We start from the raw sequence: 69,850 nt of genomic DNA on the forward strand, positions 1-69,850 counted from the left end.
AAGCTCTGCCTGACAGAGCTGGGGGCCCCCGGGACCTGGGCTGGGGAGCCAGCACTTACCCCACACAACCTCCATCATCTGTAAACAAAAGATCCAGTTTCAAGAAGCTTTTACCAACACCTCCAAGGCGAAGCTTTTCTGAGCTTTGCTCTCCAGGGGTCTAGAGAGTTTCCAGGGATCACAGCCCCGAACTTCTCCATTTTTCACGTCCTGGGGGATGGTCGTTGGGGGATTCACTCAGGCTCTGAGCTCTGCTGAATCTAACGGAGGCTGTGCTGTTGTGGCATCACCCCAGACCCTCTCCTGATGCCCCACATCCAGCCACTGCACGTCCTGTCCATGTCACCCTCTGCCCCTGGGTACTGCCACTTCCCCCATCTCTGTGCCCCACCCTAGGCCCTAGCCCTCTTATCTCTGGCCTTCAGGTCTTCTGCTTCCACCCCCGCCCTCTTGAAACCCATTCTCCTCATAGCAGCCACAACGATCTCTCAAAAAAGCACAGCTGATTGTGTCCACCCACCCTCGTGCCCCTTCCAAGGCTCCCTATTGCCCTCAAGACAAACCCCGACCTGAGGCCTCAAGGCCTGCATGACCTGGTCCTGACCCCCTCTCCAGGCTGACGTGAACCACTCTCCCCTTCTTGACTTGCACCAGCCTGACGGGCCTCTCCCAGTTCCTAGAATTCACCAGCTCCTCTCCCCGGATCATCACCTATGCCATTCCCTCTGTCTCTAGTGCTTTGTCCCTTGGTCTTCGCTTGTGCCTACTCATTCATTCAGTTCAGTTTTCTGGAGCACCTACGACGTGCCAGGCACTCTGTCACGTACTTGGTGTGCTGTGGTGACCTGGTCCCCACCCTCTAGGAGCTTCCCCAAGGCAGACACACATTAATGGTGATGAACTGTGATAAATACTAGGATAGGAAATCACAAGGTGCTAAGAAAGAGACTAACAGGCTGGGCACAGGGAAAAGAAGGACAAGTGAACCCTCCTCCAACTCAGCCTTCAGACCTCAGTCAAAATTCACCTCCTCTGAGAAGACTTCCCTCTCCCCCTGAACAAGGCCGGGGCCCTGGGTTACTGCTCCCACAGCACCCTGTTCTCTTCCTTCCCAGCACTTGCAGAGTTTGCAGTTAGACATCGATTTCTGTGACTAAAGCAGTAGTAAGGAATGGTGCTGTGGAGCATCCACTCTGCATCCAGTGGGGGCTTGAGGAAGTAACCCCAGAGCTGGCTTCACCCACACCATTACCCAGAGATGTGAGTATCATTAACGCCACTTCCTAGAGGAGCAGACTGAGGCTGAGAGCAAGAGAGGCTGTATTAGTCATCTAATGCTGCATAACAAATCACCCCAAAACTTAGCTTAAAACAATGAACATTAACTACCTCATTATTCTTATGGGTCAGGAATATGAGCATGGCTTAGCTGGGTCCTCTGGCTCAGCATCTCTCCACAAGGCTTCAATCAAGCTGTCAGCCAGGGCTGTGGTTTCATCTGAAGGCTCAACCGGAGGAGAATCGGTTTCCAAGCTCACTCATGTGGCTGTTGGCAGATGAAGTTCCCATGGCCTGTTGGACTAAGGCCCTCAATTTCTCATTGGCTGTTGGCTGAAGGCCTCCCTCAGCTCCTTGTCCCATGGACCTCCCCATAGGGCAGTTTACAGCATGGCAAGTAAGAGAGAAGAGAGAGTGAACCAGACAGAAGCCACTGTCTCAGAAATGACACTCCATCACTCTTGTACTCTGTTTGTCACAAGCAAGTCATTAGGTCCAGCCCATGCTCCAGGGGAGGGAATTACACAAGGGCATGAACACAGGAGGCGGGGTTGTTGGGGACCATTAGAGGCTGCCCATCACAGAGGTCATGTACCTGCCCCAGATCTTGTAGCTAGGACATGTTCCAGCCTCCTTCAGGGGCCAGGCTCTCTGTCCCGCCTCAAGGAGGTGAGGAGGGGGCAGGGATAGGAGGCTTCTGCCAAGCCCAGGACCCCCCAGTGGCCTTGGCTTTCTGTCAACCATACCCAGCGCTTTCTCCTCCCATGGAAGCTGGGAGTATTCCCTGGCCAGCCCAGGAGGCTGTGTGGGCTATGAGCATTTGCTACCCAGACTGGAGAAATGTTAGCTTTCAAAACCCAGGCCTGGGAGGAACCCACAAATGGGCAGTTGGCTGGAAAACTGGCCTATCTATTAGCCTCCTAGGGCTGTGGGTTATGTTTAGACTGAAAAGTGAGCTGTGATGTGGTATAACTGAGCCTTGTAAGGTTGTTTCTCTTCCAGATTTTCTTGCCTCGTTTGAAAAGCCAGAGCAGCCTGGTAGGTACATTCCTTTTGTTTCCTCCCCCCACCCCCCAAATTAACTCTCACTGTGTCTCCTAGGCTGGTGAAAAGTTATATCTCAGTCATCCAAGGGGCTCCCTCCTGTCCTGCCCGCACCCTATAGGGGTTGTGTGGTCTGGACAACAGATTCAGTGCAGAGAGCCGGAGGTCACCACCCCACCAGAGCGCGAGCTGAGCGAGGCCAGCGACTTCTGTCAGTTTTGTGCACAGATGTGCATAGTCGGTGCCCAGCACACAGTAGATGTGCAATAAGTCTTTGTTGAATGTTGAGTGAGGGGTCTTTTGTTCTGTGGCCACAGTCTTTGCCCAAACATACATGCGCCTTGGATGGAGGGACAAAAGGGGTCTTGGCCAGCCAGGCCAGCGTCCAGCGTTCCCCCGGGGAACACAGGCCTTTCCTCTTGTTCTGGGACACCGGCTTCCACCCCTTCCCCAATTCCAGAAAGTTCTCCCTATTCAGTCAGCCCCAACTCCCCATTCCCTAATCCCCCCAGTTCCATTGTTCTTTCCAGAAAGAACTTTTCTTAAAAATAAAAGCCTCTTTCTCAACATTGCCCCTAGGAGTGGGAGCCAGGGTAGACCACTGACTCCAGGGCTGGCCCACAGCTCTGCGACCGGGAGTGAGGGAGGGGGAGGGGGATCTGATTCTATCTCATCCTTCCCAGCAGTGAAACAGCACACACGTTGTATCTCAACAAAGTTTTCAGCTCAAAGTTGCAGGCTCTGATGCGAGGGGCAGGGCAGGGGCCAGCCAGGAGGACGGCACTGACATCCTGTGAGGAGGTGAACCACCTGACAACCCGGGGGTCCTGCAGAACACCCCGCCCTGCAGCTCGCAGAGCAGAGAAGGTCAAGTGCGTGAAACAGCACAACGTCAAGAACGCCAGAAGGTGGGTCTGCGCTAAAAGAGCTCCTGCCAACAGGGGTACAGCTGCCCGAGATCACCCCATCATAGTCTCTGGACATTGATTTGGGAGAGGGCAGATGACCCTCCTTTCTGGCAAAGACACAAACCTCCTTGGGGCTCCTTCCTGCCACATGCAAATCCCTGCCTGTCCTCTTTAGGCTTCGCCACACAAGATGAACAAGACTCAGGCCCCAGTAAGTACCAGGCAAAGCCCACATATATTGGGCACTTACTGGATACCAAGTACAGTGTCAAGTGCTTTTTATGATCATCTCACTGAGTCCTCCCGAATGCCCTTTGAGATGGGTATGAATACCTTCACTTTACAGATGAGGAAACAGAGGTATGCCTTTCTCAAGGAGCGATGCCATGGCAATCACGACACAAATATATACCTCATGCTATGGCTCATACTTGTAATTACCAGGTCCTACTGCCCCCTCCAAATCACAGCTGCAAAGGATCAGCACCACAGAAGGACAGAGATGATGTAGTGGAAATTCACAGGAATTCACGACCAGCCTGGCAATCCGGGATGGCTTCCTGGAGGAGGAGCCAGAATTTGAAGGATGGGGGACTTTGACAAGTGAAGCCTGTGCGAAGGACATTCCAGGAGGAGGAGAGGCTTAGAGGTGGGAAAAATGGGGAAGGTTCTGGGCCCTTGGAGCCAGCCTCTTATGCTCGTGTGCTGGGGAAGTGGGGAAGTGAGGGAGAGAGGGGATGAGAAAGGTGGGCACATTGTAGAGAGTAAAATGGGGTCAACCTGCGAAAGCTCTCTGGGTCTGACCAGCCTGAGAAAGGCCAGGCCATGAGTCACAGGGGCCACAGAGCCCAGCCCCAAAGTCTGGGGGTGTCCAGCACCCAGGTGCCCAGGTCCTTTCCTGGAGGACAAGACACCCCTCTCCAAACCTGTGAAGTCATAACAGCCATCCCCCGACACCCCACCACCACCACCACCAACCCAGACACCTGGACGCCAGGCAGAAGAGGGGCAGGTAGAGGAGACCAGATCCATTCCAGAAAGAACACGGTTACACCCAGCCAGGGGGCGGCCCCTACAAAGACTGTTCACATTTGCAGCTCCATCTCAGCTTGAAAACTGGCTGAACTCTTTGGAAGCTTTCTTTCTCTTCTAACCAGACTTTAGGGAGCTCAGGAAGACGTCTGATTAGTTACAGACCAAAGAGATTACACTTGAGCCCCAGTTGAGGAAAGTTTCCATATACTGAGATTCTGGGTAAGATTGTGTTTTTGTTTAAAAGCTTCAATAGTAAAAATATATTTTTAAATCTTCTTTTAATGGCCTCCATTGTCCAATCTCTTCATTGAGTGAGGAATCAGTGGCCTGGAGAGGGCCTGGATGTCACCTGAGGCCACACAGCAGTGAGTGGCAGAGTCTAGAGCCAGCCTGGGGCTCAGGGTTGCCTGTGAACTCCAGCTCAGTGCTCCTTCCACATGCCAGTGCTGGCTTGGGTTGGAGCTGCTGTGGCCTGGGGAGAGGAGGAGATGGGCCAAAGGCCCAGGGCTTAGTTTGGCCCAGCCTGAGGGCTCCTAGAAGCCCTCCTTCTGGAAGCCCCAGATGCTTCAGATGTGGGCTTGACCAGGGTTAAGCCTGAGACCAGGCCCCAGGCAATGCCCTCACAGGCCCTTCCCGGCTCTCCTCAGCAAAGACACCTCGCCCACACCTGCAGGGGCCACACCTGGCTCAGTCATTCCTCCAGCGAGTGAAGCCTATTTAACACAGTCTGGACCAAGCACTGGATGAGGAGTCAGAAGTCTGGGATCCACCCCAGCTGAGCCTCTTCCTAGCTGAGCAGCACTGCGCTGTGCCTGTCACCTCTCTGGCTTCCTTGGCTGTAAAAAAACAGAGCAGAGACTCTCCAAGTGCAAAAAGAAGCACCAGGAGTACACAGCCCCTGCAAACACGGGCATTGTTCCTCAGCAGAGCAAATTCAAACCCAGCTCTGGAGTCAGGCCGCCTGGGATTGAATCCCACTGTGTGCTGGGTCAATGTGGGCAAGTAGCTTAATTTCCCTGTGTCCCAGTTTCCTTGCCTGTAAAACAAGGATAATAGGACCTACTGCCATAAACTAGTTGTGAGAAAATTAAGATAATATCGTTTGAGAGTTTGGGATGATGCTGGATACACAGTAAGTACTCAGTAAAAATTAGCTTTTATTATTATGGCTCTTTGAGCCTTGATTGACCCCAAACTCCCCAACTAGTAAATGATATTCACTTGGAAGATACAGATGTTTGTCTACTCAAGAGCCTAGCCTGGTGCCTGGGGCAGGGGAGTGAGAGTGTGGTGTGGAATTACTTAATACATGCTCCAGGAAGTATTAATACTTATAAAAGGGGTGCATACAATTCACTGGAGCTCCCTTTCCCCACACAGAGCACCGTCTTCCAGCGGTCAAGGGCTGGTGAATGAATCTCTGAATGATACATATTCCTCTGTTTGATGCTCGGCAATAATGAGCTTGTATGCAGGGTGAGTCACCAAGCGTGGTTCACGGTCTGTGCCTCGTATATAGCCGTACAATTCCACAGGCACAGAATCAAAGATCCTGGAAATTCATTCATTCGACAAACATTAATTGGGTGCGTGGCAACCTACTGATTCAGGAGTTGGAAGGGTGTAAAATATTATTTTGAAGCTACACACGCAGGCAGGTAACTTAATGTTATTGGACACGTGTTCCCTAAGCACCTGTCCTCTGGTCTTGAGCAAACTATACTTATATATGACCTGGTTTATGAATTAATGAGGGCCAGCTAATCTTTCAGAATTCACTTTGCAGTTTTGGTCAAAAGCCCTTCAGACTTTACAACCTGTCTTCCTGGGTTGGGCTAACTCCTTTGCCAGTTAAAAGGTTTCTGTGTCTTTAAAAAGAGGCGGTACCCTGTCAAGTGTGCCCCAAAGGATAGGCTGGAGGCGCGTGAAGTCCCACCCACTTTTTGTGACGTCCTGTGGCCCGGCTTCTGATTGCCCGCCTCAGACGTCAATCGAGGGGCGTGTGTCTTGCTGGGACACAGTGGTGGTCTAACCTCTGGTTTGCGGAGCGGTCGGGTGTATTCTCCTCTCGCCCCCACGCCTTCGAGGTCCCCGCCGCCCGACCCAACGGCGGAGCCAGCCAGCGGTTCCCGGGGCGCCCTCCCGCACCGATCCCACCTCTCTGGGGCGGGACCTGGCCCGACGGCTCCGGTCACTATGGTCAGTGGTCGTAGAGGGGAAGCGGGGAAGGAGGAGTGGGAAGGGGGGCGCGGTAGGCGGGGTCGCCGCCTGGGCACATGTGCGCTCGCGGGACTGGGGGTCGGGCGCGAGGCTCGGCCGCCACCGTCAGACCTGCAGCGTTCGGACACCCCGGAAATACTGGGGGCTCAGTCCTTCCTTGGAAGGCCCCCGTGAACGGCCAGCGACGGAGACCCAGCCCAGCTCCCAGATCCCCCGCCCCGGCGCGTTCGTCCCGGCTGTCCCCGAGTGCCGCTCGACGGTGGGCACCCGGAGGCTCCAGGGCTAAGGGTCGCTTCCTTTTTGTTAAGTAGACCTCCAGTCGGCAGCTCACGGCCCCACCCATCCGAGGGCTCAGCCATGAGAGATCTCCCACTCCCAAGCCCCAAGAGTGGACCTGGGGAGTGCAAGGGTGGCCGGACATCCTCTCCGTCCTACACGTCAACAGAAGGTCTTTGGAGTTAGGACCCACGTGGAGAGGCTGTCTCAAGTTGTGAGACACGTGAATTAGGGGTCCCGGCAAAGCAAAGACTAAAGGAACCCCTGGTTCAGAAAGCAGAAAGGGCCCCAGAGACCCTCTGAGCCAGGCCAACCAGGTCTTGGTCAGCTGGGGCCACTGAGGCCCAGACAGGGAGGGGACCGGGACTGATCGTGGTGGACTTGGACCTGAACCCAAGCCTCTGGACTCCCAGTCCAGTGCTCTTTGTATTACTACATCAGTCCATCTTGGGGGCACGGGGAGGTGGGGGACAGGCACTCTGCAGAGGACTGGGTGTGATGAGTGCCTAAAACTCTTCAACTCTGAGCCCCCCTTCTCCAGGGAGCTTGTAGAGTATAAGGACTGGTGGCCTGGCTTGTGGTCACACAGCCCTGAGTTCAAATCTCACCTCCATCCCTTGGAAGGCCAAGAGGCTTTGGTTGGTCACTTCCCATCCCCGGCACTGTTTTTCACATCTGTATACTGGGCTGCTGTGAGGACCACGTGAGGTGATGCGAGTGGATCACTTGGCTCAGATCATGGGCACGGCTTTCCCTGTGAAAACAGGGTCCTGGAAATGCACGTGCACGGGTGCCTGGTTTTTCTTGCTCGGCCTCCTCCCTCCCATGTCTGGGCAGAGAAATGGGTCACCCCTGCAGGCTGCCGCTGGCTTGGGGCACAGGTCAGAAACTGGTCACGGTCTGACACGTTCGGACTGTGGTGTGGGCAGCCAGGTCATCTGTGCTGGCCTGTCCTAGACAAACCAGCCTGCTGCTGGGTGTGGCTGAGGGCTTCTGGGGCATCTGGAAGCACCAGCTTCCTGCTTCTACCCAGTACCTAAGGGTTTACCTGGCTCTGCTGCTCCTGGAAGGGGACCCAGGTGTTTCTGCATCGCCTGCCAGGGAGTGGCCAGAGCTGGGGTAATAATGGGTTTAGCCACCCTGGAGCCGAGGCTGGCAGGGCTTCCAGCCCCCACTGGGTAGCTGAGAGCATGGCAGGGGTGGTGAGGGCTGGGACCTGAACTTCTGGCCTTCGTGCTGCACAGTGAGGCCTCTGACTCCATCCTCACGTCTGCCCTGGACTCACAAGACCGGAAGTTAGAGGGCAGATGGAGTCAGAGCACCAGCCCTCAGCCTGTGAGGGGTGGCGTGGCTGCCTTGGAGAGGGATGAAGTTGTTAACTCACCAAATAGGACGTCTGCCGGGGAATCCTGGGAGGGTGGGGGCGGCAGAGGCGGTGCAGGGTGTGTTCTCTTCTGTTCACCCAGCACTTATTGAGCACCTACTGTTTGCCAGGTACCGTGCTGGGCCCTTTGGTGGTCTTCTGAGTCTGTGTGGTGTGGATGGCGGTGAGTGTGTGTGTGGTGGGCAGAGGAGAATGTCTTTGGAAAATATGGTGTTTTCTTTCTGTATTCATTTCAAAGTCACTGGGCTAAGCTTGAGGAAGGGTCCCAGGTAGAAGACACAGAACCCCTTGGGAACGCAGGGGCCAGGGTGAGGACAAAGCCTGGGGCTGCCACTGGCAGAGGTTGTAGGTAGTGAGGGGTCTCATGCTCACTCAAAGGGCATTTAACATTCAGTGAAGAATGAGGGTCGGATGTGAATAGCAGAACCACAGGGCCCTTCTGTGCTTTGTTCTTTGGTTTGTCAAACAAGCCCCAGTAGGTACCCTAGTCCAGCCCCATGCTGGGCAATGATGAGAAAGACAAGGGGCTTGCCCATTCTTAGGAGCTCACCGCCTGTTGGACAAGGCAGAGCTGGGCACAAGCAATTCTTGAGCTACCGGTCATGACCTAAGAGGCCTGACCATGGGCTTGGGGAGCACAGCAGGGAGCCATGCACTCTGAGGGAGTGGGGAGTGTTGAGGAAGTCTTCACAAAGGAGTCTTTTGAATGGGGTATTGAAGGATGTATAGGAGTTTTCAGGAAGGATTTGGGGAAGAGTGTATTCCGGTCAGGGTGGGACAGTGTGCTTACAGGCCTGGCAACATGGTTAAGAGTGGGATATGCTGGGAAAGGTGAGCGGTCTGTATGGATGCAGGGAGCTTGGGGGAGGGAGGAGAGATGAGTTTAGAAAAGCAGGTGGGGTCAGAATGTGCCATGAAGGGCTTCACATGCTGCACTGTGGGGTTTGGATTTTATCCTGCAGGTGTGGCTGGGGAGGGGGGAGGACCATAACATATTTCTGACAAATAAGAGATGGTTGATTTGGATGCCGTCTGGCAATGGAGTGGACAGAGGGTTGGAAGTGGCCGGGCTGGAGTCGGAGACCAGCGCATACATCTGTTCACTCGTCTGCTCGTTATGCATCTTGGGGGCATTATTGTGTGGCAGGCACTGGGGAATCTGGTCATGACAGGCAGGCAAAGCCCCTGCCCTCATGGAGTTGACATTCTCGTGGAGGGTGACCGACAGCATGCAAGTAAACAAGTGAACCTACATGTCAGAGAGCTCTAAAGACATAAAACAAGTCAAGGCAGTAGGGATGGGGAAGGGGCAACCTTCACATGGTTGTCAGGGAAGGAGGTTGCGTCATCTGAGTCATGTAAAGAGACAGAGAGTCATTCCATGCAGAGGAACAGCATGTGCAAAGGCCCTGAGGTAGGAATGGGTGTGTCTTGGGGGAACACAAGGAGGGTCACTGTGACTGGAGCTCACGAGAGTGAGGGGAGCAAGGCCGGATGGCGTAGGACCTGGGTGGTTGTCATCCGAAGGTCGAGTCTTCTCCCATGTGAAGGAAGCCACTGGAGGGAACTGGGAAAGGGCATGTCCTCATCTGCTTCACATGGTAGGAGCCTGTGCTGGCTGCTGGGGAGGATGGTGGGGATGGGAGTGGGAGCCAGGAGGTCAGTTGGGCAGACGCGTGGTGCAGCCTCCCTGGGGGCAGATGGTGGCGGCTCTGGCCGGACACAGGAGCCGAGCTGACGGAGGAAGGGAGGAGTAGGAGGGGCCTCCCCGGTCTTTGGCCTGAGCTCCGTCTGGATGGAGGGGCTTTTGAGGATCTGGTGACACCTGGAGGGGATGCAGGCGTGGAGAGAGAAAGCAGTTAGGGGCACAGTAATTCTGCGATCTTGGTCAGACATCCCGGTGGCTGGTGGTGTTTGAGGCCGGAGCTCTAGGGAGAAGTCAGGGCTGGAGATCTGAGGGTCCGTTAGGAGGATGCTATGAGTCCAGGATCAAATGAGAGAGGGCCAGCCTCTGAATTCGGGGTCTCTGCAAGGCCAGCCAATAAGTGTGACCCAAGGCAGGTAGGGGTCCAGAGGCAGGGTCTTCTCTATTTCCTGAACTGAACTGCAGAGATGGGGGAATGTGGGTGGTAGGCTGAGTAATAGCACCCCGTAGACACCCACATCCTAATCCCCAGAACCTGTGACTAGGGTACCTCATGTGGCAACAGGGGCTTTGCAGTTGTGATGAATTAAGGGTCCTGAAATGGGCAGAGTACCCTGGGGTACCCAGGTGGGCCCAATGATGTAATCACAAGGGTCCTTATAAGGAAGAGGCAGGAGGCTGGGAGTGAGGAGGCGTGACAGCGGGAGGGAGGGATCATGAAGAAATGCAGGCAGCTTCTAGAAACCGAAAAAGGTAAGGGAGTGGCTTCTCCCCGTGAGCCTCCAGAAATGTAAGATCATAAACCTTGTTTTAAATCACTGAGTTTGTACTAGTTGCTGTTTGTACAGCAGCAATAGGAATCCAATTCAGGACACTAGGTCTCCCCTGAATCTTGGGCCTCCAAATGTTTTTGATCACTCATCAATAAAAATGTTTGATTATCCCGTATGTGGGTATATTATACATCATACCCTGAAGTATACATTTAAAAAGCCATTTCCTTCTGGCCCCTGCAAACAGCCCCCTGTGGAGACCCCAGCCCCAAGCAGGCAAGGCCAGGTTTGGAGCCACGGGGAGCCTCTAGAAGTGACAGGGACCTTCTGAGGGGAGGTGGTTGGCTGAGTTCTGGACCCTGGCCCTCTGGTGGTGAGCTTGCAGGCTCTGGCCTCTGCCATGGAGGAGTTGGTAGCTTGAGGTCAGGCCACGCAGCGCATTGTGGCTTCTCGGGGCTGGGCCTGGTCCGGGAGGCTGACTCATGGCCCGGGGGCAGCACACCAGCAGAGCAGCCTCAGAGGGAGGTCTGGCAGGCTAATGGCTGGCCTTGACCGCCGGGGCCCAGGGTGGGCGCAGGAGAGGCCCATCAGCACCTCAGAGCCTTGGCTGGGGGTGCACACAGAGGCACCGAAGGGTACGTTATGGGGGGTTTGTAGGCAGAGGCATGAGCCCAAGGCCGGGCTGCTAAGGAGCCATCAGGAAGTGATGATAGGGCACACGAGGGCCAGGTGCGTTCTCTTTGTGGAGAGTTGGGGCGGAAAGGCACCCAGGTCTGTTGAGTACCTTTGATGTGCTGGGTGACCAGCGTTGACGTTTCTCCCTGGATTGCCTCACTGTGTGACCTTGGACAAAGAGCTTGACCTTTCTGGGCTTCAGTTTCCATTTGTAAAACGGAGCTACTGCGAGGCCTAAGTGAGATTATCCCCAGCGCCTGGCATACGGTGACCTCCCAGCAAAGGTAACTTAAGTCATTCAACAGGTGGTTACTTAGGGCCTTCCGGGGGCCAGCTGCTGTTGCAGGCACTTGGAGTACTGTGATAAAAGTGACAAAGGACCCTGTCCTTGTGGAGCTTCATCCTCCTATTGTTTCACCTCTCAGGAAAGCACAGAGAAGCTGGATTAAAACTCTGAAGTGAACTGTATCTGTTCCAAGAGGGGCCCACAGAGAACTCACAGGAGGGGCAGGGGTTTGTTTTGGGTCACAGGTCATGTCACGGATCAGACCTTTACGGCCTGCAGGACTAAGCTGCCAGGGCCCAGTCCTTTCAGCGTGGCCCTCCCCACCCTGCAGCTCCCTGCCACCCCACCGTCTGCTGGGGGTCCCTGGAGATGCGCGCACAGTGCTGGGCACGTGGGGTTCCCGTGGGCAGGGGGCGCAGCAGCTTGTAGGATGGAAGCTCCTGCATCGCCCTGGCAATGGGACCTCACTCTGGCTCTGCTTGGTCACTTCCTTACCGGAAGCTTTCAGTGCTTCAGATGCCACACCAGTGGGGCAGGATCCATGGATCGGTGTATATGGGTCTCAGGGGGGTATATGGATGAGAGATGGGGATCGAGTGCAGGGCCAGCAGCACTGTTGTAGGTGGTTACGTGCTGGCTCTGCGGTCTCCGAGGCTGTAGGAGGAAAGGGGACCCCCACGAGGACTCAGATCTGGTCTGAACACCAAGCCCCCGCCGTTCCAGTGCCTCAAGCTAGTTCCCAGGGTTACTGGGAAGGAGCCAGTGATGGGAGAAACATCCTTCTCTCACTTTGAAATATCTCCCTCGACTCAATAGCTCAAAGCCGTTTCCAAGCAGAGGTGCTGTCTGCCGGACTTAGTTAATTAGCATCTATTTGCAAACCAGCAGTTTAAGGCTAAAATCCTTTAGGATTAGGTAACCTGATTAGGTCTGACAGGACGTTGTCAGGCGAGGCCTGTCCTTTTCCCATAACATCCTGGAAATTTGGGGCCATGATTTAAAAAACAAACCACCAATTAGAGTCAGCCAAGGTCAAACCCAGAGTATTGTACCTGATTTATGGGCCAGTATACCGAGGCTGTTCTTCCAGGGGTGTGACCAGGGCCCTGCCGATGGGGAGGGGGGCGGGGCCACCCGGGCTGACTTGGGTCACTCTGGGCCGCCAGGCAGGCACTTAAAGGCGCCAAAGCAGAAACCCACTCCCCCCACCCCTCCCAGTGGCACCAGTAAACACACCTGGGACCACGAGGGGGCGCTGGAGCTAACTCACAGCTCCATCACAGGGCAGGGCAACCAACCTGGGAGCCATTTGTCAGGAGGGGTGGATCTTAAATAGTATTGAGTGAAGGAAAAAGAAGCCACGCTATCTATAGAATAATTTGTATGCATATTTAAAACACGTGCATACATAAACCAACTCTGTATTTTAAAAAAGACATACAATCCACTTACAGGAGGTCCCTAGGACAGGCACATTCATGGAGACAGAAAGCAGAGTGGTGGTTGCCAGGGGCCGGGCCGTGTGGAGATGAGGGGTACGGAATGGGGAGTTAGGGTTTCATGGGTAGAGTTTCAGCTGGGGGTGATGAAAAAGTTCTGGAAAGGACGGTAGTGGTTGCACAACGATGTGAATGTACTTAACGCCACGGAACTGCACGCTTAAAGATGGTTATGATGGGGCTTCCCTGGTGGCGCAGTGGTTGAGAGTCCGCCTGCCGATGCAGGGGACATGGGTTCGTGCCCCGGTCCGGGAAGATCCCGCGTGCCGCGGAGCGGCTGGGCCCGTGAGCCATGGCCGCTGAGCCTGCATGTCCGGAGCCTGTGCTCCGCAACGGGAGAGGCCACAACAGTGAGAGCCCCGCGTACCACAAAAAAAAAAAAAAAAAAAAAAAAGATGGTTATGATGGTATATTTTGTGTTATGTATGTTTTAGCACAATTTTAAAAAGGCAGATCCGTATTGAAAGACGTACCGTAGGGAATACCTATAGAGGGTGGGGGGATGGCAGGATGGGAACAGCGGTCAGGGGTGAAGGGGAAAAGGTGACAGAATGGCTTGCGGAGGCCGGTGCTCACAGCGGGTCCCTTGAACGCTGAGTGTGATGAGCTTGGCTCTCAGCGACCCAGAGTCCCCCGCCCCCTGCCCCCAAACTGCTGTTTAATATTTTTCTTTTAAGTTGACTTTTAAATAGCCTAAGTAGATTTGTCTCGAATGCCCAGTCGATATGACTATGGCAAGTGGAAAAGCTAGGGAGGCTTCCCTGAGTGAGGCCCGTTTCCCCCTCCTGACCCGCCTTTAACATTCTCATTTTGACTGGTGACGGCGGGCTTTCTAACATCTTAAATACTTACCTCTACATATGTAAGATTCATTCCTTATACTCCTTTCCACTCTCCCGGCGATACCTTCTCAGAAACTGCCCATCAGATAGAACTGATTGTATGCATCCTCCCACAGCACGAGCAGCATTCAATACCGCTGCGCTGCTTTTTAATCATCCATTGTTTAAAAAGACCCAAGCTGTCATTTTACGTCGGCTGTGGGTGAAAACAAGACTTTTTGTTGGTGAGGCAGGTAAATAATGGGACTCTGGAATGAAAGGAGACGGCGGGTGGGTGAGTGCGAGAGATGGGCATTGTCGAGTGGGGACACGTGCTGTTTCTGAATAGTACCTGTTTGTCATCCTGCCTTCCCCTCGGGTCAGCAGAGGTGGATTTTTAAATTCTGAAACTCATGGAATCCCATGGATATTTGCTTTATGAGCACACCGTATGAGTGCAAAATTAACTGTACCCCAGCCATTGGTATTTATGATGCCAATAATGTAAGTCTTCCATGATTTAGAATAGGTCAAAACATGTTCACTTTTTATAACTATGCCAATGAAGTTAATAAGTTAATAAGTTTTGGATTTCCCTGGCGGTTCAGTGGTTAAGACTCTGCTTTCTACTGCAGGGGGCACAGGTTCGATCCCTGGTCGGGGAAGATCCTGCATGCTGCGAGGCATGGCCAAAAAATTAAAAAAAAAAAAAAAAAAAGTTAACAAGTTTTGTTGTAAGTTAAAAAAATTGCAAATGAAAATGCAACATTTTACGCTCCAAGTCAGAGGCCTTCTCACCCTTCAAAAGAGGCTAGCAAAGTGGAAAGGAGTTAAAGGTACACTGGAAGCCTGCTTTCTCCTTGGTGCAATTAGAAGGTTTGAAGAAAGTTGAAAAGAGATTAATTTTTGCTCGCAATGTCGCCAATGTCTTCTAACCCCCATGTCCAGACATCACCCATAAATGATCTCTCACTCCACCTGGGATGAGCAGCCCTCAGACTGGGGGACCCTGCGGTAGGCACTGAGGTCCGGGGCTGAGCACTCTGCCTGTAATGGGTGGAGGGGGAGCTGCAGGGGCCCAGCCTGAAGGTGAGAAGGCCCCAGACTGCCCTGCACACAGTGTTCCCTTGAGGCCTAGCAGCCTTGGTCCCTCTAGAGCTCCTGGACTCTGAGCTCTGTCTGCTTAGCAGTTTGGCTTGGTAGAGTATCCATGGGCTTCAGAGTCAGGCAGATCTGCAGCAAACCTCTTCCTGGCACAAGGGACCCAACCTTGTCAGTAGAGTGGATTTAGTAATTGTCAGTCGGGATTAAATGAAATAACGGGAATATGCAAGCCTCGGTCCCAGAGCTTGGCCACACAGCTGGTGTACAGTAATGGCATCCGTTATTATTCCATACATCTTGGGCTTAGGGTAGCAGCAGATCATCAAACCATCCTCCATGCGTTGGCTTTCAACCTCATGGTCACAGGATGGCTACTGGAATGCAGACGTTGCATCTGTATTAAGTCAGGAAGAAGGAGGAGGAGGCAGACATGCTGTCTCTGTTCTTTACATCCAAAACCAAAAGCCTTCCCCAAAGCCCCCAGCAGAGTTTTTGTGAGTCCAGTTGGCCAGCCCCGGTCACTTGGCTGCCTACAGCTGCAAGGGAGGCTAGGAAAATCAGTGAGGAGGAGGTTAGGGTTGTCGTGACTTAGCCCAGGCATTTTCCATCACACTGCCCAGAGTAAAACAGGAATCCTGTCGGTAGGGAAGAAATGGGTAATGGCTGATGGGAAAGCAGCCCATAGCATCTGCCCCAGGATGGTTATTTGATTCCTCCTGATGGCTCTCCCCTGCTCTGCCAGCCTGCCACTGTGGTGTCAGAGCAGAAGTGAGGAAGGAGCCTGAGACTGGCTTAATTTTGCAACAAAGGTTGGGTACAGAATAGAAGCTTCCAGAAACAAAACCTAGAATCCCTTCGCCCACCCACAAGCATTTGCACGCTCTCTTCCCTCTTTTAGAAATACTTCTCCTCCTGTTTTTAGGGACAACATTCATCTTCTCACTGTTTGGCTTTCGTCTGGGAAGATGCCCGGGCGCCCCACATCTCGGGAGGGCATGTTTGGGGCCACCAGAAAGGGAGAAAAAGGAACAAAGCATGAGTTCAAGGGAGGACCCAAGCCTGATTCAGATGGGGTGGGGCAACCAGGGAGGCTTCACCGGGGAGATGGCTTTTATTCATTCATTTAACAAACATCTCATCCCCTGCTCTGCTTCGGGCCCTGTGAGGGGCCCTGGGGCATCAAGTGAATGGAAGGTCTCGGATGGTTCGACAGCTGCCCGCTGGCAAGGGAGGCCCGTGTGACTTTGGAGACTTTGAGGGCTGGGAGCTTCCAGGTCCCCCAGAAATGCCGCTTCCCCGTCACGGAGCCTGGATGCCGAGTACAGGAATCAGAGACCAAGAAGCTCATTGTCAGACAGAAGTTTAGAGTCTGTCCAGGGTGGAGACCAGGTAAGCCTAGAAGTCCCTGACGCCTCATTGTACGATTCTGTGGGCCAGCTCTCTGCTTCCGGTGGTGAGCTCTGGAGAATCTCCTCATCAAAATCCAACACATTTCTCCAGATGGGAAGGGGTTTGTAACACCGAAGCCTCCTTTTCAAGCACTATGGTATTGGGTTGAGGCCACTGTCTAGTCAGTGAGGAGGCTGAGAGGCCGCCCGGTGACAGCTGTCAAAAGTGATGGCCAGGGACCTTTCCTCTAGCGGGTTCCCGGCCGTTGGTTTGCTAAGTGCAGCTGGGCCCGGCAGGTGCTGAAGGGTTGGGATCGTGGACCCCTGCCAGGTCTCAGCAGCGCGGAGGTGCAGGCTGTCGCCGAGGGCCGCCCTCCGGCCCTGGGGGGCAGCGCCCGGGCTGTCCGTTCGGTACCTGTGCGAAGTGGTGGGGGGGATGGCGAGGGGGAGGTGGGGGAAGACGAGGCAGACCTGCTGGACACTTCGGACCCCCCGGGGAGAGGCGAGAGCACGGCTAGTTTGGAGGATCTGGAGGACGAGGGGACCCACTCTGGGGGAGAGGGTGGCAGCGGTGGAGCCCAGAGACGGGGCAGCGGCGGGGGCAGCGTGAGCAAGACCTGCCCCTACGAGGGCCGCAGCCAGACCCCGAGCCAGATACCGAGCCAGGTGGCCAAGCAGCACAAGCCGTGGATGTGCAAGAAGCACCGCAACAAGATGTACAAGGATAAGTACAAGAAGAAGAAAAGCGACCAGGCCCTGAACTGCGGTGGGACCGCCCGGCCTGGCAGCGCAGGAACCATCAAACTTGAGGAAAGTGCAGATAATATACTCTCCACTGTTAGACAGAGAACAGGATCTTTTGGGGATCGACCTGCAAGACCTACTCTTTTAGAACAAGTGTTAAATCAGAAAAGACGGTCATTACTAAGAAGTCCAGAAGTGGTGCAGTTTTCACAGAAACGGCAACAACTACTAAATCAGCAGGTTTGGGAGCAAAGACAACAGCAGTTTCCAGGAACATCAGTGTGAGGGAATTTATCAAGAAGCCCTGCACGTTTTTTATCTTATTGTAGTGGATGGACACATTTTTTTTTTTACATCTTTATTGGAGTATAATTGCTTTACAATGGTGTGTTAGTTTCTGCTTTATAGCAAAGTGAATCAGTTATACATATACATATGTTCCCATATCTCTTCCCTCTTGCGTCTCCCTCCCTCCCACCCTCCCTATCCCACCCCTCTAGCTGGTTACAAAGCACCGAGCTGATCTCCCTGTGCTATGCGGCTGCTTCCCACTAGCTATCTGTTTTACATTTGGTAGTGTATATATGGGATGGACATATTTTTATGCTAAAGATAAATGGGGTAAGATTTGCCAGTAGAAGGTAAACAGTCATTTTCCTGTGCACATGTGTGTATTTGGGGACAAATACGTATTGCACACTGTGCATCTGTGACCCTGTTTCTGTTTTGCTATATTTGTTCATTTGTTTTTTTAGATTCCACATATAAGTGATATCATGTAATATTTGTCTTTCTCTGTTTTCACTTCACGTAGTATGATAATCTCTAGGTCCATCCATGTTGCTGCAAACGGCAGTATTTCATTCTTTTTCTATAGCTGAATAATTTTCCACTGCATATATATACCACATCTTCTTTTGCATATATATACCACATCTTCCTTATCCATTCATCTGTTGATGGGCACTTGGGTTGCTTCCATATCTTGGCTATTGTAAATAATGCTGCAGTGAACATAGGGGTGCATATATCTTTTCTAATGAGTGCTTTTGTTTTCTTTGGATAAATACCCAGAAGTGGAATTGCTGGGTCATATGGTAGTTCTATTTTTTATTTTTCTGAGGAATCTCCATACTGTTTTCCATAATGGCTACACCAATTTACATTCCCACCAATGGTGCACAAGTGTTCACTTTCCCTCACCAATACTTGTTATTTGTTGTCTTTTTGATAATAGCCATTCTGACAGATGTGAGGTGATACCTCACTGTGGTTTTGATTAGCATTTCCCTGATGATTAGTGACGCTGAAAATCTTTTCATGGGTCTGTTGGTCATCTGTATGTCTTCTTTGGAAAAATGTCTATTCAGATCCTCTGCCCGTTTTTTAATTGGGTTGTTTGTGTTTTTGATGTTGAATTGTATATCTTCTTTATATATTTTGGATATTAACCCCTTATTCAGATATATTATTTGCAAATATCTTCTCCCATTCAGTAGATGGCCTTTTCCTTTTGTTGAAAGTTTCCTTTGCTGTGCAAAAGCTTTTTAGTTTGATGTAGTCTCGTTTGTTTGTTTCTGCTTTTGTTTTCCTTGCCTGAGGAGACACATCCAACAAAATGTTACTAAGACCAATGTCAAACAGCCTACTGCCTATGTTTTCTTCTAGAGAAGTTTAATGGTTTCAGGCCTTACATTTAAATCTTTAAACCATTTTGAATTTATTTTTGTGCACTGAGGTATTATGTTCTATAAAACGAATCAGTTTGGAAGTTACAAGTTGATACCCCTACATGGTGGGCCTAACTCTGGCTCCCTGCCTGCCGGGGACCATGGCGTCTGGGATACTAGTCACACACCCGCAGGTGCTTCTGTCAGGGGGAGGTAACATCCACTGTGTCCCTGCAGCCAGCAGTTCAGAGGCTTTCTGTTGGTGAAAGCCCAACAGCTGCTTTTGAAATTGTCACAGCTTCACTCCTTTTTCTGTCTTTCAGAGTGAAGCATCTTTCAACCTAATATCAGAAAAATGTGACATTCTATCAATTCTTCGGGATCATCCTGAAAACAGGATTTACCAGAGGAAAATCCAGGTAAGGCAGAGGGTCAGAAGAAGGGGAGCCTAGATGAAGTGGGCTGGAGTCGGGAGCAGAGAAAGAGGTGCCACTTTGAAGGTAAAAAAGGCTTCGCATTTGGACCAGGTTCCTGGGCAAATGAAAGGGCTCCCAGAATATTGTGATGTTGGGCATTTGCCTTCAAGAGAAATCCTTTCGCTGCAAAGAAAAAAAAAAAATAGCACTTCCGTTTTTAAAAAGCTAGGCACTCTCCTAAGTGTTTCCTTTCTCCCTGAGACCTCAGTACAACATTGCAAGGTCAGAACTTCTATTACCCACGTTTTACAGCTGAGGGAAACGAGGCACAGAAATTAAATGGCAAGTGCACGGCCCTACTGCTAGTGCATTTAGACCAGGCAGCCTGACCTCATAAAAGTCGTCTTTGTAACCGCCCTGCAAGGGCATCTCTCAGGAGGGAAAGCCCACTCCAGCCGGGCTATGCAAAAGGCGGGGTAGGGTTGCTGGAAGGATGCAGGGAGAGTCACAGAACAAGAAGGAGCCTGGGCGCTCCCCTGGTGCCCCCTCTCCACCTCTCGGCTTCCCGCCGGGGCAGGAGCACAGGCTGGGCAGCACACTGACTCTCGTGTCCCCTGGACCCCCCTCGGGAGCCGAGATGGAGTTTTCAAGGAGCTCATCCTTCCCTATGGGCTGCCTCTGGTGGGCCCTGTCAGCTCCACTCTGGTGGGACCCCTTGAAAACCAGCTCTGCTGTCAGAACCCTGAGGGTAGGCAGGCCCAGGAGGCAGCCATGGGGACTCCGGGCCGTTTCAGAGGGAAGCTGACAGCCGGAGCAGAGCTGGAGGGGGCGGCATGGGGAGGCCACACCTCCCACGAAACCCTTTGAAGCACTGGCCAGACTGCTTGGTGAAGGCTGGGGAGGCCCTTCCTACCGACTCTGCAGCCTCCTGGCCCACCTCACAGGCACGCCCACCCTCACTGCCCCACCGTGCACGCCACTGCTCCTCCTCTCAGCGCCATTCCTCCAGGAAGTCTTCCTGGACTGCTGAAGTCTGATGTAGATGCCGCTGCTCCGTGGCACCCCGGTGCTTCCCCTGCCCTCCTGTCACGATCATCTGACTGTCCATCTCACCCCAGACTGTAGGCTCCCGAGGGCAGGGCCGTGGGACCCCCCCACCCCCATACCGTTCGTGCTCAGTGTCTGACACAGGACACACTCCGAGTAGTTTTATTTTTGTGGGATGAGAGTTGGGACACTGTGGAGGGCAGCCAGTCTTAGAGGAGGGAGCAGGTGTTACGTGGGGGAGGCAGGGGCCCCGGCCCTGACGGGACACGACGGGGGTGCTGTTGGTGCAGACACCCACATTTCCTCCGTCCCCCGCAGGAACTCGGCAAAAGGTTCACTGCGATCCGCAAGACCAAGGGGGACGGGAACTGCTTCTACCGGGCCTTGGGCTACTCCTACCTGGAATCTCTGCTGGGGAAGAGCAGGGAGATACTCAAGTGAGTGGGGCACAGGGGATGCTGGGTGGGCCGCCAAGGGGCCGGCTGGGGAAGGACAGTGACCTCGCGGGCACTCTCAGCCCTCTGGTCTCAGTGCGCTTAGGCAAGTCGCGTTGGGTGCGTTCTCGAAGCCTCACTGCAAGGAGAACACAAAGAAGCGTTGCCCCGTTGTTCTGGGTGATCTCAGCTGACCTTGGGTTTCAGTGCGTGAGTGACCCAGGGGTCCACCTGGTCAGCCTGGATCTAGAGTTGATGCTGTCCAAGGTCTCTCTGTCCCGCAGCTGCTGCCCGTAGCGATCCTCCCTTAGACCCTCGGGTTTTGGCCTAGCTCGAGGCTTCTCATACTTCGTCATTTGTGCAAACCCCCTGGGATCTTCTTCAGCTGCAGATTTCAGTTCAGTAGGTCTAGGGCGGGGGATTCCGCATTTCTCACAAGCTCCCCGGAGAAGCCGCCCCTGCCGCTGGGCCTCGGACCACGCTGGGGAGCAAGGAGCTGAGAGCCGCTTCTTAAGCTTGGAGGTCTCGCAGCCCTGACAGGATTGGATGAAGACCCTGGGCTTCCTCGTCAGACAACCTCCCCCACATTCCCTGGGGAAGAGTGCAGAGTGGCCACGGGTCACAGAGCCCCTGTGGTTGAACCGTGGACCCCGGCACCAGAACTCCTTCGCCGGGGCCGGTTTCTACCCCGCCTTCCGTCCGGGGCCCCCTCACTCCTGCAGCCGTCACCCAACTGGGTGCCACACGCAGACCGTGTTGTGGGCCCTGGGGATGCAGCAGCAAACAAGAGAGACAAAACACCCTGCCTGTGGAGCTGGCATCCTAACCGGAAAAGAGGGACAGTGGATACGAAGCGTACTTGATGTGTCGGACGGTGATAAGCATTGTGGGAAGAAAAATCAGGCAGGAAGGGAGGCCAGGTTGTCCAGGGGTAGAGGCTGCAGTTTTTTGTTTTTAATTTATTTCTTTATTGGCTGCGTTGGGTCTTCGTTGCTGTGTGCAGGCTTTCTCTAGTTGCAGCGAGCGGGAGCTACTCTTCGTTGCGGTGGCTTCTCTCTGTGGTGGAGCACAGGCTCTAGGCACGCGGGCTGCAGTAATTGTGGCTCGCGGACTCAGTAGTTGTGGCTCGCGGGCTTAGTTGCTCCGCGGCATATGGGATCTTCCCAGACCAGGGCTCGAACCCGTGTCCCCTGCATTGGCAGGTGGATTCTTAACCACTGCGCCACCAGGGAAGTCCCGAGGCTACACTTTTAAGTAGGGGTTGGAGAGGTAGGGGGGGCAGGTTTTTTTTTTTTTTGGTACGCGGGCCTCTCACTGTTGTGGCCTCTCCCGTTGCGGAGCACAGGCTCCGGACGTGCAGGCCCAGCGGCCATGGCTCACGGGCCCAGCCGCTCCGCGGCATGTGGGATCTTCCCGGACCGGGGCAGGAACCCGTGTCCCCTGCATTGGCAGGCGGACTCTCAACCACTGCACCACCAGGGAAGCCCAACGGGCCTTTTTAAGGACCTTGAATGTTGGCCTGAATGAGATGGAGCCACAGAGGGTTCAAGAGAGCAAGGGGCCTGATGTGCGGCCGGCTGCGTGCAGGATAAACGCAGCGGCGCTCAGCCAGGGAGCAGCAGGGGATGCAATCCGGGAGAGCCCAGAGGAGGGGTGGTGACGGTGGCCTGAGCAGGTGGAGGTCGATCGCAGAGCCCTGCAGGGGTGGCGCCAACAGGATTCACTCGTGGCTGGAGTGGGGTGTGTGAGCAGAGACAGGAGTTGAGGATGGGTGCCTGGGGTTTGGCCTGAGAGTTAAAAAAAGCAGGAGCTCCATGTTGCTAAGTCCGAAATCCCCGTGGGCCATCCAAGCGGGGTCCAGTGGGAAGTACCGGGAGGGTGTTACCCCATATTACAGATGAGTAAACCGAGCTTCGGAAAGGTTGAGTGACTTGCCCCAGGTCCCACTAAAGCTGGTGTGTGGCCGAGAGGGCCTGTGCTCCAAGTCCTGACGCCGTCCTCCTCCTCCCTCACCTCGTCGGGTGGGAGTCCTGCCCTGGGTGTTTGTCCCTCGCTTGACTGGGTCTGTTTGTCGCCGTCTCTGTGTCCCCAGGGCTGGCATGGTGGGGCCAGCAGTCGTTGGTGAGGAATGAGTGTGGGGATGCGGCGGGGGCTCAGGAGTGCGTGGCCAGGGAGGGGAAGGGTGTGAAGGCAGGAAGCTGGGAACAGAGCTGTGCACATTCACAGCCTCACAGAACAGTGGCCAGAGGGGCCCTCCCAGCACCCCTCGTGGAGGCCTGTTACCATCACCCATGCCGTAAGAAAGGGCAGCCTACGTCCCAAAGCCGGAGAGCGACATAGCAGCAGGGCTGTGGCTCCCAGCACAGCACTCCTTCCCACACCTGCCCTGGCCAAACCGGGCTCACTACGCCGGCCGGCCCAGCCTTTGGTGGTTTGCCTTTCGGCAGAAGCGCCTCACCTTCCAGGTTAGATGGTTCCACTTCACACACACCACCCTCTCCTCACCTCCCCTGTCCCACAAGGCACCTAAGCCTCCCAGGCCTTCCTCATTGTGCCTTTAGTCCCTCGTGAAGACCCCTCCCGTGTCCTCCCTGGAGTCTGGTCTCCCCTCCCAGGGGACAGGCTGTGGTTACGCCCGTGCCAGCTGGTCCCCCAGAGCCTCTGCACTTGGTCCTTCTTGCGGGGCATGCATCCCTCCTTCTGTGGACCAATCACTTGGACTGTATCTCGTCTCTGCTGCTGAACTCTGTGTCCGGGGGCGGTTCCTCGCCATCCCCAAGGGGGGACCAGGACAGGTCCCAGATGGGGCCGTGCCAGTGGGGGGCCTGCAGTGGGAGCACTAACAAAGCAGGGGTCCCTGGACCAGGTCTTGAGGGATGGTCAGTTCTGGCAGAAGTTTAGTGGCTGTTTGGCCGGGAGGCCTGATTTGTGGTGTGAGTTGATTTCTGTAGTATAAATACCCTTGTCATGATTCTTTTTTTCAAGCTACCATCATGGGGTCACTGAACAGGGAGTTGGGAAGAGATACGTAACACGTGCTATAGTCCAAATCGTATTTCCACCATCCACACACAATAGACAAAGATTACCTCAAGAGCATAGATTATAATTTGTGTTTTAAAGTTATTTAAGTTTATATAACTTGATTCTTAAATAATGGCTGTTTAACACCTGGATGGCAAAATGCGTAAATTTAACAACTAGCTCTTGTGAACAGGTACCAACCAGCGCTAGCACACCTCTGAGAAGAGCATCCCTGGCTAAGGGGACAGTGGAGGCTAAGGGGTGAGAACGCAAATGGGTAGTGACTGTGGGGTGTGAGGGAAGCTGTGAGACTTGACTAGAGATGAAGCTGCTGAGCTCGGCAGGGGCCCTTCCAGGACACCTGTGCTGAGGAGCTGTGTCCTGAGGGAGAAGGCTGTGGCAGGTCACTCTAAGGTCCCTGTGGAGAGGGGACCAGGAGTGAGGGAAGGCTGGGTGTGGCCCAGGCCAGAGATGGTGTTGACACACCAGGAACCATGGGGACAGGAAGGAGGGACAGAGTCAACAGACCTTCAAAAGGTAGAATCAATATATCTGGGAGTGGGTGGTGATTACCTCAATTTCCTCATCTGTGAAATGGGTATACTACCCACCTCCCGTGACTGTACAGGGGAGGATGGAACAAATCAGTGTGTGGTCCACGTGGAAGTGCTTTGAAAAGTAGAAAAGTCCTAGTAGAAAAGTGACACACACCCTCTCAGGTGTGTATGGGGGTGGTGGGTGAGTGGGATGACAGCTGACGTCACAGCAGCACCCCCTGCAGTTCCTTATAAGTACCAGTCTTTCCCCTCTAGGTTCAAAGAGCGTGTACTGCAGACCCCAAACGACCTTCTGGCTGCTGGCTTCGAGGAGCACAAGTTCCAAAACTTCTTTAATGCTGTGAGTTAACCTGGGCACGACAGCTGAGGGGCCAGGTCCTCCCTCGCTGGCAGAGCAGACAGGAGCGGGCACTGGCTGGAGTCCCCTCACCGCCCAGGGCTCTGTGGTTGCGCCCCTCTGGCTCCTCCCAGCTGGGGAAGGGCTGAGGGTTGCTTCCTGCTTGTGGGGACATCGAGGGAACAGGGAGCCCAGGGCCCTGCCGTCTCTCTGGGAGGAGGTACCTCCTTTGGGGCACTAGCTCTCAGGCTGGAAGCTTCCCCCAGCCTCCGTCAGCCCCTCCCCTCTGCACCCCATTCCCCGGACCCCACTAGTGAAGGCAGTGGGGTTGGAGGACTGTCAGTTCTGAATCTGTAAATAAGAATTGCAACCACGGCAGTGAGGAGGGAGACTAACCGCTGCTCCTTAGACGTGACTCTGGGCTAAGGGACTCGCTACAGAATATCTCTAACCCTGTCACGGAGCTTTGGCGGGGTCTCTGATTGATTGATTTTGGCGCCTCAGCTTGAGGATTTGAAGATGGAAATGCCCGTGGAGGGAGGCCCACGGAGGGGGGGGGCGGGGCTTGCCGGTCCCCTGGCTGAGGGCCCAAGGGCTGCAGTTTTACAGCGTGGTAGAGCTCGTGGAGAAGGACAGCTCCGTGGCCAGCCTGCTGAAGGTGTTCAACGACCAGAGCTCCTCGGACTGCATCGTGCAGTTCCTGCGCCTGCTCACGTCAGCCTTCATCAGGAACCGCGGAGACTTCTTCCGACATTTCATCGATGAGGAGATGGACATCAAAGACTTCTGCACTCATGTAGGTCCTCGGGGCCCAGGCTTTGGGGACTCGGGCTCTGGCCCTGGGCTCCGCTCTCATCCCTCTCTCCTTAGGAGACTTTAGCACCAGCATTCCCTAACCAGGGGACCTGGGTGTCATGTCTACATTGCAATTCAAAGAGCACTAGGTTAGCAAGCGGGACACATCCTCCTTCGGCCCAAAGTGTGTGGCTTTGGGCAAGTCACTGTCCCTCTCTGGGCCTCAGATTTCTCATCTGAGAAATAAGGGCTTTGGACTAGACTGTTCACAGAATTACAGAGTAGCAACCCCAGAGTCACATTTGCCCAAGACCTGTTTTGTTTATGATGTATGGTATTTACCTGAAAGAGCTGCCAACATTTAAACATTGGGCAATTTTCGTATGAATGTCTGGATTTCTCTGGAAAAATCAGAAGATCCAGCTCCCCAGGCCTTATTCCTTTTTGTTTTTTTTTTAATAAATTTATTTTTTATTTATATTATTTATTTTTGGCTGCGTTGGGTCTTCGTTGCTGCGCGTGGGCTTTCTCTAGTTGCAGCAAGCCGGGGCTACTCTTTGTTGTGATGCGTGGGCTTCTCACTGCGGTGGCTTCTCTTGCTGCAGGGCACAGGCTCTAGGCCCACGGGCTCTAGAGCGCAGGCTCAGTAGTTGTGGCGCACGGGCTTAGTTGCTCTGGGGCACGTGGGATCTTCCCGGACCAGGGATCGAACCCATGTCCCCTACATTGGCAGGCGGATTCTTAAGCACTGTGCTACCAGGGAAGTCCTTCCCAGGCCTTCCTCTTGCCCGGCAGTAATCAGTAGGAGCTAAATGGCAGCTGCCCTAATTATTGGGACTCAGTAGGCAGCTTGTCTCTCCATTGACTCACCCACTCGCTCGCCTAGCCCTCTGTAAGCACATAAGCTTGAAATCCCTTTATGATGAAACCCCTTTCTGCTGAGATTCTTTGACTCTGTGCATTAGGAAGCCCAAGCTGAAAAGCCCCTGCCCCCCTTTCCAGATTCTTCAAAGTAGTGTCTTCTTCTCACAACTAGGGGGTCCAGAATCAAAAAGATCTAGATTCAAGCCTTGCAACTGTGGCAATTTCTGTTACCTCCTCAGTGAGCCTGCGTTTCCTCCTCTGGAAAATGCAGATGTCAACATCTGCCTCGCAGGTTGCTGTGGAGATTATTTCCCAGTGCAGAGGTTTTGACCCAGGACCACGAAAGCCAGGGTTGGACCTCTCGCTTGTCCTTTGCCAGGCCTCCGTCCTCAACTGGGTTGTTTTTTCATTGTGGCCTTTGCAGGAAGTGGAGCCCATGGCCATGGAGTGTGACCACATCCAGATCACGGCCCTGTCCCAGGCACTGAACATTGCCCTGCAGGTGGAGTATGTGGACGAAATGGACACGGCCCTGAACCACCACGTGTTCCCCGAGGCTGCCATCCCTGCCGTGTACCTGCTCTATAAAACCTCCCACTACAGCATCCTTTATGCAGCCGATAAACGTTGATTTTAGGCCATGCAGTGGAGCCTGTCACCTAACGGGACTGCATTCTTTTTTTTTTTTTTTTTTTTTTTTTTTTTTTTTTTGCGGTATGCGGGCCTCTCACTGTTGTGGCCTCTCCCGCCGTGGAGCACAGGCTCCGGACGCACAGGCCCAGCGGCCATGGCTCACAGGCCCAGCCGCTCCGCAGCATGCGGGATCCTCCCAGACCGGGGCACGAACCCGTGTCCCCTGCATCGGCAGGTGGACTCTCAACCACTGCGCCACCAGGGAAGCCCTACGGGACTGCATTCTGAATGGAACGTTACAGCTTTTCAATTTTTTTAAGCGATTTAGACTATAGTTAGAAAATGTGCAGCCTTTTGGGCAAAGTCACTGGGAATAAGGCCTACTCACTACGGACTGGTGGTAACTTGGCGATATTTTTAGTGTTTATCTTCACGGAGGATCCAGTGTTTTCTCACTCTGGGCTAGGAAGCCACATGTCCTGGCTCTACCCCAGTTCTGAGACCTTGCATAGGACACCTCTCTCTGGGCCCAATTCTTCATCTGGAGGAGGTTCCTGCCAGTGTTGACATTCCATTGTTGTATAAAAATGGGGTCCTCTGGTTTATTTTCACCAGGGGCAGTGCCTCTCTGTAGGGGAAGAAAAGCTCAAGATCAGCTGTCTTAAGTGACTTACCAGTTCTACAAAAAAATCAAGTCCAGTCAGCCGTTGGACTGGACTTTGGTGCACGGTGAATTGAGGCCAATATGAATGCGAGGGCTTCAGTGTACTTCCAAGCATTCATGACAGTGTTTTCTTACCCCTAACTTGAGGAAAAAGATACTTTTATGCCAGTCTAGAAAGAGGCCTGTAGCCATCAGCGTGAAGCCCAAGTTGTTGGGCCCCTCTATCTCCCTCAGGGCCAGGACTGCCTGCCTTCTGGTGGGCAGCCCTGCAGGGTTCTGCCACCAGCCCTACCTGGACAGACACTGAGAAGGACTAAGGTCTGGGACCAAGAAGGTGTCTCATCGTCCCCAACACATCCTGGAAGTAGAATACGGATACTCAGCCAGGTGGAGACATCGGTCCGCACATGCAGCCGTAGACTCCAGCTGAGCAGAACAGACAAGGTTTTCTGAGGCTGCCTTTGGCTTCCTTTCCCCTTTCCCCGCTTCTGTCTGGCTTATGGGCTGGCTAGAGATTAGGTGGCAAAGAACAGAGATAAGCCGAGGAGACTGGCAGTGGGGGAGGTCGCCTCTGGGGAAGCTGCCTGGTAGCCAAGAGCCCTGGCTCTGGCCAGTCTCCCTGTTCATCCGCCTGAACATGCCCCTTAATGACCCCCTCACCTTGCTGCCTCAGGATCTCGAGGAGCCCTGGCTGGGCTGGGACGCTGCCAGCAAGCTCTCTTCCTCTCTGGGAAGAAATGGAGAATGCAGGGGTGTGGAATCGCCTTCCTTAATCGAAGGCCTCACAGGTTCCATTCTGCAGGGATTTATTAGAATCTGTTGGTGCTGCAGTGCCAGACTGTGGTGTCTGCCGACAGGCAAACTGTGCACCAGGAGGACGGGGTGACAGACTGCTCCCGATCCTCGTATACAAATGTCAGATTGGTATCAGTCTTCCGCCTTTGTGAAAACTGATGTCAGGGTGCTTTTAATGCCAGGCAGGGACCCAGGTTCCCATACTGCCCTTGGCTGGAACTTGGACCCCAAGGGCTCAAGTTAAATAAGTGACTGTCACTTTTTCATAGGAATGTAAAGCTGACCCTGATCTCTGAATTGGTTCAGTGGTCCCACCTTGCTCTGGGTAGGAGTGCTGTGACAAGTACACTGTAAGAGCGGGGTAACATGTTACATGATTTGTGAGTATCATGATCCCTGTTTCCAAACTGAAGGACACTGACCTGCATCTTGGCTGCTCTGAGCAGTTGTGAGATGGGTCCTGGGCCTCCAGCTGGGCTCTCAAGCACAGTATAATCAGCACTGGCTGCCACTTAACTGCATTTGTAGCTTGTGTAGCGTTCACAAAAGCCAAGCTTTCTCTTTGGCAGACAAGCTGGAGAACTCCCCTCTGAGGTGTGTCTGTGCTGTGTCTCCAGGCCGGAGAGCCTGCCAGTGCTCACGTGGGACCCTCTTCTCAGGGGAGATCCGATCAGTTTAGAATCAGAATGCCCAAGAGAGGCAGGCTGTTGTCATGACCTCCCTCTCCGCTCTCCCATTTTTCATAAAACTATTGGCCAAATCCAAACCGCTGCTCTCTTCCCTTCCCATCTGCCCTCAGCTCTTGCCTCTGAAGGGAAAGCACCATGGAGGAAAGGCGTGGCAGAATTCAGAGAAGCTTTAAGTAACCAATGTAAAATCCAGTCATCCGTGGACACTACCCTGCTTATGTACAGCAGCCAGTCATGTCAGCAATCACGCTTCCTGGGTAATTCCTCACCCGGCCCACAAAGCCTTCTCTTTGCAGACCAAAAGCTGGAAGGAAGGTTGCTTTCAGAGTTTGTCTTTACAACTGCACATGTGTTACCTTCCTTCCAAAGGGGACTTTACAAACCAGTGTGAATACTTAGCAACAAAAAAACTGTCCTTGCTTTTGGTTCCTACTTTAAGCACATAGTGGCTCTGGAGCCACACCGCCTGGGTTCAAATCTTCAACTTTGCCACTAACTAGTTATATGACCTTGGCCAAGTCCCTTCACCTCCAAGTTCCAATTCCCACATTAGTGAAATGGAGACGATTCCAACACATCACAGAATTATCGGTTCAAGTGGAACAAGATTACATGTGAAAACAATTGCAAGACCTGACGCACAGTGAGTGCCCTACAAATGGGATGCTTCCCCCCACAGATCCTTCCCCATGGGCTGCAGCAGAACACTGCAAGATGGGAAAACATGCCACCTTGGCAGTGGCACTGTGGTTTCCCAAACAGGGAAGAAGTCTAAGGACCAAACGCATTCCTGTGATGAGCGGAAATAGGGGCAGGGGCCCCTTGTCCCGTGGGATGTAGGCCAGGCCTACAGCTTCCTCGGGCAATTGGTAAAAACATTTTCCTAGCATTAAAATGGTTTCCATAACAACTGTTTGTCCTGGCTTCTTAATAGTGGGTACCTGGCATGCACCAAAAATCAACACTACTATCCCATAGGGCTTGTACGTGTGAGTGGATTAGCACGGGTAGCAGTGTCCTTGTTTAGTGAAAGGTCCAGACACTCAGGAAATTCTGTCCTTGGGCTGGGCTGGAGGTGCCAGAGGAACCACAGGCCTCACCAAAGCTTCACCTCATCAGGTCAGAGAGCAACACTGTCAGGGAGGCTGGCCCCATCTTTTAAAACCTAGCTCTTTAACATGTTACCCCACAAAAAAGAATTTGCTGTTAGAGGGCAAGGACAGGATGTCACAGGACATTAGTGGATCTGTTTGGCCTGTGACAAGTGTCCTCAGGCCTCTCATGGCTCAGGTGCTGCTCAGGGACCTTGACCCTGCTTATACTTCCACTGTATCATTTGGAAAATGGCGAGTCCCCCTGCCATCCTCTGATAGCTATCACTCAGGAGCTTCACAGACGAGGGCTGTTTTCTTCTGCATTCTCCTCTCCGGGTCACTGGTGACACTTGGGAGACAGTCTCTGGCAACACTGCTGACTTCTAAAACCAAAGCACTTTTCTGAACTTCCCTTGGGCCTCCAAGGAAATACCCAAGGTTCTTATCCCAGCTCTGCCACTTGACTGCTGTGTGACCCTGAGCAAGTCTTAGCCACTCACAGTGAGGTTTCTCAACTGCAAAAAAGGGTAAAGACGTTATGTCCCAGGGCCTTGACGGAAAACCAAATGACAATCGAAGTAGATAAAAGTCCCTAACCAACACTCAGTGATACCTGAATCTGAGTTTAGGCCAACTACCCTGTTGCAGTTGCCCACAGGGACCAAAGGAACACAGCTGCCAACCATGAGGCCAAGAAAACGTCTTGTTTAGAAGCCCAGACTTAGCTGTGCAGAAATCAGTGCTTCTCCCATGACTGTGGCTACTCACCCAGGCTGACCCAGAGGAAGCTGCGGTGGCGCCGGGAGGTCTCGGGTTCCCTCAGCACACATTAACACCAGGCCCTGATCTAAGTGCAAGGGCTGAAAGGAGTAAGAAGCAGCTTCTGCCCGAAGGGAGCTCAGCCAGGTGCCGGAGAGCAGTGTGGCAAGTGCTGTGAAGAGGGTGAGCCTGGGTACTGTGGGAGCTGCTCACGAGAGGAACACATCACCTCCTGGGTCTCAGGGGCCAGCAGAGCTCAGGGGCAGGAAAAGGCAAACCGGCCAAGGAAAAGCTTGGACAAAGGCTCAGGGCCAAAGAATAGGGGCGTGAGACCGTGGGCAGCAACCAGTTCCGTCACACAGAGGAAGGGAGCAGAGAGACAAGGCTGGAGAGACTGGCCAGGGCCAGATCCCAGGTGCCTCACAGCCACACTCAGCAGACTGCTCCTGGCTTCCCCACACGTGGTTCTGTGATATCACGGAAGCTGTGCTCTCTTGGAAGCCGGCAATCTCTTCCCTGTCCACCTCCCAGCGAGGCTAAGACGAGACAGCAGCTGTGAGGTAGAGCTAAGGAGCTGTTAGGATTCTTTGGAGAAAAACGGGAACACACGTTGAGGACCCAGGCAGAAATGACTTTACAGTGATCTGCGAAGCTCACCGGCCTCTCGCTCTATCCACACCGTGCAGCAGAGTGAGACGCACCCCGCGTGCATCCTGCAGCCAGAGGACTATGACGGTGTCCCCCATATCCTGGCTAAAAACTCAAGAAAAAGCGCTGGTTCTGACCACTGTTTTTAATTGAGGAAATCAAGTTAACCATACAAGAAGCCTGTAAACACTGGAATGCAGAAATATATAAGCTGCTACATAGAATTCTTACTGTGAAACAACACAGATCTGCATGAGGTCTCTCCTGCTATGGGAGGTGGTATGCAAGAGGGAGATTTTTGTAACTGGGGCTGACAGTGGCGTGAAGCCAAAGGCGCGAAGGTTTTCCATACAACCAGAGAACAGAGACACAATGTGCGGGCCCCAGCAGGCTCTGACCTGGGGGGCGGTTAGTCTGCACTTGTGCTTGGCTGTGGCTGTTCCTGCCGCTGCTCTTTCGGCTGCTTCTTTTTCTTCTTCTTCTGTTTGGAGAGGCAGCTCAGCGCGGACTCACCATTTCTTGGGGCGGACACGAGCTCGGGCAGCTTGCCAGACTGAGTGGGATACTTGGTTTTCAGACCATCTTTAAACAGCGGTTGGGAGAGTAAATGGCGCAGCTCCTTCTTCAGGACTTTCGTCTGCTTTTGTCGCCGACGCTCTTCTTGCTGGTCAACTTTTCCTCCTTGAAACACAATTCAAAACAGATCATGTTTACTATGGCTTGTAGGAGCACTCTGCGTCCCCTGATGGATAATACTTGTGATGAGAAGTGTTCTGGGACCCTTGGGGAGGAATGCTCTCTGCAGAAACTACTGTTGGCTGACTTCCAACACAGTTTAGAGAACCGCTCAGGGCCCCTCTGTCCTTTACCCCTCCGAAAAACCCTCTAAGACAGGAATTATCTTTAGTTTACAGTTGAGGAAATCCAGGTCACTTGCCCAAGGTCACAGAGCTAGCTGCCAAGTTGAGATTAGTACCCCAGTCTCCTGACCTGAAGATCACTTTTCTTCCTATGACCCACCCACTGGTTGCCTGGAATTTGGTGACTGGATGGCTACGAACCCCTCAGGAGACAGTGACAGCCACCTATGCAGCCCAGCTCCCCTGCATCTCCCCGCCAGCGTTTCAACTGCACCTGCAGAGGCGGACACGCCAGCCTGGCCTCAGGAAGGGAAGCCAGGGCCTCACATCACAGCCCGACCCCCAAGCCTGAGCTACCAGGAGGACCACTGACTGTCATGGAGCCTAGTGATTTGGTTCCTGGCTTCCATGCTGAGCAGGGAGCAGTTAAGCCTGCCTCTGAATTTGTTGGCTTTGGCACCGAGATGCCAACACCTCAGCTGAGCTGCCCACTTGTGCGGTGGAAAGAGCACTGGACCTAATTCTGGTGTTAGTTCTAGATGTGGTTTTACCACTTCTTAGAGTCAGGAGCTTTCCCAGAGCGAGGACCACACAGATTCATCCCTGAATCCTTAGTCTCTGGCCTCGGTTCGGAGCACGGACTCCGTCAACACCTGGTGCTGGAGCTGCTTCCCTGCACAAATCGCTTCTGTGAGCCTCTAGTTCCCAAATGTAGTAACAATTCCTGCTCTGTTTACATCATGAGACCGGAGAAGATCAAATGAGATGATGACAGAAGTGCTGTCAGCTTGGAAGACAGGTGACAATAAATAACTTAAAACGTACCCAATACTTTCTATTTGCCAGGCACTGTTATAAGCACTTTATACTCATTAACTCAAGCCATCTTTGCAACCCCATGAGGTAGTAGGTACTTTACGACCTGCGTTTTACAAACGAGGACAGCCTAGGTACAACAGAGAGGTTAAGTAACTTGACCCGGTCACACAGCTAGTTAAGGGATGAGGCAGCAGTCACACACATGCAGTCTGGCCCCAGAGCCTGCCCTGACATCACTGTACTCCACTGCCTCTCCACACGAGGGGTGGAGCTATAGGCTCCAGACAAACGATAACAGAAGCAGACAAAGGCTGAGGGCTTTAGGCTCATCTGAGATTAGGGCCTGTCACAAAGAAGGGAAAGGCGTCTTGCCGATTTTGACAGGACCCATGGTGGTGGGGAGGTTCCAACAGACAGAAGCTGAAGGGAAAAACGAAAGATCAAAGCTGAATGAACCCTTCCTCAAGTCCACCTTGCCCCTTTTACCCTTATACATTTCTTCTTCCAGCTCAATCTCAAGGGCAGCCGCTGCCTGCTCAATCCAAGAGTTGTGCAGACAAGCCTGGAAGTTGCGATACTCAGCTTTTTCAATCTGTCGAGCTAAACGGATTCGCTCCTAGGGGAAAGGAAAAGAAAATATTCATGTGACAGAGGATTCAGGGCTCTGGGAAGAAAAGTCTCATTTAAGTTGTGTTTTTAAAAAAGCTCTTGAGATCAGTGTTCAGTGAGATGCACCTCAGCTCCCATCAAAATGCATTTGCTTTGGTTCCTGATTAAAGCACAGAGGGCAACTGCTACTTGTGAGCGTGTACACGCGAACCACAAGAGCCGGCTTTCCAAACCCGCTCGAACAGCCCCTCTTCTTGGCAGCCCACCTCGGTCAGACTCCCGACCTACACGTGTCAAAGGGAACCGTTTCCCCAGACACCGCAGCTGGCTTCCATAGCTGAGCTGAGACCTGGAGACACCCCGAGAGCCCTCAGTTAGGGCCCCGCTGTCACTCACAGGGACAACACAGAACTGCCATCCCCCTCTTCCACACTGTCCTCTGCCAAAAACACTTCAGTTCTCCTTCTCCTGGGTTCAGACCGCAGCGACAGGATACACCAGGATAATGGGAAAGATCTTATGATGTGGGGGAAAAGAGCCACGGGAAGCCGGGGTGGCTCCTAATCCTCTCTGCATTCTCCACCGCTCCATCTCACCTCCCACCGTATTTCCCCACACAGCTAACAGTCCTTTTGAGCCACAGGAGCCAGCAGAGCTTGAACCATTCCTTGCTTTTTGCTCCCCCAATTCCTGAACTCCATCCCTTCTTCACCCCTTCACATCTCTGCCTGCAGGAGGCTTGGAGGAAACTAAACCTCCTACCAATGTGACCACATACCCACCAGTCCACAGTGCTCCATTTGTACCTGAACTTCAGCCTGGACTCAACCTGCCTCACGAGCCAGTGGATTTCTATGGAAGAGAACCCACCTGACACGCTGCAGCCCATAAGCAGCACCCACTCAGGCAATGTTTATTGAGTTAAAAATAAACCCCCGAAGGTAGGAATTACAGGCATCTGCTTCAGGGATGTGACAAACCTTTAGTTTCTGCCTCAGCACGACACACTGACCTCACTTCCCTACAACCCTCCATCCAAAGGTATGTCCAGACAGCCATGCTCACTGCCCCTGCCATGGGGCAGGGGGTGATGGTGGAGGTTTCAGGGGTGGAGGGAAGGAAGGGTTCATGAAGAGAACTCCTCCCACTCTGGCCACTCACCCTATCCTCCCATCTGCCAGACACGGTGCCCTCCCAGCCATTTCTTTTTTTTTTTTTTTTTTTACAAATCTCCCTGCTTAGCTATTGGCAGAACTACTAATTCGTTTCCAAGGGTGGTACTGCAAGAGTCTCACAGCAAAGTGAGGGAGCAGCCCAATCCCTCCCCTCATTAGCACTGGGCTTTGAACTTTTCTTTTTACCTTGACTGCATCCATGTACTTTGCCTGCACAGGGAACAGCGGGATGTCCTCATCTTTCTTAAGGGTTTTGTAGATCTTCTTAAAGTTGATCACGTCCTCAGGCCCAACCAGCATCAGGCTGAGGCCTTCACTGGTGGCACGAGCAGTTCGACCGCTTCGGTGGACATAAATCTCCGAGGTACGAGGGACCTGCCAAAGGAGGAACTGGGAGGTCATCGTGACTGTCACCAAGCACTGCTCTTCCCCTCAAGGCCAACAACCCAAGGCTGGACTCTCCTCCCTCTCAGCCAGGCAGCTAGAAACCTCTCCAGCACTGTGGACAGATCCAGCCCTTCTCCCTAAGTCCCACATCCAAACTGTCCCCAGGTTTAGCCCATTCATTGTACAGGCTCTGCCCTCCCATGGCCCCTGCCCTGGTTCAGGTCCTCAAGACCATTCAACTGGACAATGGCAGTCACTTCTTATTTGGTCTCCAGTCCTGCCACCGCCCCCCTGACCCAACCCAAAGCTGCCAGTGTCATCTTCCTGAGGCAAAGCTCTGACCATCATAACCCCTCTACCTAAAGAAACTCTAATGGTTCTTCATTAACTCTGCATGGATGATGGATGATGGTAATCAACGTGCCAGGCAATTCTAAGCCCTCTGCGTGTATTACTACCCCATTTATCCCTCAACAACAACAACATGAAATAGATGCTTTCACGATGATCCATGTTATAGACCGGGAAACTGAAACACACAGATGTGAAGCAGTTCTCCCTAAGTTACCCAACTAAATGGTGGAGCCAGGATTCGAAATGAAGCAGTCCAGCTCCAAAGACCATGCTAACGCCCGGGCTATGCTGCCTCTACTCCAATAAAAACTGGATATGTTATCCACGGATAATGTGGCATGGGAGCTGACAATGCCTCCCTTCCCACACCCATGGCACACACCACTAATCAAGAACAGTCTCCTCCACTGAGCCCCGAGAAGGCTCAGCATCTTTTCCAACGCAGTGCCCTAAGCACGGTGATCAGTGGTTCGTAATGTGCTGGAAATGCTGCCATTCTTCACTTTCCTCTTCTGTCATACAACCCCTTCTTCTCCCTCCCTGTCCGCTGCCCCCTTCCACATGTTTGCTCCTTCTCCTGCTTCCTTCTCTACCTCTACATGCCCAAATCCTCTGCATCCGTAAATGCCAAGCATCTTTTAGAAAGCACTTTCCAACCTCCTAACCTCCCAAACTAGCAGTTATCTCTCTCTCCGATTTTATTTTGCAACTTTCTAATATCTTCTGCCTTAAGTTACGGGTATGGTCATCTCACGTCCTCTGGTGGATGTGATACTTCTTCCGGGCTAGAACGGTATTTTGTTCATCTGGATATTTCCGAGAGACTGACCCAGACTCTTTCCCCAAAAGAGGAAGAATAAAGATTTGCTAAACTGAATTGGCACCCTCAAAGATGGTTAAAAGCATGAAGGATTTAAAGGGGAAACAATCATGCCAGAACAGCTCCCATTTGTTGAGGACTTACACTCGCTAGGCGATCCGTCAGCATTAGCTCATTTAATCCTGTGACAACCCTATGGCGTAGGTAGCATTATTACTCCCACTTTACAAACGATGACATTGAAACCAGAGATACTAAGTAACGTGCCGAGAGCTAACCCGCTCAGCAGCCGCCAGGAAGGATTCAAACGCTGGAAGCGTGCTTTCCGGAGCCCACGTGCCTAACCGCCACCCTACACTAATCTTTACTAGGTACCCGTGCTGATATTCACGTCAGTATCAACAGCAGCTCACATTTAGGAAGCGCCACCTGTGGCTTTTGAAACGCCTCACACAAAATAACTTATTTCAGCTTAGTAAGAACTTAGGAAGTCGATACCGTAATAACTGCCATTTAACAAATGAAAAAACTGAGGCACAAAGAGACTAAATCACTTGCTCAAGGTTACACAGCTGGGATTTAAGCCCGGGCAGGACTTAATGACCACATTCCTTTATTTCTCTACAAGCAGGGTAATCATGTTACACGCTAAACTTATTACGCCCATTTCATGGAAGAAACTACGACTCTAACCTGCCAATATTAAGTAGTCTGCCCAAGTCAAAAAGAAAGGGGCTATCTGATATTTGACATCAGGCAGTGTCAAGAGGTGTTGGAGAATAACTCTCAGCACGGTGTTCCGGAAGTGGCAGCAGCCAGTTGGTCACCAGATGCTCGTGGTATTATTCTCTGTTGCACGAGGCCTTGGGACCAACAATTCCTCCTCCCTCCCCTTCCTCCCTCCCTCAACCCTTGCTTTAAAAATTCCCCACTCAGTGTTGGGAGATGCCTACAAATTCCCTGATGTCCCTACCTGGTAATGGATGACATGCTGGACTTTAGGAATATCCAGGCCCCGAGCTGCCACATCTGTCGCCAGGAGAACACAACTGTGGTGGAGAGAGAAAGCTCATTAATAACAACTAACGGCTATCATTAATCAAATTCTGACCACCAACTGAGTACCCTAAACACGACCATCCTTAGAAACACTCTACGAGACAATACTATTACACATCTCCCTTTGACAGATAAAGAAGCTGAGGCTCAGAGACATTAACTTCCCAAGGTATATATATGGCTATTCAGTTGTGGAGCCAGGATGCAAACGTGGGTTTCACTGGCCGCAATCGACAAGCCACACTCTGCAATAATAAAGCCTACCTCAAGTGCATTAAATGGGGCCGTACTCTAGGTCGTGACCTCATCTCCTATCACCCTCCCACTTCATTCCCTCCAGTCACACAGGCGTCCTCGCTCTCCTCGCTCTTCTCAAACACGCCAGACCTGCTCTTACCTCCCAGCCTGTGCACTTAGTGCGCCTTAGGCCATAAAGGTCTTCCTCCGATATTCACATTTCCTTACTTTCTTCCACTCTCTGCTCAAATCTCACCTTATGAGAAAAGCCTCCCAGACCACACACACACAGTCTGCACAACTCCCCATACAACTTTACCTCTTAGCACTTAGCACCACGTGACGAACTGTATACTTACTTTTCAGTTTATTACCTCCCTCCCCTGGGATGTAAACTCCATGAGAGCAGGGACTCTGCACTACTCACTATTGTATTACCAGACCCCAGAACAGTGCCAGGTTCCCAGCAAGCACTCAATAATATGTACTGGGTGATGTTTCTTAATGTATGTGTAGTTTGAGGGGAGTCAAAAGCACCTGAGGTATGTTTTAAAAACTAAAGATTTTAGGCCCTTCAGGGTCCCCACTTCCTGCACCTCTGAGATAGGGCTGCGGAATATGATGCAAACTAAAGTTTGTAAAATATTAAACCACCGTTCTAAGTCAAGGTCAGCAAACTTCTTCTGTAAAGGGCCAGAGAGTAAACTATTTTTGGCTTCGTGGGTTATGTCTGTTGAAACTACTCAACTCTGCCATTATAGCACAAAAACAGCTATAGACGATACATAAATAGGCCTCGCTGTGTTCCGATAAAACTTTACTTATAAAAACAGGCAACAAGCCAGATCTGGCCCATGGGCTATAGTTTGCCAACTCCTGATCCAATGAACCACTAACTCTACTTACTAACATTCAGAGGTAAGTGAACCACTTGTTCTTGAAACTAATCTGTAACCGGTAACCGGACAAAACAACGTGGGCAGAAGCCAATTTAAAGTCCAGCTTCCCAGGCCCTCATTTTGACAATCTGCACCGTGCTGCCTGCCTGACCATCAGGCCCAAAAGCAGATGGACATGACAGCGTGAGCTCCGCAGTCTGACAGGCTGGTCTGAGGCCCAGCTCTACCACTTCCAAGCCGAGAAACCTTGGGCAAGCTTATGTGCTTTTCTAAACCTTACTTTTTTAATCTATAAAATAAGAACAATGACAAGTGGTCAGTATTAAAGCTAACATTTAGCAAGCTCATACCATGTGCCAAGCACTGCTCCGAACACTTCAAATGCATAAAGTCACTTACTCCTCAGAGCAACCCTCTGCCATAACTTCTATTATTATACTGATTATGAGAAAACTGAAACACTTAGAAGTAATCTGACCAGCTAGAAGTGACACAGCCAGGATGTGATCTCAAGCGGTCCGCTTCCGGTCTGTGCTCTTAACCATGACTCTATTCTTCTTCTCAAGGATGTGAGAAGTGAATGAATGTAATAATGTATCTAAAATGCAAGCACAATACTTAATCTACTGTTAAGTGTTCAATCATAATAGGTATTATTGTCACCATTACTCATTATTAAAGACGTTTCTGCTGGGCATTACCAGCAACCAAATGTACTAGATGACAGTGAGCCTGCCTCACGCTGTGCAGAAAAAAAAAGGCTACCTTCTACCGATAAGGATCCCATGAAAGAAGGTAAGCTTCCCACCATCCTGGCGAACTAGACCCAATGGCTAATCTGTGGACAGGCCTGACTTACTCCTGCAGATGGGCAAACTGCTCCAGGTTTCTGAGCCTCTGCTTCTGGTGCATGCAGGCGTGCAGGGTCAGCGGCATGACATCCAGGGCTTTGAGGAGTCCCGAGAGCCGTTTGATGCAGGAGATACTGTTGGCAAACACTAAGGTGCGGCCTGGGTACTGCATCAGGAAGTAGTACAGATATAAGTCTTTCTCATCACTCTCACAATGGATCTTGGTCTCTGTCAGTGTCTCTACCGTGGCCTCCTTTCTTGTAAGGTCGATGACCTTGGGCTTGCCCCTCATGCCAATCTTCTGCATGAGGAGGTCAAGTTTGGCAGATTTGTCGATTTTCTTAGCGTGCTTCTTGTGAAGGATTCGAACAGGAGCTTGATGTACCAGGGTCAGCGTGGCCGAAAAAACAAGTGTCTGTCTCTTTGGGTTGTACTGGGCATCACTGAGCATCTCTAGCAGCTGTGAGAGCTCAGCAAAGTGGCCTTTCTCAACCATACGGTCAGCCTCATCGATCACCAGGCACCTACAGATCCAGACAGACCCACATCACCTGGTTAGCAGCAGGTAAGAGGAGTCCCCCACGGCATATACCCTACCGCCCCCCCACCCCCGCCCCAGGGCCCTCAGCTAATCCCCCACACACATGCTCGGCTTTCTAAAGGCCCAAATCTGGCTAGTGCCACACCATGGCACTTTGTAACAGGGAGAAGGCATTGCACACTGTGCCATGTCACCTCAGCTCCACTTCAGAACAGGGGCTGGGGGAAAGGAGGAGGTACTGTTTCTCACCTGAGCTGCCGAAGGTTGCTCAAATGAGGGTGCTTTTCTTTAACTAGCTCCCACAGCCGGCCTGGAGTGGCAACCACAATCTCAGGCTGACGGTTCAGCATCCTCTGCTGTTTCTGTGTGGACATTCCACCAACCAAAATAGCAGTTTTAATGCCTATGGTACACAAAACATAAGGGACACTGTTATTCAGACTGATTGCTTATTTTTTCCAAAGCTGACACAGGCGCCCCCGGATTAGTAAAGGCTGCCAGTCACCAGCACAGCTCCCCTCTCCAGGGGCGTGCTAACATCTGGCCTGCCCTGTTGATGCCACTGCTAGAGGGCTTACCAGGTCTTCTAGGATCTAGGCCCTCACTATTTCCCCAACCTCATTTTTTTCTACTCTTTCCCCTCCAACCACACCAGTAGGGCTGGATTTGAACCCAGGCATGGTGACATCCAAAGCTCTGGACAAAATGAGCAGTGGTGCACCACGGTGCTGGGAAAGATGTAACTCGTAGCGGTGACACACCTCCCCTAGGCGTTCCTGCCCATGCCCCTCAATTAAAATTAAACTGAATCTCCTCTGATGGCTAGTGTTCTCTTCTCCTCTCTAGTGGAGGACTTCGCATGGTAGCCAGTATGGAAGGAACACAAAGGGTCATGCAAGCAAAGCATTAGTGAAGTGCCTTGTAATACACAGTCAGAGCTTGATAAGTAACTGATCCTTTTACTATAAAATTGAAACCCCGACTCTGCAGCCTCTCCCAAAGAATTCCCTGAAAAAGTTAAGTTCTAATGCCCAAAGGCAAGAGTCAACAAACTTTTCCAACAGTAAACATTTTTGGCCCTGTGGGCTAAATGGTCTGTGTACAATTACTACCTCTATTCCACTCTGCATTGGTGATGCAAAAGTGACCACAGACATATGTAAATAAGAGGGTGTGGCAGCACTTTATTTACAAAAAAACCCCCCACAAAAACCCAAACAGTGGTTTGCCAAACGCTGCCCCAAGTATCTACTGTATCCAGTAAGTTAACTAATTTCCTATGCAGCTAGAACAGCATTAGCTAGGTGTTATCCTTGGGCGAATAAAGAATGTGTCACTCAAACAGTTTTCTGCCGGGCTTCATGCTCTGGCAGAAGAGAAAGGTTCCCTCTAGAGGGCGGGCACAGCTGATTCACCTCTGCCACCCCAGCTACTGGAATCCTTTCAGGCAACATTTATTAAACGGAATTGAACCTCACTTGTGAACTTGGCCACAGCGTCAATGTGTTGTTTGACTTGAACGGCTAGCTCTCGAGTGGGAGTCAGAACCAGTCCAAGCAGAGGACGCCTTGGATGTACAATTTTGCCGCCCAATTCTTGTTGTGACTTTCTAGTCTGCTCTTCATCAAGCTTCTCCTCCTTGCCTTCATCCTGTTTGGGAACGGGCGTCGCCCTGATCAGGGAAGAAGGTCCTTCACCAGCATCATCATCGTCATCACCACAGGAGGGCAGCGCCCGGTTTGAGACTGTAGCTCCAATCTTGGCTCTTGCCTGGCTGGGTGCTGCTCTAGCCTTCGCTCCAGCCTCACTGGGCAGTGCTTCACCCTCAATTCCAATCTCAACAGGCAAAGCTCCAGACTCAGTTCCAGCCCTGCCTGGTGATCCTGTCTCAACTCCAGCCTCATTACTGGTCTCCCCAAGTGGTGGTGCTCCTGTGTTACTTAGAGCTGGGATAGGCTTCTTCTTCACCTGCCACTGCAGCACTGCATGAATCATTGGAATGGCAAAGGCAAGTGTTTTCCCACTTCCTTAGAAGCAGAACAAAAAACAAACAAAAACAGTGTGAATCAACAGACGTACATACTTTTGCCTGAGATTCTATCCTTTACACGGAATAAGGGACCCTGAAATAGCCAAGTGCCACCCTGACCAATCCAAAGCTCCTTCTACCCTACACAGCTATGGTACCCCTACAGCACTGCAACCAGAGGGCACCTGTAATTAGGAGTCTGAGGAAAAGTCTGACAGACTGGCATTGCGGGCTGAGGTCACCAATAAACTACAGACAAATGTCCAAACAATGAAACCCTAAAGAGATGGCCAAGTTTTGTGCGTTTGTGTGTGTGTGTGTGTGTGTTGCTGTTGTAAAGGAACACAAAATTGAAGGGTAAGGAATGAAAATCTGTATAATGCTTTCCCAAAACCTTTCTCTGGTGGGGAAGGAGGGAGTAAAAGAAAATTTTCTTAGTTTTCGAGAAAACTTTAAAACTTTTGTCTATGCTTGAACATTTTCAAACTAGCCTTTGAATGTATATGGAGCCCAAGTAGTCACACCGTCTGTGCAGACAAAAACAAATAAACAAAACAAACCACTTCAAGCTGAGAATTTAAAGTGGTTCCAAAATTAAAATGCCCCAAGCAGAAGCAAATAAGTGATCTCTGTATGAAGAAACTTTTATCACAGACCTCAAAGAACTCTCACAGATAATTTTCAGAGGAAAATGAGCATCTCTCAGGAACGAGGTACTATAAGCAAGAACTATAACAAAAAAAAAAAAAAAAAAAAAAAGCAAAAACAAACTCATAAAACTTCAGAGAAGAAAAACAGCACTTTTCATCAGAAACAACAAATGCTACAAAACAGTGCAATGACATCTTTATCTGAAGACCTGGGGGAAAAAATCTGACAATCTCTAACTCTACACTTAGCAAAAATCTCTTTCAAAACAAAATGCAAAATAAAGACTTTTGTAGGGATACAAAAGCTGAAAGAATTTATCATCAGCAGACAGGGTATACAAGAAATATTAAAGGAAGTCTTTCATGTAGAAGAAAAGATGATATTGGCTGAAAATCTGGATCAACATGAAGGAATGAAGAGCACCAGAAACGGTGACATGGATGAATATAAAAAAGTATTTTTCTTATTAAAACTTCATTAAAAAATAACTGACTATTTAAAGCAAAAATAATGAAAATGTGTTTGGGGATTTCTAACACATATAAAGTATAAAACAAAAAGCACAAAGCAAAGAAAAAATGGAAATACACTCTTGTAACGTTCTTGTACTACATATAAAGTAGTATATTATCACTTGAAGGTAGAGTATGATATACTGAAGACATCATCTGCGAACCCAAAAGCAACCTCCAAAAGGACATAACAAAGAGTTATAGCTAATAAAACTATAAAAAAGATAAAATGGTATCACAAATATTCAATCCAAAAGAAGGTAGAAGAGGAACAAAGGAATAACGAATAGCTGGGAGAAATAGAAAACAAATAGCAAAACAGATTAAAACCCAACCATTATCAATAATCACATGAAATGTAAATGACCTCAACACAATTAAAAGACAAGATAGTTGGATTAAACAGCAAGACCCAATTATATGCTGCCTATAAAAAACTCACTTTGAATATAAAGATATAAATAGGACAAAAGTACAAGTACGGAAAAAGACACACCATGCTAACATTAATCAAAATAAAGCTGGAAAAGCTACATTAATAACCCGACAAAGGAGATTTTAGAACACAGAATACTTCAGGGAAAAAGAGGGCCATTTCTTAACAAAAAAAGTGAACTCATTTAGAGGATACAACAGTCCTAAACATTTATGCATCTAATAACAGGATTTCAACATTCACAAAACAAAAGCTAACTGAACTGCAAGTAGAAAACTATCACTCAAGAAAAAATAAAAATATTTCTAATATGGTAAAGTAATTAAGTTCATAATTAAAAAACCATCCTATACAGAAAAGTGCAAGCACAGATGAATTCTACCAAATACTTAAGGAAGAAAAATGCCAATTCTATACACACACTTTCAGAAAATTGAAGGGAATACTTCAACTCACTCTGAGGCCTGCATTACTCTGATTCCAAAACCAGTCAAAGACATTACAAGAAGACAAAACTACAAACCAATATCCCGTTAACAGAAATTCGAAAACCATCAACAAAATTTTAGCAAATCAAATCCAACAATGTACAGATAATACACTGAGACTAAGTTCAGTTTATCACCATTATCAACAAACTGAAAATGAAAAAAACATGTATCTCAATATACGCAGAAAAGGCGTTTAAAAAAATACAGTAACCATTCCTGATAAAAATCTTTCTGCAAACTAGAAACAGAAGAGAAGTTTCTCAACCTGATAGAAGACAAATAGGAAAAAACCTACTGCTAACATCACACTTAATGATGAAACACTGAATATCTTTCCCCAAAGATCAGGAACGAAGCAATGATGCCCACTATACCACTTCAATTCCAATTGGACTGGAGTTTTAGCCAGTGCAATAAATAAGACAAAAATAAACAAAAGGCATCCAGACTGGATGAATAATCATCTTTGAAGAAAATCCTATGTAATCTTCAAGAAACTAGTTGATGGTACCAAGTTGCAGGATACAAGATCAATATACAAATATGCAGAATTCTATTTATTAGCATCAGAAATAGGAAATCTTAAATTAACATTTACAAAAGCATCGAAAATATGAAATACTTAAGGATAAATCTAATACATGTGCATACATTGAAAACTACAAAGCCCTGCTAAGAAAAACTGAAGACCTAAAAGAAATGGAGAGCTATACCACATTCATGGACTGGAAGATTCTATATTGTCCAGATGTCATGTCCTCAGTTGGCTCTATAACCAAGGCAATCCCAATCCGAATACCAGCTGACTTTTTTGTTGAAACTGAAAAACTGACTCTTAAATTCACCTTGAAATGCCAAGGGCCTAGAATAGCCAAAATAACTTTTGAAAAGAACAAAACTGGAGGACTTTTACTACCTGATTTTAAGACTGATTCTAAAGCTACTGTATCCAACATAGTGAGGTATTGGGAAAACAGTAAAGATAGATAAATAGATCAATGGAAACGAAAAGACTCCAGAAATAGACCCACACCTATATGGTCACTGATTTTCAAAAAAGATGCAAAGGCAATTCAGTGGCGAAAGAGTAGTTTTTCAACAAACGGTGCTGGAATAATTAGATAGCCACGTGCAAAACAAAACAAAACAAAACAAAACCTTTGATCTGTATTTCTCCCCATAAAAGTTAACACAGGAAGGATCAGACTGAAACACAGAACCTAAAACTAGTAACACTTCTAGAAAAAAATACAGGAGAAAATCTTTGTGATCTTGTGTTAGGCAAAGGATTCTTAGGTAAGCACATCTGTAAAAGAAAACGTGATCATTTAAACTTCATCAAAATAAATAACTCCTGCTCTTCGAAAGACACTGTAAAGAGAATGAAGAAATAAGCCACAGGCTGGGAGAAAAAAATGCACATCACATATCTGATGAAGGAGGTGTACCTAGAATATATTGTGAATTCAGTAATAGGAAAACCACAACCCGATTAAAACATGGGCAAAAGAACTAAACAGACACCACCAAAGAAGATAATATGGATACAATTAGGCACCTGAAAAGACGCTGCTCAAGGAGTCACTAGAGAAACGGCAATGAGAGCCACAGGGAAATAGCACTAAAATTTTTAAAGTCTAAATCAAATTAAAGACTGACCACACCAAGTACTGGCAAGGACATGGACCAATCTGAACTCTCATAACCTGGTGATTATGTAAAATGGTACAATCACTTTGGAAAACTCCTAAAAAGTTAACATTTACCATAAGACCTAGCCATTCCACACCTAGGTATTTACCCAACAGAAATCAAAGCATATATCCATACAAAGACTTTTACACCAATATTTATGATAGTTTTACTTGTAAATGCCAAAAACTAGAAAGAACAGAACTATCCATCAATAGATAGATAAACAAACTGCACTATATTCATACAGTGGAACACTACTCATCAATAAAAAGAAATGAACCATTGGTATTTGCAATAACATGGCTGAATCTCAAAGTATGCTGAGTTAAAGAGCAGACACTCTCCCTCCCCGAAATACATACTGTATGATTCCATTTTAAAATTCTGGAAAGTGCAAACTAATTTACAGCGACAGAAAGACTATCAGAGGTTACCTGGGGATGAACAAGGAGGGGAGCCTAGGGAAGGAGGGATTATAAAGGGGCCCCAACACCTTTTGGGGGTGATGGATATATTCATTATCTGCATTGGCAGCAGTTTGCCCACAGCCCCAAAAGTCTCTGAGACTTGGACCTGTGGATTCACAGCATTCCATAGCAACAGCCTGATAGGAGCTGTGGTATACATCCAAATGTCAATCTCTAGCCAAAGTGGCTCACATCTCTCCTCTGCCTTCCAGAAACAGACTTCCAGGCCTCTCTGCACATACCAAAGTAGTGTAGCAGAATGCTTAAGAGCACATAGACCTAGCCTACAACTATTCAAGCACTACCACTTTTCAGTGGGGCAGTTTTAGGGACACTGTCTACCCTCTGTGAGGCCGAGTTTCCTCTTCAATAAGATGGGAATAATAACGGAACCTACCTCAGGGTGGTTTTGAGAAACTGAGTTCATGCATGTAACACAGGGCGTGACATATTTTAAATGTTAAATAAATGTTCTAAGCTATCACTGTTACCTCCATCCCCCTTTCCTGGGGTTTCCTCCCTCTTCCATCTTTATGACTCTTATACAGGACCTCACCTCAAGTTTCCTGACCACTCTTCCAGAAATCCAAGGCACAAAGTGTCTAGATCAGGGGTCCCCAACCCCCAGGCCACAGACACGTAGCAGTCTGTGGCCTGTTAGGAACCAGGCTGCACAGCAGGTGAGCGGCCGGCGAGTTAGCGAAGCTTCATCTGTATTTACAGCCGCTCCCCATCGCGCAAATTACTCCGAGCTCGGCCTCCTGTCAGCATTATGGTGAACTGCATGATTTTTTCATTATACATTACAATGTAACTAACAATAATAGAAACAAAGTGCACAATAAGTGTAATGCACTTGAATCATCCTGAAACCACCACCCAACCCCTTCCGTGGAAAAAACTGTCTTCCAGGGATTCCCTGGTGGCGCAGTGGTTGACAGTCCGCCTGCCGATGCAGGGGACACGGGTTCGTGCCCCGGTACGGGAAGATCCCATGTGCCGCGGAGCGGCTGGGCCCGTGAGGCATGGCCGCTGAGCCTGCGCGTCCGGAGCCTGTGCTCCGCAATAGGAGAGGCCACAACAGTGAGAAGCCCGCGTACCGCAAAAAAAAAAAAAAAAAAAAAAACTGGCTTCCAGAAAACCAGTCCCTGGTGCCAAAAAGGTTGGGGACCGCTGGTCTACACGGTCTAGCTCTGAAACGGAGCGGGATTCTATCGTCCTTCCCGCCCATGTCCTCTGCCTGCATTCTGTCTGTGGAAAAACTTCAGCCAAAGAATAAGTTTAATCAGAGAAGTGAGAAAATGCAGAAGCAAAGGAAAGCAGTCCAACAAGACTAAATAATAATAGTTTAGTCAATAAGCATAGCTAAGGACCTTTAGTTCCTTCTCAAGGGCTATAGATAATATTCGGAGCCATATCCTGTGAGCTGTCTTGTAGATACCCTCTGTGTATCTACAGATAAAACGCCCACCAGGTGGAAAAAGTTAACTACATGATGACCGGACTGTAGCCATGACATAAGTTGCCATTCCGAGAACTGGCCTCAAGAAAATGGAAACACACCGATCCTGGAACTGAAGATCAATTGTACGTAAAACAATGAAGACGATGCTGGTCAGACCACCAATGACCCATTTCAAGGTGACTGTCAACAGCTCACTGTGCTGTTTCTGCATGCGGCCCCTCCCCTCCATCTATAAAAGCTCTTGCCCACTGGTTGGGGGGGTGGGGGGGGTCGGCCTTCAGACAGGAGCACCCCCTGCCCCGCCACCCCCCGCCTCCGCTGCCGGCATCCAAAATAAAGCAAACTTTCCTTTCACCAACCTGGCCTCTTTACTGGCTTTTGAGCGGTGAGCAGCTGGACCCCACTTTTGGTTACAGTTCTGTGCCACACAATATAGTAGCTACTAGCCACATACAGCCCTCAAGCTCTTAAAATGTGGTTACTCTAAACTGAGATGGGCGGCACATTGAAAATACACATCAGAGTCTGAAAACAGTATAAAAATAAGAATATAAAATATCTCAATAATTTTACATTCATTGCGTACTGAAATATGTTATGTAATTGGTTAAATATATTGTTAAAATTAATTTTCACTTTTCAAAAACCTTTTTTAATATGGCTCCCAGGAAATTTTAAGTTACATATGTGGCTCACATTACGTATATATTTCTATTGGTTACTGCTGGTCAAGTTAGACTAATAGCTCCAGGCTTGTATTGCTCCTTCCCCCATCAGTAGTTTAGCCTCCCCAGGGTGAGTCTACCTGTCATTGCTTCACAAAGTCTCAGGTGGCCCAAGGAATGAGGGATCTTTAAGCAATGCCTAGTCCCAATAGTCACCTCCTGCCCAAATCTGCCTACAAAATCCACCCAATGGTTATCACAGACTCAAATCCTCCCAATGCCAATAAACCCACCAACTCCCAACGCAGCCCTTTTTATCTCTGGACAACTCTTGCGAATGAGACACTGCTTCCTTACACTAATGAAGATCTACCTCTCCAGAGGGCCGATCTTAGCCCTACTTTACCTCTGAGCCATTCAGGAAAGGCTCAAGACCTGGAAAAAAACTACCATTCGCAGATCACTTACAACGTACTGTGTAAATTTTAGTTTACTATTGTTTTTTGTTACTAGTTTACTATTGTGTAAATGTATAAATTTAGTTGGCACTTACATTTAACCCACATAGCAAAAGAAGGACGTACTGCAGTTGTCTATCTCCATTTTAGAACAGGGTCTGCAAGGCTCAGAGAAATAAAGTGACCTGCCTAGGGCACCAATCAGGACGTGGCCTATTTCAGCCCAGAGCTAGCCGACTTCTAAAAACCTTCACTCAACAGTGCTTTTGTGGTCATGCTCCCAACATCCCCGTCTCCCAGCCAACCAGCCTCTTAGCAGCCACAAGCTCAATCCAGAAGCAATCTTGCCCTGGCCGCCAGATAAGGATGCCCTTACCTGTCTCAGCAGCCCCAAGGATGTCCAGTTTGTCACGAATGGCAGGTGCCAAGGTCAGAGCTTGGACTGGTGTCGGGGCAGAGAAGCCTAGAAAGCTGAGCGCTCGGAGAACTGGCTTGGGTACAAACAGATCCTTCCAAGCTGATACATCTGCCTTGTGATCATGCATTTCAGGCATCCAGGTCTTTGCTTTTTTGGGCACCTTTGGAGTAGCACCCTGAGAAGGCTCTGAGGTTTTTTTCCCTTTCTTGTTCTTCTTTTTTGGAACCGTCTGGGCCAGGCTTTCTGATGCCATCTCCCCTACCTCTGGATCAGGACAAGCTGTGCCATCTCCCTGGGGCCCTGGCTCAGTAGCTTTGCCCTGAAACACTTTCTGGGCACCGGTTCCTTCAGTTTCCACATCTTTACTCTTCTTCAACTTCATCTTTTTCTTTGAGGAGGTAGACTCTCCTTCCTCCTCTCCTTCTGAAACGGCTTGTGCCTTTCTCTTCTTGGGCTCCTCCTTTGAGAAGAGACTGGAGGAACTCTCCGCAGAGGAGACCAACTGATAATCCGTCAGTTCCTCAAAGCACACCAAGTCATCCATCTGTCCGTCTGCAAACATATTTGGGTCAATCTTCACCTGCTTCCATTTTCCCACAACTCTGATGCCCTTCCTCTGAATTCTGCCATAGTTTGGTGGCTTTGGCCTCGATTTTTTCTCTTTCAACTTCATGGTTGCTGAAAAGGAGAGAAATGTTCCATTACATTGGCAACTGAGAAGCACAGGATTCTGAGGCAACTAATACTTTCTAAGCAGCCTATAGAGTATCAGGCCCTGCAAAGAAGTGGACACAAAGATGGCTCTAACGCTGATGCTGCCAGCTAGAGAAGATCGCAGAAGGAAAGAAATGTACCTGCATAGTGGGCAGCTTGGCCTGCAACAGAGGGGACACGGGAGGTGTAGCAAAGACATATGAGTAGATCTGGTCTGGATTCCAGATCCAAGATCAAAGAAGGAAAGAAATGTACCCGCATAGTGGGCAGCTTGGCCTGCAACAGAGGGGACACAGGAGGTGTAGCAAAGACATATGACTAGATCTGGTCTGGATTCCAGATCCAACACCGACTGCTCGTGTGCCCTTGGCAGGTCCTGCTTAATCCTCTCTGCACCTCAGTGTTCTCATATTTTCAAAAGGGGGGAGGGGTTTACTAGCTAAGTCCCAAAACGTTCTCTGCAATAAATAACATTATGTAAAGTATGGAGGGTGAAGCCTGCCACACCCAAGCCATTTTGAAGGCTGAATAAGAATCTGCGGGGGGTCGCTGGAGGGTGGGTGAGGAGGACAGCTTTATTAAGAGTGCACAGAGCTTTCTTCCTTCTCAAGCCTTGCCCCAAGAGGGCAGATGCCTTGGCCACGACTCTGGCCTTTGCCAAATGGCTTAAAACCCAACCAGCTTTTTCATTACCTTTTCAGTGATTTAAAAACAAGTGATCTATGCACAAGCCGTCAGACAGGAACTCGAGCCACGTCCTCCCTTTTCAGAAAGGCCGAGAAAACTAGATCCTGTGGGAAGACAAAGGGAAACCTTGGTTGAAATCTGGACCCGTCACTGGCCCGCTCTGGGTCTGGGGTGTACGTGTCAATCACTGTGAGCCTCAGATCCTCGTCTGGAAAATGGGGATGATGTGGGTCTGTGTCTCCTTGGAACATCACGCGAAGACAAAAAGGTGACGCACGTCCAGAACCGCTCAGCATGGCGCCCCGACGGCAAAGCAAGCCAGAGCGCAACGAAGGTTCACCCCCAGCATCGGCTACGCCGCGCTCACAAGCAACCCGGATCAACGACGGGGGGAAAGAGGGAGGCACATGGGGGCGAGGACGCGGACTGCGACCCGCAGAGCAAGCGGGAGGGGTCCCTCCTCCTGGCGCCCGGCCAGGCGCCCGGCGCTGGCGCCTCGCGTCAGGCACGAACCGGCTCACGAAGCAGAGAAACTGAGGGGCCCCCGGCGCAGGGTCGGCCAGGCCGCTTGACGAGGCCGGCGGCCGCCCTCTCTGGTCCCGAGAACCCAACGGCCTGGAGAGTCCGCGCTGGGAGGCTGCCTCCAGCTCCTCTCGGGTGCCGGGTCCGGCCCCGGCCCCGCTCCGGCTCCGGCCCCGGCCCCGCTCCGGCTCCGGTCTCTGTACTCACCGTGTAGGGACGCCGACAAACCGCCTCAGACACTGCTTCACCAGCCCTCCTCGGCAGCGTCCACCGCAGTTCCGGGGAGGGGCTTGCGCTCACGCACGCGTGGGCGTGGGGAAGGAAGTCCCGCCCCCATTCTAGACCCCGCACTTAATTCGCTGCGCGCGGTGAGCTTCCGCAGTGTGTGTACTGAAAGCGCAGACGGTGAGTGCGAGGGGCCTCGCGGATAGGTCCTCCTCTCGGGCTTAGGGAGCAGGAGCAACAGGTGGAGCGCGCCGTACTTCCTCTGAAGGGGCTCGGTTCTAGCTCATGTATGGGAACGTTAAGGTCTTGTATTCTTGCTTTGGTTTTACCTCCGTGGCTGTTTACGTACTGGCTATGTGCCTAGAGCCTCGCAAAAGTTTTAGCATTTAATTTACAACTCAACCAGCCTGTATTGGAGGTGTTGTTTTCCGCAGGTTTTCATGCCTCGCCTGTTGCTCACTGATAGTTGGGGAAGGTCGGACTGCCTCCGATAATCAAGCTAAACTGGGACCTTTGTTATATGCAGAGAAATCAGCTTCACGGTAGTTACTCTTTTTTTCGAGGTGGGGATCACCAGACCATCTGGGAAACCTTTCCCATACACTGTCTCTATGTCCTGTGACTTTGGGAAGTCCTAAAGGACAACGGGGGAATTCACCAAGCTTAGGTCGAGTGAGCCTCCCCACCACCCCGGAGCCACCATGGGACACAGCTTAACCCATTTCTTGAAGGAACTTGCCAGTGTGTCCCCAAGAGCCTGGGTGGCATAGTCTGCGCCCACCTGGCGCCTGAAGTCCACGGGGACTGCACTTCCTGTGCTCCGGACTTCCTCATAGGTACTTTTCCATCTGGCCGTTCATTTGTATCCTTTAATCTCCTTTGTAATAAATCAGTAGTGGTGAGTCAAGTGCTTTCGTGAGATCTGTGAGCCTTTTGGCAAATTATCAAACCCAAGGAAGAGGTCATGTAACTGAACGCAAGTCTGTGTGCCTGACGAACAGTGAAGCCAAACAATAGCAAAGCGTCATTTTGGAGCAGAGCCCTGCAAGGAGACGGGTGGCTCATGCCTTAAGAACCCAGAACCCCCCAAGCTTTCAGCAAAGCCCTTTTATAGGAAAGGTGAGGGAGGGATGTGGTTAGTGGTTGCAAACTTCTTGGTGTCACATCTTTTGTCCTTGAGGTCAGGTCACGGTCACCATGTTCCTGTAAACCTCTACCAAACAAATGTTATTCTCTGTTCTGACAAGGAAGGGCAAGGTCCCAAGGCACAACTTTCACCTTCCGAGGTCCAGGCACTGCTTAAGAGGAAGGGGTCCCTGTGCAGACACGTTACCCTGCCCGGGAGCCTTAGTCCAGCACCCAGTCTGGGTTCTCCCGCCAGTGCCCAGGCCCCGCTAAGGAGGCAGATCTCAGCTGGTGGCGCCCTCTGGGCCAGGTCCCCAAACCCTGCCCAGCCGTCATCACTGAGAGACCCAGGCGCCCAGAACCCCAAGGGCCCTCAGGTTCCTCAGGCCGCCCAGAAAGAGGCCGGTCCCATGGACGGTGACCCATGGAGACCGCTACACGACCAAAACAACCCAAAAAACCTGTTCTGCTTAAGTTACCTAGAGTGACTTCTGTTATCTGCAGCCAAACCCTGACTAACAGATGCATGGAACACACACACACACACACACACACACACACACACACATAGAGTTTTCTCTTAAAAGTTATTTTTAGTATTAGCAGATTGAACATATTTTCAAATATTTATTGGCCATGTATAATTCTTCTTTTAGGAACCACCTTTTCTATTCTGAGTTCCTTTTGAAAGACAGTTCTTTTGAAAAATTGTTTCATAAGAACTCTCTTTACATTGGGGATTCTAATGATGCAAAGGGTATTGGGGTTTTTTTTTCCCCCTCAGTAGATTACATGTCTCTTACCCTTGTTTGTGGTGTTTTTTTTTTGTTTTTTTTTTTTTTGCGGTACATGGGCCTCTCACTGCTGTGGCCTCTCCCGTTGCGGAGCACAGGCTCCGGACGCGCAGGCTCAGCAGCCATGGCTCACGGGCCCAGCCGCTCTGCGGCACGTGGGATCCTCCCAGACCGGGGCACGAACCCGTGTCCCCTGCATCGGCAGGCGGACTCTCAACCACTGCGCCACCAGGGAAGCCCGTTTGTGGTGTTTTTAATGTCACATGTGGTCTGAGGGTACCAGTCTCTTCTGTTCCATAGGTTGTCTTTCTAGCTGTCTTCTAATGACAGGAAATTCAGAGAAACCAATAGGCCTGTTTCTCCAGGAGGGGGATGTCCCTCATGCCCTGAATTCCACCAGGAAAGTAGATTGGATACCAAGTGACGTGGAAGAGGGGCTCCGGCAACCTTGCTCTGAAAACCTCTCCCGTCTGTGTCCCGTGGACAGTGTCACCCAGTATCCCAGGGAAAACTGGAGCAGTGTTTGCTGAGCTGTTTGGGGCTGTTGTCCTAAAGCTAAGCAGGGGTGGGGGTGGGCGACAGACAGGTCCTAGGTCTGGTCCCTCATGTCCTTGTCTTGCACGAGGGACAAAGCTCATTCCCCAGGACATTCAAGCATATTCCAAGCAGAGGCCTCTTCCAGCCCTGATTCTGCCCTTTCTTTCATTGCCTGCTCCTCCTTTCCCCCCTCTTTTTCCCCCCAGCTTCACACTGAGATTCTCACTTTCCCCTTTTTTCTCCTTATTCATCCTTTCATTCAAAACACATTTACTGGGACTTCCCCGGCGGTCCACTGGTTAGGACTTCGCCTTCCAATGCAGGGAGTGCGGGTTCGATCCCTGGTCGGGGAGGTAAGATCCCACATGCCTCGCGGTCAGAAAACCAAATCATAAAACAAGAAATATTGTAATAAATTCACTAAAGACTTTAAAAATGGTCCACATCAAAAAAAAACTTAAAAAAAATATTTACTGAGCTCCTGACCCAGGGGAAGAAGACAGACAAATCTACACTTTTCATGAGACTTATTGCACTAGGGGTAAGGAACAGAAAGAAGTAAATGTAATAATAGCACCTATTTTGTGAGTGCCTATGTGCGACCAAACTAAGGCACATCAAGGGTAATTCACTTGCCAAAGGTCACAACTAAGGATTCCAACCCAGGCACTGGTCAGAGATCATGCTGTTAACCACCAACCCATACTGCCTCCTTGGTTATTACAGATATGAGCTTAGGGCTCTGTGCCATTTGTCAGCCAAGGTAAAATGTTTTCTGCTCTAAATTTGTAAATCATGGCAGGCAGGGGAAGGACAATCTCATACAAAATAAAGATCACAAGAATTGCAGTCGAGTTTTATAAAAAGGAGGACTACGGATTTCTCACATATCCAAGAAGGAATATTTTTTTTAATTTTATTTATTTATTTATGACTGTATTGGCTCTTCATTTCTGTGTGAGGGCTTTCTCCAGTTTCGGCAAGTGGGGGCCACTCCTCATCGCAGTGCGCGGGCCGCTCACCATCACGGCCTCTCTTGCTGCGGAGCACAGGCTCCAGACGCACAGGCTCAGTAATTGCGGCTCACGGGCCTAGTTGCTCCGTGGCATGTGGGATCTTCCCGGACCGGGGCACAAACCCGTGTCCCCTGCATTGGCAGGCAGATTCTCAACCACTGTGCCACCAGGGAAGCCCCCACGAAGGGATTTTGAGAGGGAAAATAATGCTCCCGCAGAAGACTCAACCACGCAGGCCTCATCCTTGCATTAGCATGCAAAGGTGAGTTCTACCTGGCACCAAACCTGGGAAGAGTTAGACTCACTTCCTCCTTGGACTTTTGGGCTTAGACGTCATCCAGCATGGAGGGGATGGAAAAAGATATTCCATGCAAATGGAAATCAAAAGAAAGCTGGAGTAGCAATTTTCATATCAGACAAAATAGACTTTAAAATAAAGACTCTTCCAAGAGACAAAGAAGAACACTACATAATGACCGAGGGATCAATCCAAGATGAAGATATAACAATTGTAAATATTTATGCACCCAACATAGGGGCAACTCAATACATAAGGCAAATGCTAACAGCCATAAAAGGGGAAATCGACAGTTACACAATCATAGTAGGGGACTTTAACAGCCAGCTGGTGTCCTCAGCAGCCTCACTACCTGCAGAACTTCTGACACTGCTCTTCCTTCCCAGACAGTGACCTCCCAGGGTACGCAGGGGCGTAGGATGTGGGGGAGGGGAGAGAGCAACAGGACTCTGCTTCCATAGTCTCATATCTGTAATAACCAAGGAGGCAGTATGGGTTGGTGGTTAACAGCATGATCTCTGACCAGTGCCTGGGTTGGAATCCTTAGCTGTGACCTTTGGCAAGTGAATTACCCTTGATGTGCCTTAGTTTTGACGCAGAAAGGCACTCGCAAAATAGGTGCTATTATTACATTTACTTCTCTGCTTCCATCCAGGGCTGCTGTCACTGTGACCAGAGGTGAGTGTGCTGGGAAGGGGCTTGAGCCCACCTTTACCAGGAGACTTTGGGAACCTCCAGTCTTGTATCAACCCAGGTCACTCTGAAGCCCTAAGACTTAGGCTGGGTGGGCAGTGGGCAGGGCAGAGATGGATTATTAGAGGTGAACAGGATTCTGGAGATCAGGGAGCCATTATTATTATTAACTTTATTATTAACTTATTAACTTTAAAAGCTGTGGTCTGTGCAGATCTGGGGGTCAGGCTGGAAGTGCCCGCAGGCTCCTATAGGACAGAGGGCAAGGCTGGGGCAACAGAGAGGTGCCCCTGCCCTCCCGCCGCCAGTCCATCATAAATCAGGCAGAGCGCTTCTGATTTTCACACTCTGTTTCTCAGAAAGATAGTGGTGTCCTTGGCTCCGCGCCTGGTGTTCCCACACTGCCTCCAAGATGTCAGCTAAAGCCATAGAGAGCGGGGAAGGAGATGCCACTGACCTCTCCCTGCTGGAATCTCCCTCTGATGGTGAGTGCTCTAGGGAAGCTCCAGAGGGCGGGGTGGCCCAGGGCTTGGGGTGCCTGAACGAGGGCAGAGGGGGTCTTCTGGGTTCTGGCCTGGAGCTGCCACCAGGTGCACTGTGCCCCGTCAGGTCTCTAACCTCGTGGGCCTCAGACTCCTGCTCTGTGAAGTCTGGAACCTGCCAGCTCCGCGTTGGTGCTGGGTCTCCCTCTCTCTGTCTTCTCCTTGGGTTCACCTCCAAGCATCTTTCTCACCTCTTAGTACAGCTGCCGTTGAGGTCCCCTCCCAACGTCAGAGTTCTTGGGAGTTCTGGGAGATGGTGGAGGGCGCCATGTGGGGCCTCTGGTCCCTCAGCTGCCCACGCCGCTGGGAGCTCCCCCGCCTCTTGTTTTTTTTTTTTTCCAGAAGAGGATGAACCTTCCCAGTCATCTGACCAGGCCTCTGATGGTTCTCCTGGGAAGCCACCACAGGGGCCACCCCAGGGGCCAGATGGATCTGGCTCTGACCCCAGAGACCCACCCAAGGCTGGAGGCAGCAATTTTTACCATAAAGCAGGTAACTGATCCCTGAGCATCAATCCACGGGCCCTCACCCAACTCCCCACTGCTCAGTTCAGCCTTCTGAGTTGTCAGTGTCTGACTTGCTGAGTGACCTAGAACCAGTCGCTTGCCCTCTCTGGGCCTTGAACGGTTTGCTTTTAAGAGCAGGGTAGGATGAGGTCCCACTTAGGGCTTTCCCACAGCCAGGTCATATTCTGTTAGGAGGGACGGAGGTGCTGCTCAGGCTCCTGGGCAGCCGGCAGGCGCGGGCTCAGGCACAGCTCCTTGCCGGTTAAGTCCACTGGCTGTGCCCGACCTTTTGGCCCCATAGCACCCAAGGCGGGTGAGTTCCATTTCTCCATTTTCGCCCCTCCCGTGATGCCCACCCAGGACACACCCTCGCAGAGCAGTGTCACGTGTAAGGGTGGGGCTAGCCCGGGCCAGGGCAGCAAAAGACATCAGCTTTTTGTTTTTTTCTGTGGGGGGGGGCCTGGTGGAATACACATAGCATTAAATTTACCAACATAACCATTTGTCAGCATGCAGTTCAGTAGTGTTGACTACATTCACATTACTGTGCAACCAACCTCTGGAACTGTCTTCATCTGCCCAAAGTGAAACTCTGTACACATTAAACATTAACTACCCGTATCCTCCTGCCCCCAGCTCCTGGCAACCACAGTTCCTTCTGGCTCTATAAACTTGACTAATCTAATGTAATATCCATGGAGGTGGTATCATACAGTGTTTGCCTTTTGGTGACTAGTTTATTGTACTTCGCATAAGGTTCCCAAGGTTCACCTATATGTCAGAACTTGCTTTGTAAGGCTGAATGATATTCTATTGTGTGTATATACCACATGGTGATCAGCCGTTCATTCGTTGATGGACACTTGGGTTGCTTCCACCTCTTGGCAATGGTGATCAATGCTGCTGTGAACACGGGGGTGCAAATATCTCTTCAAGACCCCGCTTTCAATTTCTTTGGATATATATCCAGAAATGGGATTGCTGGATCATATGGTTTTCTATATTCTCAGGAACTGCCATACATTTTCCATAGGGGTGATGGTGACTAGGGTGGCAGTGGTGGAGCCAGAGACAGACTGGAGTCATGCAGCCACAAGCCAAGGATTGTTGGCAACGCCTAGACAATGATGCTAGAAAGAGGCAAGGAAGGATCCTCCCCTAGAGCTTTCAGAGAGAGCCTGGCCCTGCCTACACCTTGATTTTGGACTTCTGATCTCCAGAACTGTGAGGGACCATGAGAGAATCAACACAGTTGTGGTAATTAGTTACAGCAGCCTCAGGGAACTAACATGGGCAGACCTCATTTTATGGTACTTTGCAGATACTGCGTTTTTTACAAGTTGAAGGTCTGTAGCAACCTAGCATTGGCAGATATTGGTTCACAGTTTTAGCAATAAAGTCTTTTTAAATTAAGGTATACTCCTTGTCTTTTTAAACAAAAGGCTATTGCACATTTAGTAGACTACAGTATAGTATAAACATAACTTTTTTTTTTTTTTTTTTTGGTACGCGGGCCTCTCACTGTTGTGGCCTCTCCCGTTGCGGAGCACTGGCTCCGGACGCGCAGGCTCAGCGGCCATGGCTCACGGGCCCAGCCGCTCCGCGGCATGTGGGATCTTCCCGGACCGGGGCACGAACCCGTGTCCCCTGCATCGGCAGGCAGACTCTCAACCACTGCGCCACCAGGGAAGCCCCCAAACATAACTTTTATATGCAGTGGAAACCAATAACTTCACATGATATTCGCTTTCTTGTGGTGGTCTGGAACTGAACCCTCAGTATCTCCGAGGTGTCTCTGGACAGAGATTGAAAATCCCATTGTGGTTGAAGGCTGTAGTAGAGTCAGAATCTGTACAAGGAGGAGGTGGGAGTCTCTAGGGCGGTGCTGGACTTTGGTAATAGAGAGGGGGCAGATTTTGTTAGTGACAAAAAGGGTCTAAGGCAGCACCGTCCAATAGAGCTTTCTGCGGTGATGAGCATGCTCTCTGCGTGATCCAGTATGGTAGCCACTAGCCACATGTGACTATCGAGTCCCTGAAATGTGGGCCGTGGGACTGAGGAACTGAGTTTTAAATTTTATTTCATTTTAATTAACTAAGATTTAAATAGCACACATGGCTAGTGGTTCCTATAGTGGGCAGCATGGCCCTAGTGTATGACCTTGGGTGTGTGTGCCATAGAGTTCAAGATCCTTGGAAGTGAGGCGTGAGAACTTCAAGGCCAGTTTGTTGGAAATATCATCTGTGCAGAAACGGAAACCCTCAAGACAGGTCAGGGGTACTGATGGAGAGAGAGGTGATGGTGAGCCATGAGCTGCAACCTTCAAGAAATGACTGGAGGTCTGAGGCTGATTTCGTACCTTCTCTCCCTTGCCTGGGACCAAGGCTCCTCTTCATGTGGAGATGGCTGAGCTTACTCCTGCAGCTCCTGAAATCTCCGGAACTCCTGGTCCCAGCTGCCCCAGCACCTCAGTCCCTGCCCCTGTCAGATGTCCCTGCCAGCCCCAAGAGCTCTCAGCAATTCGACATGGTCCAGGCATGCTCTGCCCCGTGGTGCCAGGGGCTCTAGCCACAAGGCAGGACACACAGAGGAAGCAGGGTGACTTCTCCCTCTTTTTTTTTTTTTTTTTTTTTTTTTTTGCGATACGCAGGCCTCTCACTGCTGTGGCCTCTCCCGTTGCGGAGCACAGGATCCGGACGCGCAGGCTCAGCAGCCATGGCTCATGGGCCCAGCCGTTCCGCGGCATGTGGGATCTTCCCAGACCGGGGCACGAACCCGTGTCCCCTGCATCGGCAGGCAGACTCTCAACCACTGCGCCACCAGGGAAGCCCTTTTTTTTTTTTTTTTTGAATTTTTGAATTTTATTTTATTTATTTTTTTATACAGCAGGTTCTTCTTAGTTATCCATTTTATACATATTAGTGTATACATGTCAATCCCAGTCTCCCAATTCATTCCACAAGCACACCCCCCACCACTTTCCCCCCTTGTTCTCTACACCTGTGTCTCTATTTCTGCCCTGCAAACCGGTTTTTCGAGGTTCCACATATATGCGTTAATATACGATATTAGTTTTTCTCTTTCTGACTTACTTCACTCTGTATGACGGACTCTAGATCCATCCACATCACTACAAATGACCCAATTTCGTTCCTTTTTATGGCTGAATAATATTCCATTGTATATATGTACCACATCTTCTTTATCCATTCGTCTGCTGATGGGTATTTAGGTTGCTTCCATATCCTGCCTATTGTAAATAGTGCTGCAGTGAACATTGGGGTGCATGTGTCTTTTTGAATTATGGTTTTCTGTGGGTGTATGCCGAGTAGTGGGATTGCTGGGTCGTGTGGTAATTCTATTTTTAGTTTTTTAGGGAACCTCCATACTGTTCTCCATAGTGGCTGTATCAATTTACATTCCCACCAACAGTGCAAGAGAGTTCTCTTTTCTCCACACCCTCTCCAGCATTTGTTGTTTGTAGATTTTCTGATGATGCCCATTCTGACTGGAGTAAGGTGATACCTCACTGTAGTTTTGATTGCATGTCTCTAATAATTAGTGATGTTGAGCACCTTTTCATGTGCTTCTTGGCCATCTGTATGTCTTCTTTGGGGTAATGTCTATTTAGGTCTTATACCCATTTTTGGATTGGGTTGTTTGTTTTTGTAATTATTAAGCTGCATGAGCTGTTTATATATTTTGGAGATTAATCCTTTGTCAGTTGATTCGTTTGCAAATATTTTCTCCCATTCTGAGGGTTGTCTTGTTTGTAGTTTCCTTTGCTGTGCAAAAGCTTTTAAGTTTCATTAGGTCATATTTGTTTATTTTTGTTTTTATTTCCATTACTCTAGGAGGTGGATCAAAAAAGATCTTGCTGTGATTTATGTCAAAGAGTGTTCTTCCTATGTCTCCTCTAAGAGTTTTATAGTGTCCGGTCTTACATTTAGGTCTCTAATCCATTTTGAGTTTATTTTTGTGTATTGTGTTAGGGAGTGTTCTAATTTCATTCTTTTACATGTAGCTGTCCAGTTTTCCCAGCACCACTTATTGAAGAGACTGTCTTTTCTCCATTTTATATCCTTGCCTCCTTTGTCATAGATTAGTTGACCGTAGGTATGTGGGTTTATCTCTGGGCTTTCTATCCTGTTCCATTGATCTATATTTCTGTTTTTGTGTCAGTACCATATTGTCTTGATTACTGTAGCTTTGTAGTATAGTCTGAAGTCAGGGAGTCTGATTCCTCCAGCTCTGTTTTTTTCCCTCAAGACTGCTTTGGCTATTCTGGGTCTTTTGTGTCTCTTACAAATTTTAAGGTTTTTTGTTCTAGTTCTGTAAATAATGCCACTGGTAATTTGATAGGGATTGCATTGAATCTGTAGATTGCTTTGGGTAGTATAGTCATTTTCACAACATTGATTCTTCCAATCCAAGAGCATGGTATATCTCTCCATCTGTTTGTGTTATCTTTGATTTCTTTCATCTGTGTCTTACAGTTTTCTGAGTACAGGTCTTTTACCTCCTTGGTAGGTTTATTCCTAGGGATTTTATTCTTTTTGTTGCAGTGGTGAATGGGATTGTTTCCTTAATTTCTCTTTCTGATCTTTCGTTGTTAGTGTATAGGAATGCACGAGATTTCTGTGCATTAATTTTGTATCCTGCAACTTTACCAAGTTCATTGATTAGCTCTAGTAGTTTTCTGATGGCATCTTTAGGATTCTCTATGTATAGTGTCATATCATCTGAAAAGAGCAACAGTTTTACTTCTTCTTTTCCAATTTGGATTCCTTTTATTTCTTTTTCTTCTCTGATTGCTGTGGCTAGGACTTCCAAAGCTTTGTTGAATAACAGTGGTGAGAGTGGACATCCTTTTCTTGTTCCTGATCCTAGAGGAAATGCTTTCAGTTTTTCACCATTGAGAATGATGTTTGCTATCAGTTTGTCATATATGGCCTTTATTATGTTGAGGTAGGTTCCCTCTATGCCCACTTTCTGGAGAGTTTTTATCCTAAATGGGTGTTGAATTTTGTCAGAAGCTTTTTCTGCATCTATTGAGATGATCATATGGTTTTTCTTCTTCAATTTGTTACTATGATGTATCACATTGATTGATTTGCGTATATTGAAGAATCTTTGCATCCCTGGGATAGATCCCACTTGATCATGGTGTATGATCCTTTTAATCTGTTGTTGGATTCTGTTTGCTAGTATTTTGTTGAGGATTTTTGCATCTCTATTCATCAGTGATATTAGTCTGTAATTTTCTTTTTTTGTAGTATCTTTGTCTGGTTTTGGTATCAGTGTGATGGTGGCCTCATAGAATGAGTTTGGGAGTGTTCCTTCCTCTGCAATTTTTTGGAAGAGTTTGAGAAGGATGGGTATTAGCTCTTCTCTAAATATTTAATAGAATTCATCTGTGAAGCTGTCTGGTCCTGGACTTTTGTTTGTTGGAAGATTTTTAATCACTGTTTCAATTTCATTACTTGTGATTGGTCTGTCCATATTTTCTGTTTCTTCCTGGTTCGCTCTTGGAAGGTTATACCTAAGAATTTGTCCATTTCCTCCAGGTTGTCCATTTTATTGGCATAGAGTTGCTTGTAGTAGTCTCTCATGATGCTTTGTATTTCTGCAGTGTCCGTTGTAACTTCTCCTTTTTCATCTCTAATTTCATTGATTTGAGTCCTCTCCCTCTTTTTCTTGATGAGTCTGGCTAAAGGTTTATCAATTTTGTTTATCTTCTCAAAGAACCAGCTTTTAGTTTTATTGATCTTTGCTATTATTTTCTTTGTTTCTATTTCATTTATTTCTGCTCTGATCTTTATGATTTCTTTCCTTCTACTAACTTTGGGTTTTGTTTGTTCTTTCTCTAGTTCCTTTAGGTGTAAGGTTAGATTGTTTGAGATTTTTCTTGTTTCTTGAGGTAGGCTTGTATTGCTATTAACTTCCCTCTTAGAACTCCTTTTGCTGCATCCCATAGGTTTTGGATCATCGTGTTTTCATTGTAATTTGTCTCTAGGTATTTTTTGATTTCCTCTTTGATTTCTTCACTGGTCTCTTGGTGAAGAGATTTAGTAACGTATTGTTTAGCCTCCATGTGTTTGTGTTTTTTACATTTTCTTTCCCTGTAATTGATTTCTAATCTTATAGCATTGTGGTCGGAAAAGATGCTTGATATGATTTCAGTTTTCTTAAATTTACCAAGGCTTGATTTGTGACCCAAGATGGGATCTATTCTGGAGAATGTTCCATGTGTACTTGAGAAGAAAGTATAATCTGCTGTTTTTGGATGGAATGTCTTATAAATATCAATTAAATCTATCTGGTCTATTGTGTCATTTAAAGCTTGTGTTTCCTTATTAATTTTCTATCTGGATGATCTGTCCATTGGTGTAAGTGAGGTGTTAAAGTCTCCCACTATTGTTGTGTTACTGTCGATTTCCTCTTTTATAGCTGTTAGCAGTTGCCTTATGTATTGATGTGTTCCTATGTTGGGTGCACGTATATTTATAATTGTTATATCTTCTTCTTGGATTGATCCCTTGATCATTATGTAGTGTGCTTCCTTGTCTCTTGTAACATTCTTTATTTTAAAGTCTATTTTATCTGATACGAGTATTGCTACTCCAGCTTTCTTTTGATTTCCATTTGCATGGAATATCTTTTTCCATCCCCTAACTTTCAGTCTGTATGTGTCCCTAGGTCTGAAGTGGGTCTCTTGTAGACAGCATATATGAGGGTCTTGTTTTTGTATCCATTCAGCGAGCCTGTGTCTTTCAGTTGGAGCATTTAATCCATTTATATTTAAGGTAATTATCGCTATGTATGTTCCTATTACCATTTTCTTACTTGTTTTGTGTTTGTTTTTGTAGGTCTTTTCCTTCTCTTGTGTTTCCCACTTAGAGAAGTTCCTTTAGCATTTGTTGTATAGCTGGTTTTGTGGTGCTGAATTCTCTTAGCTTTTGCTTGTCTGTAAAGCTTTTGATTTCTCCATCGAATCTGAATGAGTTCTTTGCCAGGTAGAGTAATCTTGGTTGTAGGTTCTTCCCTTTCATCACTTTAAATATATCGTGTCACTCCCTTCTGGCTTGTAGAGTTTCTGCTGAGAAATCAGCTGCTAACCTTATGGGAGTTCCCTTGTATGTTATCTATTGTTTTTCCCTTGCTGCTTTCAATAATTTTCCTTTGTCTTTAATTTTTGCCAATTTGATTACTATGTGTCTCGGCATGTTTCTCCTTGGGTTTATCCTGTATGGGACTCTCTGTGCTTCCTGGACTTGCGTGGCTATTTCCTTTCCCATGTTAGCGTAGTTTTCAACTATAATCTCTTTGAATATTTTCTCGGGTCCTTTCTCTCTCTCTTCTCCTTCTGGGACCCCTGTAATGCGAATGTTGTTACGTTGAATGTTGTCCCAGAGGTCTCTTAGGCTGTCTTCATTTCTTTTCATTCTTTTTTCTTTATTCTGTTCTGCGGCAGTGAATCCCACCATTCTGTCTTCCAGGTCACTTATCCGTTCTTCTGCCTCAGTTATTCTGCTGTTGATTCCTTTAGTGTAGTTTTCATTTCAGTTACTGTATTGTTCATCTCTGTTTGTTTGTTCTTTAATTCTTCTAGGTCTTTGTTAAACATTTCTTGCATCTTCTCGATCTTTGACTCCATTCTTTTTCCAAGGTCCTGGATATCTTCACTATCATTGTTCTGAATTCTTTTTCTGGAAACCACTTCATTTACTTGTTTTTCTGGGGTTTTATCTTGTTCCTTCATCTGGTACAGTGTCCTCTGCCTTTTCATTTTGTCTGGCTTCTGTGATTGTGGTTTTCATTCCTCAGGCTGCAGGACTGTAGTTCTTCTTGCTTCTGCTATCTGCCCGCTGGTGGATATGGCTATCTAAGAGGCTTGTTGAAGGTTCCTGATGGGAGGGACTGGTGGTGGGTAGAGCTGGGTGTTGCTCTGGTGGGCAGAGCGCAGTAAAACTTTATTCTGCTTGTCTGCTGATGGGTGGGGCTGGGTTCCCTCCCTGTTGGTTGTTTGGCCTGAGGTGACTCAACACTGGAGCCTACATGGGCTCTTTGGTGGGGCTAATGGCGGACTCTGGGAGGGCTCACGCCAAGGAGTACTTGCCAGAACTTCTGCTGCCAGTGTCCTTGTCCCTTGGTGAGCCAAAGCCACTGCCTGCCTCTTCAGGAGACCCTCCAACACTAGCAGGTAGGTCTGGTTCAATCTCCCCTGGGGTCACTGCTCCTTCTACTGGGTCCCTATACGCACAATTTTTGGGTGTGCCCTCCAAGAGTGAAGTCTCTGGGACTTCGCTGGTGGCGCAGCTGTTAAGAATCCGCCTGCCAATGCAGGGGACACGGGTTCCATTCCTGTTCCAGGAAGATCCCACATGCCGCGGAGCACCCAAGCCCGTGTGCCACAACTACTGAGCCTGCGCTCTGGAGCCTGCGAGCCACAAGTACTGAGCCTGTGTGCCACAACTACTGAAGCCTGTGCCTAGAGCCCACGCTCTACAACAAGAGAAGCCACCGCAATGAGAAGCCTGCGCACTGCAACGAAGAGTAGCCCCCGCTCGCCACAACTAGAGAAAGCCTGCCTGCAGCAACGAAGACCCAACGCAGCCACAAATAACTAACTAGATAAATTTATAAAAAAGGAAAAAAGAGCAAAGTCTCTGTTTCCCCCAGTCCTGTCAAAGTCCTGCGATCAAATCCCGCTAACCTTCAGAGTGATTCTCTAGGAATTCCTCCCCCCGTTGCCGGACCCCCAGGTTGGGAAACCTGACGTGGGGTTCAGAACCTTCACTCCAGAGGACGGACTTCTGTGGTACAATTGTTCTCCAGTTCGTGAGTCACCCACCCAGCAGTTATGGGATTTGATTTTATTGTGGTTGCGCCTCTCCTACCATCTCATTGCAGCTTCTCCTTTGTCTTTGGATGTGGGGTATCTTTTTTGGTGAGTTCCAGTGTCTTCCTGGTGATGACTGTCAGGAAGCAGGGTGACTTCTGATGGGGGAATTAGAGATGCTTCCTGCAGAAAGTGACAAGTAGGCTGAGCCCTGGAGGATGGGTGGCTTTCGCTCCAACTGTAGCCTGGGATGGGTATAGGGTGTCTGGAAGAGGGAAAGACCAGAAAAGTCAAATTTATTCCATCGTAAATGAAAATAGCATGCTTTTCTTGATTTTTGTTTTTGTTTTTGTTTTTGAGAAAATGATACCAAATGTATTGACTTCACAGAGCAGCATGAAACCTTTTCAAGGCAGGTGCCCCTCGCCTTCTGGAGCATAACAGAGTTCTAGACTCTCGTCCATCCGCCTCTGCATTCTCAGAAAATCAGACTTCTCGGGAAAAGCAGGAAGAGGCCAGGCAGGGGCTGCTCTCTTCTCTGATCCCAAATCCAGGGAACCCCTCCCACTGTGGCAGCAGCGGGGGTGCAGGGGGAGGCCAGTGCCATGCACTCATGGGGCTGCTTTTTGTCTTCAGGCATGGCCTCTGCAGCCGCGGTTGGAGGAGGTGAGTCTCTTTGGGAAGAAACTCAAGCCCCCATCTGACCCTGGCCCAGGGCCCCTGGGACCACCTGGCCTTGATCAAGCCCAAGATTGCCTTGAGCCCCAGGACATGGGTGGGTAAGGGTGCAGTGGGCAGGGGACAGAGTTGGAACACTCGAGGTGACAAGAACCTTGCCAAGAAGGAACCGAAGCAAAGCCATTCAAAGCACCCAGGTCCAATCTCAGCTTCTCCCAAGTGCAAACCGTGTGATCCAGGCAAGTTGTTAATCTGTCTCAACCCATGATTCCTCCCCAGAAAGCAGGGCCAGGGGTAGCTCCAGAGGGTTGTAGGGCATGTGTAAGCTGAGCTGTAGGGATTCCTCGTACTGCTTTACAAACCCGCTAGCTTATCCTGTGAGCCCAGAGGTTTCCAGCTGTGCCCCTGGCCAGCATCCTCTAACACGGTGGCCAGAATTCAAGAAAATGAAAACATTTCTGTCACACCAGCCACAGTCTCAAGTGCTCATTGGCTACATGCGGCCAGCGTGTTGGACAGTGCAGATAGGAATGTTTCCTGGTTGCAGAAAGTTCTATGACTGCACTCTCTGGAGATGTAGGGGACCCCTGGGGGGACGCCCACAGGCAGCTGCAGGGCAGAAGGCAGAAGCCGCCACCCCAGCACCTCTTCAGATGAGCAGCTCTGTCCTTATTCTGTGGGCCCTGTGATTGGGGGAAAGACACTATTTTCCCTGCCAAAAGGGGGCGCTTGAAGACCACTGCTCCTTTAATTTTATTTCACACAAGGGCAGTTGAGGCACAGGGAGGACAGGTGAGCCTTCCAGGACCACAGCAAAACAGAGGAATGCACATGCCTGGGATCCAGCTTCCTGGGGGGGGGGGCGTCCACTCGTGTCCACTTGTACAGCTTTCCTTTGCCTCAGGCCCCATGGTTCTCCCAAGAGCGAAGTGGACCCCTCACCTCATCCCCCCAGGAAGGTATCAGGGAGATCTGGGGAGTCTGTCCCCTGGGGCCAACCCTAAAGCTGCTCTCCCCCTACAGCCCTGGCCGTAGGGGCTGTGCCCGTGGTGCTGGGCGCCATGGGCTTCACCGGGGCAGGAATCGCAGCCTCCTCCCTAGCGGCCAAGATGATGTCAGCGGCCGCCATAGCCAATGGGGGCGGAGTTGCCGCCGGCAGCCTCGTGGCCACTCTCCAGTCCGTGGGTAAGTGTCCGGGCGGGAGGAAGGGGGAAGGGTGTGACACACCTGCACAGGATTCAGGCCAGAGGCTAAGCCGGAGGGAGGGCCTGTCTGCTTCCTCCAGCTTCGTGGGCATCAGTGTCCCTGGTCCTTTGTGTCTCCCTCACTGTCCCCTCTTCTGGCTGGGGGTGGGTTTGGGGGCACTGGGGGCGTGCAGCACAGCAGGTACGCATTCCCCATCAGCCGTACTAAACCTGCCTAGGGCCCTCGCCTCACTGGGCCCAGCCTCGTGCTGGGGAGGGAGAGGCAGAGACCCTGTGCCATTTCTCAGAGGATCTGTCCTGTCGCTGGTGGAGTCCCCACCAGAGTGCGTGTCTCCTCTTCGGGCAGCCATGGGCAGCAGCCCCTCCCCAAAGCAGACCTTCTGGGGTTTCAGGAAGTAGAGGAGGGAACAGCACTGGGATGCCTGGGTCTTGGGCTTCCTGTGGGTCCTGGGTTCTCTGGCCTCCACAGTCTTGCCGGGAGCTGCCGGGGTTGCCTGTCCCCTTGTGCTCTAATCCCCTCCTCTCTCCCAGGGGCAGCTGGACTTTCCATGTCATCCAACATCCTCGTGGGCTCGGCTGGGTCAGCTCTTGGGGCCTGGCTGTGGGGTAGCAAAAAGAAAGCCCCTTCCTCTCCTCCACCAGAATCCAGTACTGGAGCAGAGAGGGGCTCCCGTGCTGGAGATGACCCTCCAGGGCCTCGGGATGTCAGTCCCCCAAATGACAAGTCCTCTGCGTCCTAAAATTCTTCAAAGAAGCATAGGAAATAAAGACGAGATGCTGTGACCTTCACGAGTGTCCGCACTGCATTCCTGTTTAACAGGCAGGGCGCAGCGCATCTGCAGAGCCGTGGCTTCAGGTTGGGTGGTAGCAGGAAGTCTGTAAGAATGGGCACTGTTGTCTGCGACGGGAAGCCAGGTCTGTTGCAGTCCTGCCACCCAGCTGTGATCCTGGGAAGCTCATGTCTCCGCTTTGAGCCTCAGTTTGCTGCTTTTTGGATGGGATCGTGGATCACATGTCTTCAAAGGTGTCAGCCAGAGCAGCATTATAGGATGGCTTGGCCCTGGGGTCAGTTTGAGCCATTGACCCTCAGTTATGAAACACTTTAACCTCAGGGGTTATTGACCCCTCCCCTCCCCACCCAAGACTCTGGGTCTGACTGTATCATGAGTCTAGGAACTCAGCGACACTGTCTGCCTGGCCTGGTGGCCTTTGGAGCTCTTCAGGTAGGTAGAGAACTTGCATTTCTCCAGAGAGCTCTGTCCCGGTTGGTGTAGAGCTCAGGGTCCTTAGGCTCCAAGGGAGACTGGCCAGAACCTGCAAGGACACACAGGCCTCCCTCCCCTGGTGGGGCTCCCAAGAGGCTTGTCAATGCAGAACACTCATCTATCTCCTAAGGCCCACTGGCTGCCTGGCCCTGCATCAGGTGGCAGGCATTCTATGTGTGTTGACCTGGCCTCTGCCACCTGCCTGCCTGCCCATGCAGATAACCCATACCCAGCTTCTGGCAGCCCTGCTTCCACTTTAGACTTGAGTCTCAGATCTCGTCCTATGGGCTCCAGGACCCCGGCCCGGGTCCCCCCTCTGGCCTTCACCCCCGTCTTCCTTCACTGCCCCTCCTCCACCAGGCTCTGTCCCCCGGATGCTGCCCCAGCTCACTCATACAGCTCCCGGCTACCCTCCAGGGCTCCCAGAACACAGACAAGCTCAAGAGCCACAGGTCAGTTCTACATCTTCAGAAAGTCTGCTCCTTTGGGTAAGACAGGCAGGGGTGGGCAGGGCCGGCTCCTTCCTGACGCCCCCACCCTCGGCGGGCCGGGGGGCTCAGCGAGTGGAGGGGAGACCCGTGTGCATCCACTGGAAGAACTGTCTCATGTTTCTCATCTGGGTGGCTGCAGGCAGAGAAGCTGGGTCTTGGGAGGGAAGTGACTTAAGCCCCCAACTGGGCTCTGGGACTCTGGAAGCCATGAGCCTAGTCCGTGCCCGGGTGACCCTCAAGCCGTGAGCCTGGGTAGGGGCGAGATGGGCAGGGGGAAGAGACAAGCAGGAGGAACCGAATCAGAGC

At 50.1% G+C, this 69,850-nt stretch overlaps 3 protein-coding genes and 1 pseudogene across 4 annotated transcripts; 3 read left to right on the plus strand and 1 right to left on the minus strand.

The window, feature by feature from the left end:
- The first annotated feature begins 16,135 nt into the window (after window positions 1-16,135).
- Window positions 16,136-17,365, plus strand: LOC307049678 (regulatory factor X-associated protein-like; annotated as a pseudogene). Its single transcript has 2 exons — window positions 16,136-16,337; window positions 16,678-17,365. The product of its transcript is annotated as a regulatory factor X-associated protein-like (transcript).
- A 1,546-nt stretch (window positions 17,366-18,911) lies between these two features.
- On the plus strand, window positions 18,912-26,929 carry OTUB2 (OTU deubiquitinase, ubiquitin aldehyde binding 2; the record flags this gene model as incomplete). Its single annotated transcript, XM_079699199.1, has 6 exons — window positions 18,912-18,952; window positions 19,049-19,169; window positions 20,532-20,650; window positions 24,484-24,568; window positions 25,167-25,361; window positions 26,649-26,929. The coding sequence occupies 6 exons, from the start codon at window positions 18,912-18,914 to the stop codon at window positions 26,853-26,855; spliced, it is 768 nt and encodes a 255-aa protein (XP_079555325.1). The 3' UTR covers window positions 26,856-26,929.
- A 4,702-nt stretch (window positions 26,930-31,631) lies between these two features.
- On the minus strand, window positions 31,632-51,589 carry DDX24 (DEAD-box helicase 24). The gene is made up of 9 exons (XM_079701000.1): window positions 51,535-51,589; window positions 49,363-50,082; window positions 41,596-42,144; window positions 40,367-40,520; window positions 39,585-40,100; window positions 37,504-37,579; window positions 35,156-35,344; window positions 33,672-33,801; window positions 31,632-32,187 (listed from the first exon to the last, which is right to left on the minus strand). Exons 2-9 carry the CDS (start codon window positions 50,075-50,077, stop codon window positions 31,916-31,918), a joined length of 2,601 nt encoding a protein of 866 aa, XP_079557126.1. The 5' UTR covers window positions 50,078-50,082; window positions 51,535-51,589; the 3' UTR covers window positions 31,632-31,915.
- A 5,378-nt stretch (window positions 51,590-56,967) lies between these two features.
- LOC307050693 (interferon alpha-inducible protein 27-like protein 2A) lies at window positions 56,968-68,542 on the plus strand. Its single transcript, XM_079700885.1, has 4 exons — window positions 56,968-57,049; window positions 66,542-66,571; window positions 67,607-67,768; window positions 68,320-68,542. Exons 2-4 carry the CDS (start codon window positions 66,544-66,546, stop codon window positions 68,526-68,528), a joined length of 399 nt encoding a protein of 132 aa, XP_079557011.1. The 5' UTR covers window positions 56,968-57,049; window positions 66,542-66,543; the 3' UTR covers window positions 68,529-68,542.
- Window positions 68,543-69,850: the final 1,308 nt, after the last annotated feature.

This window comes from Hyperoodon ampullatus (genome assembly GCF_949752795.1).
Source record: "Hyperoodon ampullatus genome assembly, chromosome: 3".
Lineage (NCBI taxonomy): Eukaryota > Metazoa > Chordata > Mammalia > Artiodactyla > Ziphiidae > Hyperoodon > Hyperoodon ampullatus.

What these genes read in the sequence shown, in the direction of transcription:
- LOC307050693 (XM_079700885.1), top strand. Translation starts at nt 66,544, where the DNA reads ATGGCCTCTGCAGCCGCGGTTGGAGGAG. An exon ending in TGCAGCCGCGGTTGGAGGAG is followed by an intron (nt 66,572 to 67,606) that starts GTGAGTCTCTTT and finishes CTCCCCCTACAG; the next exon opens with CCCTGGCCGTAGGGGCTGTG. An exon ending in GGCCACTCTCCAGTCCGTGG is followed by an intron (nt 67,769 to 68,319) that starts GTAAGTGTCCGG and finishes CCTCTCTCCCAG; the next exon opens with GGGCAGCTGGACTTTCCATG.
- DDX24 (XM_079701000.1), bottom strand. Translation starts at nt 50,077, where the DNA reads ATGAAGTTGAAAGAGAAAAAATCGAGGCCAAAGCCACCAAACTATGGC. An exon ending in AGCAACCTTCGGCAGCTCAG is followed by an intron (nt 40,101 to 40,366) that starts GTGAGAAACAGT and finishes CTGGATCTGTAG; the next exon opens with GTGCCTGGTGATCGATGAGG. An exon ending in AGTACATGGATGCAGTCAAG is followed by an intron (nt 33,802 to 35,155) that starts GTAAAAAGAAAA and finishes CCTTTCCCCTAG; the next exon opens with GAGCGAATCCGTTTAGCTCG.